At 41.8% G+C, this 72,089-nt stretch overlaps 3 protein-coding genes and 3 non-coding genes across 13 annotated transcripts in view; 2 read left to right on the top strand and 4 right to left on the bottom strand.

Moving 5' to 3' along the window:
• Positions 1-5,089, top strand: part of LOC100485739 (serine/threonine-protein kinase N1) — a 9,104-nt gene extending 4,015 nt beyond the window's left edge. Inside the window, exons 5-15 of the mRNA XM_031906726.1 lie at positions 81-174; positions 278-615; positions 798-868; positions 1,107-1,170; positions 1,252-1,343; positions 2,062-2,238; positions 2,551-2,613; positions 2,696-2,772; positions 3,149-3,291; positions 4,294-4,401; positions 4,952-5,089. Of these exons, the coding sequence (XP_031762586.1) occupies positions 81-174; positions 278-615; positions 798-868; positions 1,107-1,170; positions 1,252-1,343; positions 2,062-2,238; positions 2,551-2,613; positions 2,696-2,772; positions 3,149-3,291; positions 4,294-4,401; positions 4,952-5,089 (1,365 nt within the window). The remainder of the gene's footprint in view (positions 1-80; positions 175-277; positions 616-797; positions 869-1,106; positions 1,171-1,251; positions 1,344-2,061; positions 2,239-2,550; positions 2,614-2,695; positions 2,773-3,148; positions 3,292-4,293; positions 4,402-4,951) is intronic.
• Positions 5,090-12,730: 7,641 nt separating this feature from the next.
• zfr (zinc finger RNA binding protein) lies at positions 12,731-47,610 on the bottom strand. 8 transcript variants are annotated; one of them, XM_012960891.3, is made up of 22 exons: positions 47,509-47,610; positions 39,321-39,450; positions 35,525-35,606; positions 33,966-34,248; positions 33,266-33,401; positions 32,590-32,811; positions 32,240-32,487; positions 30,850-31,041; positions 28,302-28,575; positions 27,660-27,847; positions 27,152-27,271; positions 26,923-27,068; positions 25,299-25,355; positions 24,411-24,573; positions 24,072-24,277; positions 23,819-23,969; positions 23,181-23,322; positions 18,979-19,076; positions 18,072-18,167; positions 17,834-17,945; positions 16,076-16,173; positions 12,731-15,213 (listed from the first exon to the last, which is right to left on the bottom strand). In XM_012960891.3, the coding sequence occupies exons 2-22, from the start codon at positions 39,355-39,357 to the stop codon at positions 15,034-15,036; spliced, it is 3,231 nt and encodes a 1,076-aa protein (XP_012816345.1). In that variant the 5' UTR covers positions 39,358-39,450; positions 47,509-47,610; the 3' UTR covers positions 12,731-15,033. The 8 variants fall into 8 exon arrangements, 7 of the variants coding, with proteins under 7 accessions (XP_012816345.1, XP_012816335.1, XP_012816337.1 ...); XM_012960881.3 differs by having other exon boundaries at positions 32,590-32,835; XM_012960883.3 differs by having other exon boundaries at positions 47,497-47,604.
• Positions 26,366-26,500, bottom strand: LOC116408493. The gene has a single exon (XR_004220996.1). It is a non-coding gene; the product is annotated as a small nucleolar RNA SNORA66 (small nucleolar RNA).
• LOC116408492 lies at positions 27,408-27,542 on the bottom strand. Its single transcript, XR_004220995.1, has one exon. It is a non-coding gene; the product is annotated as a small nucleolar RNA SNORA66 (small nucleolar RNA).
• Positions 35,337-35,469, bottom strand: LOC116408494. Its single transcript, XR_004220997.1, has one exon. It is a non-coding gene; the product is annotated as a small nucleolar RNA SNORA66 (small nucleolar RNA).
• A 14,323-nt stretch (positions 47,611-61,933) lies between the features above and the next one.
• On the top strand, positions 61,934-72,053 carry sub1 (SUB1 homolog, transcriptional regulator). The gene is given in 5 exon segments (NM_001004871.1): positions 61,934-61,963; positions 67,310-67,382; positions 67,547-67,672; positions 69,132-69,240; positions 70,121-72,053. Coding segments are annotated over 4 exon segments (387 nt in total). The 5' UTR covers positions 61,934-61,963; position 67,310; the 3' UTR covers positions 70,201-72,053.
• Positions 72,054-72,089: the final 36 nt, after the last annotated feature.

Genomic DNA, 72,089 nt, shown 5'->3' on the forward strand with positions numbered 1-72,089 from the left:
ATATCTCCTGAATTTTCAGCATCAGTTTCTGATTCATTCTTTGCCTTTTAATCATGAGTTTATCATTTTGCTTTCTATAGAAATGTTCAGAAATTGTGCAGGAAGTAAGCAACACAGAGATGATCCTCGAGGAAAAGGAGCTACTGAAGGAGAAACCAATTGAGATCCTTACAGGTACAGAACCAAGGACATATATGCCCAATAAACCCACAGAGACCCCCATATGACTAAAAAGGTGACTTTTTAAAAAATAATTTTATATTTTTAATCTTTCCAGAGTCTCCAAGTATTCCTCGTGATCCTTCCCCAGATTTTGGAAATACTTTGATTCCAAAGAGAGAGAAGGATGATGAAGAGATGCCACAGAATGTTGAAGTGATTCCTGACGTGGAGGATATTGCTCAGAATGTTCCCGCAAAGGATGAGAAATCTGCGAGCTTATATTTAAGCTGTGTGGAACCACTGAATTACTACACTGATCCACGTTCCGATTATGCTAGTGCAAGTGATCACTATACTGATCCGCATTCCGAGTTCACTGCTCCAAATTCCAAATATACTGATGCAAGTGATTACTTCTCTGATAAGAGTTTATCTCCTTCTAAGCTGGAACTGGTGAGATTTTGTTAGATTTGGGTTTATAGGGTATTGTGTATAAATGCAGTAAAATAATATACTATAAGAATGATTATGGCACATAATATCCTTTATAGAGATATACGTAAGATTAGACTACACTGTATGGTATCATTAGCCCAAGTGAGACTGAATTAATGGTGTTTCATCTCCTTCTCTAGGCTAGAAATTGTTACTGTGAAATAATCAGAGAGATTGATAGGGCACTAAACCACGTAAAGGTGGACGCAAGGTAGGATATTGGGTTTCTATTTTGATACTTTATTACATCTTAGATACAAAAACCCAACGCGTTTCATCCTCACAGGGAGGGGCCTTCGTCAGGGGCACATGCATTAAGAAAATAGATGTGGGCCTGTATCTAAGATGGAATAAAGATTTGTTCTATCTTTCTATCTTCTGGTTTGCCTGACACACACAGGTCAACCATAAAGTAACTGAGATTATATTTCATTCTTGTTTTCTCTCAGGAATCAGACAACTATGGCTGATTTCAAACTACAATGTGAATTGGGTGCTGGTGCTTTTGGCCAGGTGAGTTACTGGCCCCCTAGATATGGGGTGGGGGGTTATTGGAACAAAGGAATAATAATGGGGGTCTCTCTCTTATTTCAGGTATATCGGGCACAACACAGAGAAACCAGGAGAATTGTAGCCATCAAGACTCAACCAAAGGCTGCAGTCAAAACTATATTTAAATATAGAAGGTCAGTTAAATGGGGAAACCGCAAACAATAAGTATTTGTTTATAGTCTGGAACATTCCTACAGGCAGATGTTTTATATCTGTTCCAGAAGATATACAGATTCCATTATTGATATAACATTCTCTCATAAAGTGCCATTGGCTTATTTTTAACAGATTTATTTAAACTTAAATTGTAAATCTGCCACCCAGAGGTGATTTTCATAATCACAATTTATCCTTTTACTTGTTGAGATTTATCATAAAAAAACAACACTTTGCATAGAAAACCATTCTTTCTAACGACTGCCATGACGCAATTGAGTCAGTAGGGATCTGATCTTCAGAACTGATGATTGTTTATAAATACACAAGGAAAAAACCACAATTGTATTAAAAAAAATCCACTGATTGATAAGTTGTTGGGATATTGATAGTTATGCCCCTAATTAATTATTACTATAGGGATTTAGTAGGATTGGCTAATTATAAATATGCAACAAGTACCTCCCATTGGTCAAAGTGAAATGATTTCACCCTGAACCTTAGAACCAACCAAAGGGCCTGATTAGTGTATTTGGGCACAGGGTGGGTGATGGTGCCACTATATTCTGTGCTTGCACTTGTATACGTGTTATAGTGCCATAAGTATAAATGGGCGTTACATTCACTACATTCATGGTGCAGATGTCCCACCTATGTCATTTTCTTCTATAAACGTTTCATGGCTTTATTTTGCAGCATTCTTCTGGAGCAGCGCATCCTTCTTATGGCAAAGCAAAAGCAGAATCCTTTTGTTGTCGGTTTATTCTCCTCCTTCATAACCAGACAACATATCTGCTTCGCTATGGATTACGCTGAGGGAGGGGACTTGGAGTCCCAACTGAAACAAGGTGCCATATCGCTGGAGAGAACTACGTAAGTACTACTGGGCTTTTATAGAGGGTCACACAAGTGATAGCCTTATAGTAGCCATAACACTGCACATAAATAATATTGTAATTACTGTCCAATCAATACAGTGAACATGGGCGGTTGCTTCTTTCCCTTTATCAAGCGAGGGCATATAGGAACATGTTATTGCCATGGTTGTGCTTTCATTACCATGAAACAAAGCAAAGGCTTAGTGAGGGCCTAGGCCCAACAATTGCTACCGGTTTTTACCCGTATAGATAAATACTCAATATTGCATTCATAAAAAGGTGACTTTTCTCTTTTTGACCCTTGTAGGTTCTTCTCCTCCTGCATTGTCCTCGGGCTGAAGTTCCTACATGAAAACAAGATTGTTCATAGGTAAGTGGAGCATTTCCTTTACTCCTAGAAATGTCTGATATGGTAATTGGGCCGGCTAACAGTGTCTGTTCTCTCAATACAGAGATTTAAAGCCAGAAAACATCCTTCTGGATGGCCGAGGATATGCCAAAATAGCAGACTTTGGTCTTAGCATAGAAGGTAAGATGGCTGTGTACAATGACATTGGACATACGGGTTCATATTAGAACTTTATGTTCATAATTAATAGAGTTCATTATATTGTAGGCACTTTCTCAGGGTCCGCAGCATAGTGGCCCCACTAGATGGATAATCCAGCATTATTAGTATTGTTATAGTCATGTTTAAAGCCCCATAAAGACTCCAGTCACCATGCAGATACAAATTCACTAATGAGAGCCTGCCCTCAGATTCTTTGTTTCACGCCAACATGGCGGTGACATTCCTCATTTTTTATAAAACCAATAGTTTAGGTTTCAAGTTAATCTTTATATTAGATAAATGATCTTTTAATCTCAACAAATCTACTAATGAAATGTTTCTGTTTGTATTCAAGGAATTGGCTACAGGGACGAGATCTGGGGCAACTGTGGAACTGTACCATATAAGGCTCCAGAAATTTTCACTGAGGTAAACTACACCAGATCGGTGGACTGGTGGGCTCTTGGAGTGATCCTGTACAGAATGGCTATTGGCGAGGTAAGTGCCCATTTATTAACTGAATCAGGGAATCACTGCTTGGCCTAAACATAATAGCAGCTCAGTTACTGCAACATTTTTTTTCCATTTATTACATTTAGCGTCCAACCTGGATGAAAGGTGGACTTATCTGTATAAGCCCCATTATAGTATCCCCTCTTTGTAGCTGAACCCCATCCACTCCCAGTACAGGTATGGGATCCCTTATCCGAAAACCTGTTATCGAGAAAGCTCCGAATTACAGAATGCCCGTCTCCCATAGACTCCATTATAATCAAATAATTCAGAATTTTAAAACTGATTTCCTTTTTTCTCTGTAATAATAAAACAGTATCTGTACTTGATCCCAACTAAGATATAATTACCCCTTATTGGGAGCAGAACAGCCCTATTGGGTTTATTTCATGGTTAAATGATTCCCTTTTCTCTGTAATAATAAAACTGTACCTGTACTTGATCCCAACTAAGATATAATTACCCCTTATTGGGAGCAGAACAGCCCTATTGGGTTTATTTCATGGTTAAATGATTCCCTTTTCTCTGTAATAATAAAACAGTACCTGTACTTGATCCCAACTAAGATATAATTACCCCTTATTGGGGGCAGAACAGCCCTATTGGGTTTATTTAATGGTTAAATGATTCCCTTTTCTCTGTAATAATAAAACAGTACCTGTACTTGATCCCAACTAAGATATAAATAATCCTTATTTGATGCAAAACAATCCCATAGGGTTTAATTAATGTTTTATTGATTCTTTAGTAGAGTTAAGGTATAGAAATCCAAATTACAGAATGACCCCTTATCCGGAATACCCTTGGTCCCAAGTACTTAAGTCTAACCATTTACATCACTCATCATGTTGGGGTTGGGTTTAATGGTGACTGAGCCTACAGCTTCATGTATAAAGTGCAGCATTACAGGACCGTACCCCATTACTGATATTGTTGCCATTTTTTTTGTTTCATGCTTTTAAAACAAATATTTTTTTCCGTTTGTAGTTTCCTTTCGACGAAACAGACAAGCAGCTCCTGACGGCCCAAATTATAAATACAGAGCCGAAAATTCCTCCAGATCTGCTTTTAAGCGTCAAGGTGACATTACAAGGGGTAAGTACCTGTTGGGATTTTGCAGCCTGCTGTTTGAATGTTTAATCCAGGGACAGGGTCGGACTGGGGGGTGCAGGGCCTACCGGGGCTACCGCGTTCCCCACAGGGGCCCCTGCCATTCACCTCTAACCCCCCTTCCCCCTGCACGGGCCCCCTGTCCGACGTCCTCCCCTGAACGCGCACATGTGAAACACGTCAGAGGAGGACATCAGAGGTCAGATGAAGCTGGCAATAGGGTCGGGTCTGGATCACTGGGGCCCACCGGGTATTTTCCCGGTGTACCGGTAGCCCAGTCCAACCCTGTCTAGGGATCATTTACTGCCCCCTAATGTTAGTGTAATCTTGCTCACATTGGCACTTCCATTTATAAACTTTGGGGCTTTATTTTTTACTGCGCACTCCAAAAATGCCAAATGTTTCTCATTGAGCAATTTCTTTTTGTACAATTTTTTCTCCCACACTGCCTATACGGTACCGGTTTCTGGCACACCCACCTGCGTACATGAGTTTGCTTTATGCTCCTCAATATGATACATTTTTCTCTTTGCAGCTGCTGGAAAAAGATGCCAGACTTCGCCTCGGGTCACATGAAACAGACGCTAAAGAAGTCATGGAAAGCTCTTTATTCAGGGTATGTGAATATTTTACTCCTCCTAAGTGGCAGCCATTAACAGGGGGGTCTTTTTAGATCCACGAGTTCCATTCCCTGTGTGAGCTCTTGCACACTTTCACAGGGCAGATATCACTTGGAATTGGATAGAATGTGTATATGTTAAATAACAGATAGTGCTAATAAAGTATTCCTGCTGTTTTACAGGGATTTAACTGGGACGCCCTTCTGAGCCAAGAAATGCAGGCGCCATTCACTCCTCAAATAAGTGTTAAAGAGCGAGTGGAGTTAGTACGCCTTCGCTTACCGGGCGCTGGTGTCCCACGACCCCACAGGACCCCATTGGAAGAGGCATTCGAAAAGTTGAATTGTCCTCCTCTTCTGCCTTAAAAACGGGGTTCCTGTGAATTCTTTAGTCCAGGTAAGGAGTTTGCCTTTATACAAATAAAAAGAAAAAATGTAACAAAGGGAGGGGAGGGGTTTCATTACACACTTAGCATAAGGGGTCTTGGGAAACAGCTCGTTGGAGTTATCTTGGTGTCCTTTAACCTATGGAATCAGGGAAAACATTGATATTTATATCTGTTGAGATAGTGTTAATGTGCTATTTCTACATAGGCCCAACTAAATGGGCTGAGGAGGTTGTATTTTCTCTTTAACTCTCCTCTCCCTCCTAATTCAGAGATCCCCAGCTGACTAACGATGACCCGATCTTCTCGGAGGAAGAAGACACGTTCAAAGCCAAATTCCTCCATTTCTATGAAGATGATTCTATTTTTATATAAATGTTTATATTACTTATTTTTTTACTTTTTTGTAAAAAAATTTGTAAGAAAATGTAATTCTATTTTTGTATATAATTTGTAAAAAAATTTAATTCTATTTTTCTATTTAATTTATAAAAACTCTAATTCTATTTTTCTATATAATTTGTAGAAAAATGTAATTCTATTTTTCTATATAATTTGTAAAAAATTTATTTCTATTTTTTTAAAATAATATAATACTATTTTTTATATGATTTGTAAATAATTTTTTTTTTTTTTAAATTTAAATTATAATTTATACTATTTTTCTATATAATTTATAAAAATGTAATTTTATTTTTCTATAAAATGTTTTAATTATTTATATTGTATTTTTCTAAAAAAATTGTAAATACTTCTATTTTTCTAAAGAAATTATATATTTCAATAAATTTTGTAAATAATGTCATTGTACTTTTCTATATAGATTGTAATAATGCATTCTTTTTCCGATCTCCCATACGTGTGCCTACATCTTGGCCAAAACGGGCTCTGAGATTTGCAGGTTAGGGGGCCGATGCTAGTGGAGGGGCATAGTCTCGGCCTGCAGAAAAACGCCCCTCCACTGGCATCAGCCCCCTAATAAAACCGGGTAAGGTTTGTGGGAACAAAGCAGTTGTAAAGCCCCCCTTAGTTATGCAACCACTCTCTGTTACCCCTGATGATTTGCCTTTTAACTACTGACCTTCCTCTACCACTTGTATGGCTGTTTATGATTGCAGTAACCCCCAGTAATCACTGGCAAGGCATTTTACATTACTCTATATAGTGTTTGGGTGAAAAAACTGAATGAAGTATCTTGCCACCATCAAGCCCTGGCTGGACAAAGTTACCAGGATCTATGCCCAATATGGCTCTGTCCAGTAGAGCCGGAATAGTTGATCTTACAGCATTCAGAGCACCTACAAGTGACTGTATCCCATCTTTATAGTCTTAGTCTTTTGGGTAACAGCCCATGTATGGGGATTACATACCTGAGACACAACCCACTGACTTAAAATATTAAAATATTTCGCCAGGCATGGATTCGTGGCGAATTTCCGCGTTTCGCCATTGGCGGATTGTTTCGCGAAACAGATGGAAAAATTTGCCACGTGTCCAAAAATTTTGCTATTAAAAAGAATAGTTGCGCATCAAAATAAATAGTTGCGGGCGTCAAAAGAATTGTCTCGCGTCAAAATAAATAGTTGTGGGCGTCAAAAGAATAGTCTCGCATTAGTCTTTAGATTAGGTGCTTTAGTCCTGCAGTTACACTCGTGGCTGAAACTGAGAAAAACATAAAGGTCTCTAATCAAAAACACTGGTTGGGAATGGACTAGCGTTAATACAGAAATGCCTCAGGCCAATAAGGGAAGACAGAAAGAAACAGCGGTGCCTTTAAATGGTAATATAGTTATATAATATTCATTTTCCATTAAATATATTACTCTGCATGTCTTTACGCTTCTCTGAGTAGTACTGGCACCACCAGGGGGCACTGTGGGGACAGACAGTAGTTACCAGACAGCGATGGTTAGCGCCAGTTATTAGCTCCCCAACCAATATGGATGCTGAGGTGTAATCTCTTTGAGACCCAGTATTTCTAATATTAGGGATGTTGAATCATGTTTCCTGGTACAGCTATGAAACCTATTATAGCTATGAAACCTGTTATCCAGAGTGCTTTGGACCTGGGGTTTTCTGGATAAGGATCTTTCTGTATTTTGGATCTTGGATCTCCGTACCTTAAGTCTACTAAAAAAAAACATTTAAACATTATATAAACTGATTAGGATTTTTGTTTTTCCTCCAATAAGGGGTAATTATATCTTAGTTGGGATCAAGTACAGGTACTGTTTTATTATTACAGAGAAAAGGGAATCATTTAACTATTAAATAAACCCAATAGGGCTGTTCTGCCCCCAATAAGGGGTAATTATATCTTAGTTGGGATCAAGTACAGGTACTGTTTTATTATTACAGAGAAAAGGGAATCATTTAACCATGAAATAAACCCAACAGGGCTGTTCTGCCCCCAATAAGGGGTAATTATATCTTAGTTGGGATCAAGTACAGGTACTGTTTTATTATTACAGAGAAAAGGGAATCATTTAACCATGAAATAAACCCAACAGGGCTGTTCTGCCCCCAATAAGGGGTAATTATATCTTAGTTGGGATCAAGTACAGGTACTGTTTTATTATTACAGAGAAAAGGGAATCATTTAACCATTAAATAAACCCAATAGGGCTGTTCTGCCCCAATAAGGGGAAATTATATCTTAGTTGGGATCAAGTACAGGTACTGTTTTATTATTACAGAGAAAAGGGAATCATTTAACCATGAAATAAACCCAATAGGACTGTTCTGCCCCCAATAAGGGGTAATTATATCTTAGTTGGGATCAAGTACAGGTACTGTTTTATTATTACAGAGAAAAGGGAATCATTTAACCATGAAATAAACCCAATAGGACTGTTCTGCCCCCAATAAGGGGTAATTATATCTTAGTTGGGATCAAGTACAGGTACTGTTTTATTATTACAGAGAAAAGGGAATCATTTAACCATGAAATAAACCCAATAGGACTGTTCTGCCCCCAATAAGGGGTAATTATATCTTAGTTGGGATCAAGTACAGGTACTGTTTTATTATTACAGAGAAAAGGGAATCATTCAACCATGAAATAAACCCAATAGGACTGTTCTGCCCCCAATAAGGGGTAATTATATCTTAGTTGGGATCAAGTACAGGTACTGTTTTATTATTACAGAGAAAAGGGAATCATTTAACCATGAAATAAACCCAATAGGACAGTTCTGCCCCCAATAAGGGGTAATTATATCTTAGTTGGGATCAAGTACAGGTACTGTTTTATTATTACAGAGAAAAGGGAATCATTTTTGGATACTTGAATTATATCTGCACGGAGAGATGTGGGGCAGCAACATTTTTCTTTAATTATGAAGTCATGCAAAATAGTCTATAAAGAGTTTATAAGTAGACTAGTGATGATAAAACATCCTTTTGAGCCCACATCTAGCCTTCAGGCATGCAGTTGGTCAGTGTGGGACTAACTCACTACTAAATATTGATTTACAATAACATTAGGGATTTGTTTGTTACAAACCATAGGGTCACGTTTCCAAGTGTCTGTTGCCTAAGAAGCAGTTGCACCAAATGTATGGAGGGTGATTTAGAGTGTTTTGCCCCGGCTTCCAGATCTACCAATCACTGACTGTGCCAATACACTTGATTTGGTTCTTTGTGCTATTTCCCTTACTTCTGCCACAATTTCTGTGGAAAATCTGTCCTGAACGTAATAATCAATTTGGGTTTGGGTACAACTTATAGCTTCTCTTTAGATCTGAAACAGCGCAAATGCATTCAACCCATTACAGGAATACTGAGTTCAGCCTGCATCCAACGGGGCCCGAGCAAAGGCAAGCGTTTAGGGCTGAATCGTCAGATCGCCTGTGCCATTAAAAACTATGATCTTGATTTTTAAAATAAGATGTCTGCTTCTGCCCTGCTGTTTGATAGCCCTCACAATCCCTCTATTGCCCCTGAACTGTGCGTCGCTAGCATAGAAACCCCACCCGCAGGGTGATGAAGTTCAGCAGCCCAGAGCTACTGCATGTTGCTTAATCATCTACTAATAAGTCACTAGTTGTACAGTATTAGAAGTGTGTGCCTGCCTTCACCCTCTAAAGGCAAATTTGTTTCAGCCCTGGATCCTGTGGTACCAAGAGGGGCAGCTTTGAGCTGGGGGTAAGATACAGTCCCCTGAAGTGTTACTACTGATACCCCAGCAACAAATAATGACTTTATCATGTGGTGCAGCACTACAGCCTATAACAGTCTTGCACAGGACCCGCACCCAATGTGGGCTTATGCTTGAGTGGCCATTCATTAGGCTTTCATGATCCTGGAATCCTCATTTCCATTGTATTCAGAATTAGTTTGGGATATTGGGACACCCAGCTCCCATGCGGCCAGCATTAGTTTGGGGTACTGGTTACACTTTATCCTTGTGTAGCCGGCGTTAATGTGGGATAGCTGGTAATTCAGCCTATAGTGTAGCCAGCGTTAATGTGAGATAGCGGGTAATTCAGCCTGTAGTGTAGCCGGCGTTAATGTGAGATAGCGGGTAATTCAGCCTGTAGTGTAGCCAGCGTTAATGTGGGATAGTGGGTAATTCAGCCTGTAGTGTAGCCGGCGTTAATGTGAGATAGTGGGTAATTCAGCCTATAGTGTAGCCGGCGTTAATGTGAGATAGCTGGTAATTCAGCCTATAGTGTAGCCGGCGTTAATGTGAGATAGTGGGTAATTCAGCCTATAGTGTAGCCGGCGTTAATGTGAGATAGCGGGTAATTCAGCCTGTAGTGTAGCCGGCATTAATGTGGGATAGTGGGTAATTCAGCCTATAGTGTAGCCGGCGTTAATGTGGGATAGCGGGTAATTCAGCCTATAGTGTAGCCGGCGTTAATGTGAGATAGTGGGTAATTCAGCCTATAGTGTAGCCGGCATTAATGTGGGATAGCGGGTAATTCAGCCTATAGTGTAGCCGGCGTTAATGTGGGATAGCGGGTAATTCAGCCTATAGTGTAGCCGGCATTAATGTGGGATAGCGGGTAATTCAGCCTATAGTGTAGCCAGCGTTAATGTGGGATAGCGGGTAATTCAGCCTATAGAGTAGCCGGCATTAATGTGAGATAGCTGGTAATTCAGCCTATAGAGTAGCCAGCGTTAATGTGAGATAGCGGCTAATTCAGCCTATAGAGTAGCCGGCGTTAATGTGAGATAGCGGGTAATTCAGCCTATAGAGTAGCCGGCGTTAATGTGAGATAGCGGGTAATTCAGCCTATAGAGTAGCCGGCATTAATGTGAGATAGCGGGTAATTCAGCCTATATAGTGTAGCCAGCGTTAATGTGGGATAGCGGGTAATTCAGCCTGTAGTGTAGCCGGCGTTAATGTGAGATAGTGGGTAATTCAGCCTATAGTGTAGCCGGCGTTAATGTGAGATAGCTGGTAATTCAGCCTATAGTGTAGCCGGCGTTAATGTGAGATAGTGGGTAATTCAGCCTATAGTGTAGCCGGCGTTAATGTGAGATAGCGGGTAATTCAGCCTGTAGTGTAGCCGGCATTAATGTGGGATAGTGGGTAATTCAGCCTATAGTGTAGCCGGCGTTAATGTGGGATAGCGGGTAATTCAGCCTATAGTGTAGCCGGCGTTAATGTGAGATAGTGGGTAATTCAGCCTATAGTGTAGCCGGCATTAATGTGGGATAGCGGGTAATTCAGCCTATAGTGTAGCCGGCGTTAATGTGGGATAGCGGGTAATTCAGCCTATAGTGTAGCCGGCATTAATGTGGGATAGCGGGTAATTCAGCCTATAGTGTAGCCAGCGTTAATGTGGGATAGCGGGTAATTCAGCCTATAGAGTAGCCGGCATTAATGTGAGATAGCTGGTAATTCAGCCTATAGAGTAGCCAGCGTTAATGTGAGATAGCGGCTAATTCAGCCTATAGAGTAGCCGGCGTTAATGTGAGATAGCGGGTAATTCAGCCTATAGGGTAAGGGTAGCCCGGCATTAATGTGAGATAGCGGGTAATTCAGCCTATATAGTGTAGCCAGCGTTAATGTGGGATAGCGGGTAATTCAGCCTATTGTGTAGCCGGCGTTAATGTGGGATAGCTGGTAATTCAGCCTATAGTGTAGCCAGCGTTAATGTGGGATAGCGGGTAATTCAGCCTGTAGTGTAGCCGGCGTTAATGTGGGATAGCTGGTAATTCAGCCTATAGTGTAGCCGGCGTTAATGTGAGATAGTGGGTAATTCAGCCTATAGTGTAGCCGGCATTAATGTGAGATAGCTGGTAATTCAGCCTATAGAGTAGCCGGCGTTAATGTGGGATAGTGGGTAATTCAGCCTGTAGTGTAGCCGGCGTTAATGTGGGATAGCGGGTAATTCAGCCTATAGTGTAGCCGGCGTTAATGTGGGATAGCGGGTAATTCAGCCTATAGTGTAGCCGGCGTTAATGTGGGATAGCGGGTAATTCAGCCTATAGTGTAGCCGGCGTTAATGTGGGATAGCGGGTAATTCAGCCTATAGTGTAGCCAGCATTAATGTGGGATAGCGGGTAATTCAGCCTATAGTGTAGCCGGCGTTAATGTGGGATAGCGGGTAATTCAGCCTATAGTGTAGCCGGCGTTAATGTGGGATAGCGGGTAATTCAGCCTATAGTGTAGCCAGCATTAATGTGGGATAGCGGGTAATTCAGCCTATAGTGTAGCCGGCGCTAATGTGGGATAGCGGGTAATTCAGCCTATAGTGTAGCCAGCGTTAATGCGAGATAGCGGGTAATTCAGCCTGTAGTGTAGCCGGCGTTAATGTGAGATAGCGGGTAATTCAGCCTATAGTGTAGCCGGCATTAATGTGTGATAGCGGGTAATTCAGCCTATAGTGTAGCCAGCGTTAATGTGGGATAGCGGGTAATTCAGCCTATAGTGTAGCCAGCGTTAATGTGGGATAGCGGGTAATTCAGCCTATAGTGTAGCCGGCGTTAATGTGGGATAGCTGGTAATTCAGCCTATAGTGTAGCCGGCGTTAATGTGAGAAAGCGGGTAATTCAGCCTATACACAGTGGGGCTCATTTATCAACAGTGGGCAGATTTGCCCATGGGCAGTAACTTATAGCAACCAATCAGTGATTACCTTGTTTTTCAGCCAGCTGCAGGTAGAACAATGAATGTAACAATTCAATTGGTTGCCATGGGTTACTGCCCATGGACAAATTTACCCACTTGATAAATGAGCCCCACTGTGCGCTCATGGTTGTATTTGGCGGTGAACAGGGCTGGTGTATGCTTTATTACATATAGCAGCCCTATGGAATAAATGTCTGGATTTAGTGCACACAATAAACAAACATGGATTGTCAACTTTGAGCTTTATTTCACTGCAGTGCGATGACAATAACATCTGTACCAGTGCGTATATAACATCTGTACGATGCAAACGAGGAGATATACTCAGCCCTCTACATCATGAAACTGAGGCCGGCAACTCCTCCATAATCCCCCAACAGAACAGAACACATGGGAGGTCTCAACATGGACACCGTGCCCGGTCTCATTGCCGCCTTTCTACTATAACCGAGTGACTTACTGAAACTGCACTGTATTAACTAATGGAGGAACGGGGATCATTGCAACATGTGTTCTATACGGTGAGAAGTTACAAGCAAAGCATTAATGACAAGGGGTGGGGGTGCAACATGGGAGAACCACAAAAGTGACAGTTGTAGCACATAGCGCCCCTATTGTATGTGGGGGGAGCCGTCAGGTAGCCTAAGGCGGGTCTCTATAGGCCACAATGGCAATAAATAGGCCAAACTGAATCAACCAATGTTAAAGCTCGCAGAAAAAAAAAAATATTCCACGCCCCAGCAACGGCCAAATACATTTTAATAGAGGACTGAAATGATTAGTGCAGTTACAATCTATGAACACTAGGGATGCTGTTGTCTAAATTATTTTCAGGCTTTGCCTTTGTACATTCTAACAATATGACGGCCCCCCCACTAACGCAGAATTATAAAAGGGTCCGTGTTTGATAAACGCTATCCTATATATTTTGGGTAAATTGGCTTTAACTGAACACACAGAGCAATAATGTGCAGATTGTGACAATGATATTAATTATACAAAGGATGGTGTATATATAAAGTGTCTAGCTGTCGAGGCCTCCCAAGCAGCAATGGGGCTATGTAATAAAAAGCACCAAGTCAGCCCAGGAGCAGGCACCCATAGCAACCAATCAGCAGGCAGAACTTACTGCTCTCCTGTTTAAAAGCCAACATCTTATTGGTTGTTATAAGTTGCTACTACTGAGCAAATGTAATGCCTTATATTACATATTATATGTATATAGTTTAACCCAATGAGAGCCACGTGTTGCCAGTACAGACTTGGCAGCATCAATCAAAGGACGTAGCAATGGCAACATAGTCAGCGCCTTTGGCTTTAGGTTTGCTGGAAATAAAAGGGTAAAAAAAGCTCTGCAAGTATTTCCTTACTTAGAGTAAAAAATAAACAAAACATTTTCCTATTCTAAATTGGGCCTTTATAATGAAGCTGGGAAATGATCAAGTCGTTAGGGGTCATTTATCAACACCGGGCAAATCTGCCTGTGGGCAGTAACCCATGGCAACCGAATTGTTCTACCAGCAGCTGGCTGAAAAAATGAGCCCCAATGTTTGTAAATGCCAGTCTTCAGCCAAATCCACCAGGACACGCCAGTCTGCTGCAATGCACTGACAGAAAGCGATAGCCATGTACGACATGAAGGTATTAATTCACTAAACAATCATATGTATTTACATTAGCCCTGTTTACAACAATCAAACTGATCGTCAGTCATAGAACCTAAGTACAAGCGTTTAACAAACAAAATGAACAACAGGCCATGCAGTACTGTCAGCTTCTATGTACCAAAGCGAATAACGGAAAGATATATTGCCCGCCCCTCGCTAACCTAACGGGGTAACACAAAGCTGAAATGATACCTAGTTAATCATTTGAGACAAATGCCACGAGTTTGGGTTGAGACATTTACTTCCGAGTGCTTTGTTGCCAAAATAAAAAAAAAAGCAATTGTTATTATAATCCTCGCACAACAAGTACATCAACGGCATCAATTTACAGAAACCAAACAAAAAAAAAAACATTTTTTAAAACAAATAGTGAGGCTCGTGCCATATTTATTACAAAGTAAATTACAACTAATGAAGAAAGCTTTCCCTTTCCCACGGGTCTTTAAAAACACTAGGCTTGTGACTGCAGCACGATGGCGAATGATAGGCTGACGGCTAGCAGAGAGAAATACACGTCGGACAGGCGAGTGCTTTCCTACGGATACATATAGATATATTTATATAACTTAAAAATCTTATGCAATCAAAACAGGTGGCGCTAGAGAGCGGTGAATGAGTAAATGGACAATGTTATCACTGGGAGAGGGTTAAGCATCTTCTAACAGAAACTAAAGCAGCTTTACAATGGCGGAAGCTATACTACAGGAGCAACTGACTGAGATCTGACGCAGGGTAAGCACAATGAGCCCCTCTCCTGGATTGGCTCGCGCTACCCTGCTGACCAGACCTGATGGGACACCCAGTATGTGGAAATGTAGAATTCTGGAAAGTACTTCGCAGAGACTGAAGAAGTCCTGCTCTTTAGAAGTTATCGTAATCCTTCTTGTCTTTCTTTCCTTCGGCTTCGAAGCTGTCCACCCCGTCGCTGTCTCGCCTTCGCTTGCGGTTGTTATGAACGTTGAAGCGCTGGTTCATCTGGGACAGGGGGTCCATGCCGAGGACTTTGTATATCTGACGGAACGCCAGCAGCCTCAGGGCAAACTGTTGGGAAGAGGGAAAACAATATCACATGACTCTGAACTTATTTGCTCAACAAATTAGAAAAAGTCTCTATCAAAAGAAACACAGGATTTCTTGTCTCATTTTATGTAAACATGTTCTTGGGTATCAGACTTCCTCTCAAAAACATCCTTCATTCCTGGGGCCAGAGTTTGCACAGCTCTCTCCTGCTCCCCCCTCCCATCAGAATTCACTCCCTCTCCCATCAGAATTCACTCCCTCTCCCATCAGAATTCACTCCCTCTCCCATCAGAATGTGTGATCTGAGCTACCAACGGCTAGAGTTGCAGCAGGAAGCTACAGAGATCAAGCTAAAATGGCAGCTGCTATATTAAATAAATGGAGGGAGCTTTTAAAGCTCTTTACCTTTACATAAGGTAAAGCTTTCTGCAGAATAAATATAGTGTTCTCTGTGGCACTAATGTGGCCAATCTATAAAATTTGTGGCCAACTGTAAATTTGTTAATAGGACATTCTACTGCATATTAAAAAATCTTAAAAGGAGAAAGACCCTTTTTGTCAATAAATATTGAATATAACCTCACACTAAAAAAAAAAAAAAAAAAAAAAGTGGGTATTGGGGAAGGTCAGTCTATGGATTTAAATGGCTGAACAGAGATTCTAACTGTAAGAGTTTCTTTGGATACAAATGGACTTAGTTTAACTCCCCAGGCCCCAGGGAAAGTTGATTTTATATTACACAGGGCGATACCCCGACACTTCCAGGTTAGTAGCTCTTAGTACATTCAGTTTCTTACAATAACCCAAATATAATGGGATTTCTTACATCACAATAATAAAACCGAACCCCCTTTTTAACCTATCTACAAAATGAAGTTATTACCTGTGCACTTGATGTGATATCTTCCCGTTGTTGGTCATTCATGGTGGCGAGGGTGTCGTATGGATCTTTCTCACACGGATCCAGCAAGCCGGGACCCCCTGCACAAACAGTTGACAATCGGTCCCAATGCAATGATTCATTTGTAATGCACGGTTTTGTCATGGGCGGCGGTTAAATGCGCCGACTACAGCTCAATGCCATTTCAGTGGCAATCTAGCCCAAATGGGCAGCCCCCAGAGGCTACAGCCTTATATGATTACTTAGTGCCTAATAAACAACATTGAGTAGCAAATGGATATCTGATAGGGATGCACCCAACCCAAACACGGAAGTTGAAAAATGTTCTCCTTGAACCCTCCATGAGCTTTTTTGCATACGCAAAGTAGGATTGGATTCGGGCAAATCCCAAAATAATGGATTCAGTGCACCCCCAATATCCAAGTGTATCAACAAGTTTCTTTTAGATTCACCCAGAAAAACACTGGCAGGACCAGTCCTACGTATTCTTTTAAAGGGGTGGTTCACCGTTCAGAAACCTTTTAGCATGTTACAGAAAGCCTATTACAGCAACTTTTTGCCCTTTTGTTTTTTTTAAATGTATTTATTTTTTATAGTTTTTGAATGATTTGCCTTCTCTTTCCAGCATTCAAACGGGGGTCCTAATAATAATAACCCTAGCAAGGCTGGAATATGAATAAAAAATAGCAAAACAATCCATTGTTATTACTATTTTTTTTTTTTTTATTACTTATCTTTCTATTCAGACTCTCTCCTATTCATATTCCAGCCTCTCATTCAAATCAGGGCCTGGTTGCTAGGGTTGTTCAGACCCTAGCACCCAGATAGCTGCTGAATAAAAGCTCTCACTCTATATCATGCCAAAAGATAATGTGAAGGTAACGACCCCTTTAGGCTCAGACTAAGGACCTCTTAGGATCAGCTATGGAATGAAACTTTGTTTGCTGTTCTAGATATTGTTAATTCTATATGTTTTCATATCTGCCAGCTCCTTGTAAAGGTGGCCATACACGTGGCGATCCGACGATGTTTCGTACGACCATCGGTCGCACGAAACATCGTAAGATCCGCCACACACCATTCAGGGCTGAATCGGCAGGTAAGGAGGTAGAAACAATAGGATTTCTACCTCCTTCTGCCGATTCAGCTCTGAAGGGAGAATTTTGGTCAGGCGCCTTCTATGGCGCCCGATCAAAATTTTCAAACTTGTCCGATCGGCGAGTCGTCCGATATCGGCAGCTTCCTGCGATATCGGTCGACTCGCCGACATGCCATACACGCACCGATTATCGTACGAAACGAGGTTTCGTACGATAATATCGGTGCGTGTATGGCCACCTTAAGACATTTATAAAGAAGCCATTTTTGACACTGTGGTTAAATAGGGCTTGATTTCATTACCCGAGTAAATGACTGTTTAAAAGAAATAAACCAGCTGCAGAACATGAACCTACAACTAACACAGATTCTCTCTAAAATAGTTCCCATGACAGTAGACAACATGGTTAAAGCTGAAGTGAATCGGTATGCTCATAGGGCAATAGAGATTCTAATATCTAAACATGCCTTTTACAGTGAATTGCATGGGAAGTAGAGAGACTTTCTGCAATTTCACAATAAAAGACTGGGCATAATATATATGTGAATGTGATACACGCTCACTAGCAGTTTATACCTATTTTAAAGTTACCAGCAGGCAAGCGCTTCAGCATGACCAGACAACTCATTCCATAGGCTTACCTTTCAAAATAATGCCTGAAGAAATACACTCGAAAACTCTCCTCAGAGCATCCCCTGGGCTTTGAGGTCCAGAAGAGCTGCTTATAGCCTTTTCAACTAATAATTCCAACGCCTGCATACAAAGAAAGGACAAAAGTGGTTAACGCTGTTATAGGCTGACAATTCACAGACAGCTGAAAATGCAATTGGACTCTTCTCCCCTCGCTAATGCACCATCCTATATATTCAAGCTACATACCCAGCTTGGGAAGTCAGACCATGTGGGCACGCGCTGGCACAGATCACGAAGAATGCGGATGATAATGACACAGGATTGCAGACCATTGGCTCTAGCCTTGTGTAGAACAAGAAAATAAATTTAATTAAATCAGTCAAGAATGTTAAAAAGAAACAGAATCAACTCTAAAATACCATTGTTTATTGGGAACGCCATTAATGTGCTGCCATTTCTGGTATTTTAGAAATAGACTGAGAAAATGAAATATCATTGCTGAGGATTAAACTATGCCTCGTGACCGCCTGCAATGCCTTGTAGAAAAAGAATACAATTTAATTACAGAGACATTAGAAAAGAAAAAAAATAAAATAAAATCTACAGAACAGAAGAAAGGGGGGAAAAGAAAGCATGGGTAGGGACTGAAAGGCTGCTGGAATATGTCTGGTTTGTTACACTGTGCCTTTGCCTGCAGCAAAGCCACATTGCCAGACAGATACCGTGCACCTTTCATTTCCTACAAAGATAAAAAGAAATATAAAAAGATAAAGCTTGAAACATAGCCATTAACATGTACACCTATCATTCAGCAAAATGCAGCCTTATGGAATATTACAAATCCACAACACAGTCTATGATGGGGACAGTTAAAAAATAAAGAAAGAAATGAGTTGGCCTTGATTATCAACATCTATTTCATGACCAGAAAAATATTGGAACGGAAAAATAAAAATAAACAAAAATTAAAAACAAAATTGAAATTTTCATTAACAAGTAAAAATGTAAAAACATGACGTTTTTAGACTACAATTTTCTGGTCATCTTAGAATTTAAAAGGAACAACGGCACGTACGAGCGTGTTTTTCTATACAGACAATTAGTGCTAATCTCTCATAAGGCTACAAAGAGAAAGTAAAATGATATTGCGAACCTGGAACCACTTAGCGTGGCGCAGAGCAGCCAGAGCGTCAAGGCATTTTTGCCTGTCCAAGACGTCCGGTGGGTCTTTCACCATACCCGGGGTTACATCTAAAATGAATTGAATTGGCAAAGTGCAGTGAGGGACGGGTGTTTGACCAGGTGAGCAAGACACTTTCTTTACGTAGCAACAGTGTCACACAAGCCATAGATACCGCTCTGGCATTTCTATCTGAGCATTCATAATGGCTCCCTTGCTAAAATAAAAAGGCTGAAGTTATAGAACTCTGACGCTTTTACCATTTACAGCTGAAACAAAAAGGCTCGGTTGCTTATAAAGAGTAAAACAGATAAACCCTCCCTTAGGCAATAGATCGTCTCTGTGTAATGATAATGTCTACTGGACACAACTAAATGTCACAGAAAGGACGGTTGGTCACAATGCACCAGTACAAAGAGCAAAAGACAGAAAGGATGCAGAAATCCACTACAGTGAAGATAATAGGACTGGAACTATAGGTCGAATACAAATAAACTCAACCTAAAAGGAAAAAAAAATCCTTTTTAGTATAAACATTCACAAATGCATGTGTAAAGGCAAAAGACTGTTTGCATCTTATGATGAAAAAGCTAAATGTGCCAGCCTTCCCTTAATACTCCGCTCAAGAATCAGGGTAGAAACACATTGGGCTTCTGTACCAGCCCAAGGCCAACACAGCCCTTTAGCAGGGAAGATCTGTGCCCCCAAAGATGCCCCAGTAGCCCCGCATCTTGTTTTCTGCTAAATACCAGCAGCCCAGAGCACGTACTGTGAGTTACCTGGGTTACAGATTCATACTAAACATTATCATGTCACATCACTAATCACAGTGCAGCATCAGTTCCCAGCTGTACCTTCCCTTTCTGCTTATGTTTTGATCACTGTTGATCCCTAAACTTGGCTTCTCGACCAGAGCAGACTGGGCACGTGCAGTGCCACAGACACGCAAGCCTATGGAGATCAGAATATGGGGAGCTGCTGCGTGCAACTTTAAAAGCCTTGATCGTTAGTGTTATAAAGGCTGCTGAGCCTCTGGGCTGGTAAAGTGAGTTCCTATAGAAAAGACAGACTTTCTATTCAAATTATTTTGGTTTGAGTTTTGCTTTAAGAATCTTTTTTTTACATATACATTTGTGAATGTTTCAGAAACGCACTTTTGTACTGAAGTAGCTTTCCTGTGTAGGATTATGGGCCCTTTAACAATGTGTGTAAGCCAAGAAGTAATACATGAACCCGTAGTGCCACGTCCTGTGATAACAGATGTTTTAGGACATAAGTTAAAAGGCCCCTTCGTTCTATCAGCAGGTCAAACTTGCCCCCCCCCCCCCCCATTTCATAGATTCTACAAACCCCTTGATCTACTAGTGTGGATTTTTGCATCCCATTTTCCTTTTTGTTCGGATCAACCCCTTAAAAATGCAGCTCAGGAATGCATCAGGAATAAGCAATAGAACAATTGTGTAGTAAAACCAGCCTCAAAAGCCCTTTAAGGGGTTAATCAGTGGAAAGAATGCCGTGTTCGTACTGTCTGATGGCCGGAGAAAGTCAAGGTTTCGGAAACAACAAAAAACGGCACATCTTTAGGGCCATAAAACAGTGTGAACAATGTGAGAGGAGAAGGGGGAAGGAAAGGAAAAGCAGATGCCTGGACTCTGTAACCAAACCCCCTCCCTACAGAACATGACTGGTGTGACACTGAGCCAGAAAAACCTTGGTCAAAAATCCTTCCGATGTCTCGGCAGCAATTCCTGGAAGGAACCAATTCTCTCTGCTAAAAAGATTTTAGAAGTTGATAGAGGCTAGGAATGATAACAATAGAAACACATATACTTGCTGGGGTAGCAAGGGTTAATCATCGTCATGTATCAATTCAGAGTTAAATAGATGTAGTACTCATCTGTTTTATCCTACAGAATAACATTGAATGGAGCTTTACGGCTAAAGGTGCTTTATGTGGTGCCCTAAGCTAGGAGCACAGCACCTTATGGGGCCACGTGCAGCAGTGCTATGTATCTTGGAACAAAGTCATCCTTGGGTTGGGTGACCAGAACATTCAAAGAAACTTAGCACCACTTATTATGACGAGAAGTCACAGTATGTGGGTATGATGGATACAGTAAAGATTTCATAGTTGTAGCATTTTAGTTAATGGCTTGGGTAGGGGATCCCCCTACCACACTACAAGTCCCCCCACTGTACGAGTGAGTCCAGCTCCTCCGTGTAACCAGATCCACAATGGGCCAGACAAACGACTGCTTTGTTTCCTTTTTGTGGGTAGCAAGCATGCAGGCAAAATACTCATTGGAAAGTTAGACATTTTCTAAACTTAGGGCTAATGGGAGAACTAGGACAACCAGAAAATAAGTACAGCTACGGCTCTGCTCTATAATCAACACCCTCATGCTAACACATATTAATGTATTGCTCGTGTCTTATTAATGGGCTGTAAGTTGCCTGGCAAGCACTTTCCTAGGCACAAACACATAACTATAGGGATGTGAGTGGAAGGAAACAAATGTCATTGCATCTGACCCAAGGAGCGAAAGAACCAAGTGGATATGCAGAGACGCGGATCATGCTGGCTGCGGGCGGGTAAGCTAGTGGGGATCCTGGGGGTTACTGAGCAGAGCCTTAGTAACAATACTGGTAACACAACATTTCATTGTAAAGATGCAAAGTGTTCCTCTGTGTATTTCTGCAATACATTTGCTTAGTAGCCAATAGGTTTGGAATCCCTGCAAGTACAATGGGGGACACTGGCGTTTGCAGACTGACTGGGAAGGCTTCATACTGTCCATCTTTCATTCTGACTACTGGTTAAACTCCATGCCTTAAAAATGAAGAACAGAATTGTAAAAAACCACAAAAATAAAGATGAAAACTAATGGCAAATAGCTTTAAAACACTGTGGTCTCGCACGTATGAAAAGATATTTTAAAAGGCTTCATCACAAAGGCCACTTATACAGTAATGTTAAAGGGGAACTGCACTGACATAATAGGCTAAACGCACACAGGTCATTTTATCTGCCATCAAGCCGAAAACAGCAGCACACAAAATGCCCTGCCTGCCTGCACACCTCCCACTATGCTTTCAAAGGGGTATTTCACCTTTAACTTTTGATATGATGTAGACATCTATATCGAAAATTTGCAATTGGTCTTCATTTTTTATTTCATATGGGATTTCCGTTATTTAGCTTTTTGTTCAGCAGCTCTACGTTGGTATTTTAGCAGCTATATGGTTGCTAGGGTCTTAATCACCCTAGCAACCAGACAGTGCTTAAAATGAAAGATGGGAATATGAATAGGAGAAGGACTACATAGAAAGATAAGTAATGAAAAGAAACAGTAATATAATTGTGGCCTCACAGAGCAATAGTCTTTCAAGGTCGGGGTCAGTGACCTCCATTTAAAAGCTGGAAAGAGGCAGAAGAGAAAGGCAAATAATTCAAAAATTATAAACTAATTGCAAAGTTGCTAGGACTAGGGCATTCCATAATATACTAAATAAATAACTTTAAGGTGAACCACCCCTTTACATAGGTGGTGGCCTGGCTGATGCAGATGGAGCAGCTGATGGAGCAGATTCCTCAGTTGCCAGTCGGGGGGCCAGATTAAAGAAAAAAAAAATCACTCTGGAATAAAAGAAGCCTGAAGGATGCTACACAGTAAAGCTAAAGCCCGGGGTCAATTTGCATTGAAAGGTAACTGGCAATAAGGATTGCATGGAAAGAACACAATATAATATGCAATGAGGCACTAGGGGGTCTATTCCCCACATTATAGCACATGTTCTTGTACGGCAGCCAGGTTTGTGGAGGGACCTAAACCTTTAACAGGAAAGGAAGCAAGTCCACCCCAAGGCCTAATGGTGGTATTATTGGGAGTCATGTCTCCTAGACTATAAACATTACCTCATGGTGCCTGTGTCCCCCAAAGCTATGTCAGAGAAATGAGTAAAGATCTAACCTACTGAAAGACAACACTCAAACAAACCACATCAAACAAGATTACATCTTAAGAAAATACTGATCTAATATAGACTCCAGCTTTAACTTTGCATCTCACATGAACGCATGTACCAGCATGTATTGATTTAGGATATATCATCCCAAAAATACAATGACACAATAGAAAAAACAAACAAGGGGAACATTGCTATTTTTTTCCAACCTCCATCCCTCAGGTTTTCTTCTCTTATGACTGGAGATGTCAGGGTTATGGTAACTTGCATTTTGGGTTCCACGCAAGAATTCAGAATAATGGCTGCTTCTGCAAGAGAGCAAGAAACTTCGTACTTCTCTGGGCATATGACCTGGAAAATACACAAAAAGAAATGAATTATATGTAAACAATAAACTGATTAGGTTGATCTCAAGACGCCACACAAAAAAATGCATTTGTGAATCTAGAATGATAAAGGAATAAATAATAAAATAAATAATAATAAAAAAGCACAAAAAAATAAAAGCAGGTAGTGTGCCCCAAAAAACAGGGGCGATTCACCTTTAGGTTAACTTTTAGTAAGTTATAGCATGTCTCATTCTTAACCTTGCAATTGGTCAAAGTTTTTTTTTTTTAATTATTTGCCTTCCTTTTCAGATGGGGTCACTGACCCAACACACAAATCTATTTGTCTCTGAAGCTACAATTTATTGTTAGTTATCTTTCCATTTAGTCATTCACCTATTTTATATCCCATTTAAACAATATATCTGAAACACCTTGGTTAATGCTTAACAGATTACTCAGAACTTGCTCATCTTATATTACAGTAACGCATGCCAATAGAATTGAAGGTAAACACTAACTGCAAGCTGTTTGGGCAAGCTTTCGGTTATACGGCTCAGCAGGGCTCTGGTTGGTTTCTCAGCACAGAGAAGAACAAGGCTGACATTTCTATCGCCACGCAGAAGTAGCCCTTTAGCAAGCACTCCGACACGCAGGACTCCTTTCAGGGCTCTGCAGAGAAACAATTGCACATGTTATGGGGCATGTAACACGCAAATTAAACAGCAGTGCCAAATTCCATATATATTATTGCAGAAAATCCTGATGCAATACCTCTCCTTAGAAGGCTCCTTCTTATCATCACTTTCCTTTGTCTTACTTTTGTCTTGGTCTGCCATGGAGTCTGACACAAGTTTAAGTGCTCGCTCTGTGAGTGACACTATTTTTTGTACTGCTTGAAGTTCCTCCTCTGTGGGGTAGATGGCAGCGTGCTTTGTCATAACATAGCGGTCATCAGAGGAGTCTGGTCTGCGTAAAGGCTTCAAACGAAGAAGAAAAAAGTTATTTTGCATACACCATGAAGTCTATGGTATGGTAAATATTGGCCATTGCCACTGAATTTGGAGTGCCTAATATTCAATAGGAGCACAGACATTTTACTATGAAACTTACTGATGGCCCTTGAGGTTGAGGTGGCATCCCTGGCCTAACTCCCAACAAGCCTGGGGGTCCCGGAGGACCATGTGGATAACCTCCTTCAGGCACTCTGCGTCTATCATCCCAGTGATGTTGCTCCTCTTCCATCCTTCGCCAATACATATCCTCTTCATAGCGCCTAGAAAATCATTTAGTCAACCCAACATTAGAGGCAACGTAAAGAAACCGCTGAGCAAGCCTACAAGCCAGCAATTCAGAGGTGAGCAACATGTTACGGTTATGACTTGACCTAAACAAGCCAATGGTAGCTACTCCATATTTGGTCCTTGCAAGGCAGATAAATACACTCACCAAAAGGATTATTAGGAACACCTTTTCAATTTCTCATTAATGCAATTATCTAATCAACCAATCACATGGCAGTTGCTTCAATGCATTTAGGGGTGTGGTCCTGATCAAGACAATCTCCTGAACTCCAAACTGAATGTCAGAATGGGAAAGAAAGGTGATTTAAGCAATTTTAAGCGTGGCATGGTTGTTGGTGCCAGACGGGCCGGCCTGAGTATTTCACAATCTGCTCTGTTACTGGGATTTTCACGCACAACCATTTCTAGGGTTTACAAAGAATGGTGTGAAAAGGGAAAAACATCCAGTATGTGGCAGTCCTGTGGGCGAAAATGCCTTGTTGATGCTAGAGGTCAGAGGAGAATGGGCCGACTGATTCAAGCTGATAGAAGAGCAACTTTGACTGAAATAACCAACCGAGGTATGCAACAAAGCATTTGTGAAGCCACAACACGCACAACCTTGAGGCGGATGAGCTACAACAGCAGAAGACCCCACCGGGTACCACTCATCTCCACTACAAATAGGAAAAAGAGGCTACAATTTGCACGAGCTCACCAAAATTGGACAGTTGAAGACTGGAAAAATGTTGCCTGGTCTGATGAGTCTCGATTTCTGTTGAGACATTCAAATGGTAGAGTCAGAATTTGGCGTAAACAGAATGAGAATATGGATCCATCATGCCTTGTTACCACTGTGCAGGCTGGTGGTGGTGGTGTAATGGTGTGGGGATGTTTTCTTGGCACACTTTAGGCCCCTTAGTGCCAACTGGGCATCGTTTAAATGCCACGGCCTACCAGAGCATTGTTTCTGACCATGTCCATACCTTTATGACCCCCATGTACCCATCCTCTGATGGCTAATTCCAGCAGGATAATGCACCATGTCACAAAGCTCCAATCATTTCAAATTGGTTTCTTGAACATGACAATGGGTTCACTGTACTAAAATGGCCCCCAGTCACCAGATCTCAACCCAATAGAGCATCATGTGGTGGAACGGGAGCTTCGTGCCCTGGATGTGCATCCCACAAATCTCCATCAACTGCAAGATGCTATCCTATCAATATGGGCCAACATTTCTAAAGAATGCTTTCAGCACCTTGTTGAATCAATGCCATGTAGAATTAAGGCAGTTCTGAAGGCAAAAGGGGGTCAAACACCGTATTAGTATGGTGTTCCTAATAATCCTTTTGGTGTGTGTAGATTACCAGTACATAACCCCTTTTCTGTTTACCCTTTGTTATGACTCTTGTAACAAGATGGATTCCACTGAATGAAATTTGTATCTATAAGTAGATGAGATGACTACCAGTAGATAAAAATAGGCAAGCATCATCCACAAAATTAGATCTCAATTTGGTTTACTTACCATTTTATCTATATGGCTAAAGAATACCAGACAACATACATGTCTAATGTAAATTTCAGTTTCCCTTTACTCATCTCTTAGGGGTATATTTATCATGCTGTGTAAAAAGTGGAGCGAAGCATTACCGGCGATGTTGCCCCGGGCAACCAATCAGCAGTTATAAAACCAAAGCAAAGCATTGGATTGGCTGCTATGAGCAACATCACCGGTAATGTTTCACTCCACTTATTACGCAGCATGATAAATATACCCCTTGGTGTTGCAGTTTGGGTCATAAAGCCTTAAGAATTCAGTCTTAAAGGCTAAGGTTTTCCCACTGCTGATTCATTTAGCAAACGTGTTCCCCTTGCTGCTGCAACACTATGCAGAGCCAGTGATCTAGTTTGCAAACTACTAACAAAGAAGCTTGAGGCTGCTTGCTGTATGTTTATTTATGAAATGTACATTACAAAAAATAATAGGATAATACAGTAGCAAAGACTAAGCGATGCTAACATTGTACTGCATCTAGCAAGCGTGTTCCCATTGCAATATCATGCAGATCTAGTGATCTGGTTCAGATTAAAACAAAAACATACATTTTCTTGCTCACTATTAATGGCACGCAGGCCATTATTACAGTCCCCCACACAGGACACACTGCAGCCCTCTTGCTGCCTAGAATTTGATAGTTAAACTTGCATCAGTCATAGCAGGTTGTTAGAGCTCTGGGCAGAACATGCATTTGCAATGAAGCCTATGTTGTTTAGACTGTAACAAAGACTTGAAATTGCTCAGAAATCATTTCACAATAAATGTAATTAGCAGTTACCTCATTTCCATTCGCCATCGCTCCTCCTCTTCACGCCTTCGCCAATATTCTTCTTTTTGCATCTGTTTGCGCATCTTCTCCTCTTGGATCTTTCTTGCTCGGATGCTGGGCTTTACTTCCACTTGTAAGTCTGGATTGACCTTTTTCTGTTTGGATGGAAATGTATTACTTCATGGCCTAAAAGCAGTGAGCTGGAAGTACTGCTGTAAATAATGCATCAGGTACTAACCTTGTACTGAAGCCTGTGCCTCCTTCCCTTTAAATGCATTTCCTTCGCATTGGGATCATTAAAGCTACACTCACAAAGCTTGCAGTGAAAGCGGATAACTTTTCCTTCATCATTCCGAACCTATAAATAATGTATATACATAAGAAATATCAAGGTGGTACATGTATACAGGTGGTGATATCAGGAGTGCCATAGGGACACTAATTGTACATTCTCTCCATAATGTCTAATGTAAAGTTTCCCTTTAGTCATTTCTTAGTGTTGCAGTTTGGGTCATAAAGCCGTTAGAATTCAGTCTTAACGGCTAAGGTTTTCCCACTGCTGATTCATTTAGCAAACGTGTTCCCCTTGCTGCTGCAACACTATGCAGAGCCAGTGATCTAGTTTGCAAAGCTTTGAAACAGGAAACTACTAAGAAGAATTGAGACTGCTTGCTGTATGTTCATTTAAGAAATGTACATTTTAAAAAATATTAAACACGTAAGCCAGATTGGGGAGGAAAATGTACCTCTTCGACATAATCATGCCCGACAGGCTGCACATCACTCTGTAAGGCTGCTAGAGTCTGAGCGGCTTCCGACATCGGATCTATCTTTGCTTCTTGTGTTTGTGCTGCAGTACTTGGGGTTGTCTTTGCACTGTCTGACATTTTGCTGTCATCAACCTTATTCCCTGTTGATTGCAGTTTGTTTCCACCTTACCAAAAATTAAAAATTACTTAATGTGTCTAGTTTGAAAATGATCAACAAAAGGTACTTTGATTTTCCACAAATTAAACTAAAGAAAATTAAATATTGGTTTGATAGATAATGTGCTTTTCTAGTAAAACCAACACTAGCAACAAAAAAAACATTTATATAATTGTGTCTGGGTTTTTAATCATCAACAACCAATTAAAAAAATCAAACAAAACAAACAAAAAACTAACACACAGATTACAAGTGCTTGGAGCACTTTCCAAAGATTCTACCATTTGGTAGGGGGGCTGTAGGTGTTTATGTGTAGTTGCTGTTGCAGCTGGCAGTAAGCTATCAATTATTGATTGCTAAGGGGTAAAGGGAGTGAACAGTGAGAACCCAGCATATATTAAAGAGAAGACTGAAACAGAGTTAGTGTTTAATAATAGAAACCTCTAGAAATATCTACTTACCAATAAAAGTTATTTTTGGGGTAGTTACTTTCTTGACAATGCTTGTAGAGGACATACTGGATGCTTTGCTGCTGCTTGAAGTGCTCAGAGAGGAGCTAGAAGTGAGCAGCTTTACAGAAGGGCTGGCTCCCACAGAAGAGCTCCCATTAGCACCTGATGTGCTACTTGAGGTGGTGGAAGGCTTAGAGACGGCTGCAGAAGTCACAGACTGGCTTACAACATTCGGTTCCGTTGATGGAATGGGTTTACCAAGTTTGGTGTGCAACTTTACCACCTGGAAAAGTAGTAACACAAAAAGCAAATCTATTTTAAAAAAACGGAAATCTGTCAAACATATTAAAGAAAATTATCAGTAAACAAAATAATTAAAATGATGCATTTACATAGCAATAGCACTGGATTGTTTCGATACGTAGAAAATAAACTTTCACATGTTAACACAAAATGCCAAAACTGATATTTTCAGTTTACTAGCATTAACACTGAATAGAAGTAATGGGGCAGAATAATTGAGGCCCTTTTATTGTACAGTTCTGCAAAATCTGTTGCTTTATTAATACTTTAATATTAAGAAAGGTACCCATTCCATGTACTCACAGATGGGAGAAACAGGTAGCACAATAATAAGGAAATACGACTATCAAACTGCCTATTTCCAAAGATTGAGAGGAATCTAATTCACTTTAAATTTGAAGGTCAATCTGAGATACAGACCAGATATTAATTTTGTTCTTAAAAAACATATAGAATTATAAAAATATTTTGATCCATGACCATTAAATCAACCCATGCATAAGAAGTAAAAACCAACTGTGTATATATATATATGTATATCAATAAAACATTAAATAAACCCAATAGGGCTGTTCTGCCCCCAATAAGGGGTAATTATATCTTAGTTGGGATCAAGTACAGGTACTGTTTTATTATTACAGAGAAAAGGGAATCATTTAACCATTAAATAAACCCAATAGGACTGTTCTGCCCCCAATAAGGGGTAATTATATCTTAGTTGGGATCAAGTACAGGTACTGTTTTATTATTACAGAGAAAAGGGAATCATTTAACCATTAAATAAACCCAATAGGGCTGTTCTGCCCCCAATAAGGGGTAATTATATCTTAGTTGGGATCAAGTACAGGTACTGTTTTATTATTACAGAGAAAAGGGAATCATTTAACCATTAAATAAACCCAATAGGGCTGTTCTGCCCCCAATAAGGGGTAATTATATCTTAGTTGGGATCAAGTACAAGGTACTGTTTTAATATTATAGAGCAGTGCTGTCCAACTTCTGTTGTACCGAGGGCCGGAATTTTTCTGACCTACGTGGTGGAGGGCCGATAATGGAAGCCAGTTTTGACCACTCCCCTTTTGGAAACCGCACCCACTTGAAACCACACCTATGTTATCACATGACCATACCCATATTAATGGTTGTAGTACAGCAAAAACCTGCCATACTCTGCCTGCCCTACCCTGCCTGTGTGTGCCATACTCTGCCTTCCCTACCCTGCCTGTGTGTGCCATACTCTGCCTTCCCTACCCTGCCTGTGTGTGCCATACTCTGCCTTTCCTACCCTGCCTGTGTGTGCCATACTCTGCCTTCCCTACCCTGCCTGTGTGCCATACTCTGCCTTCCCTACCCTGCCTGTGTGCCATACTTGGCTGGTTTGTGCCATACTTGGCCTGTGTGTGCTATACTCTGCCTGCCCTACCCTGCCTGTGTGTGCCATACTCTGCCTTCCCTACCCTGCCTGCGTGTGCCATACTTTCACTGTGTTTGCCATTCTTGGTTGGTTTGTGCCATACTCTGCCTGTGTGTGCCATACTCTGCCTTCCCTACCCTGCCTGTGTGTGCCATACTCTGCTTGCCCTATGATGCCTGTGTGTATGGCACACACAGGCAGCATACAGTGACACAATGCTGGCACTGCTCCTACAGTCTGCACAATAACTATATATTAAAAAACTTTTTAATTGCAGTACCACCTCAGTATATGTTCTTTTTGTAGTGTGCAGGGATTATTTGTGGGTTTCTACTGCTCCTGAGGTGTGAACAGGGGAACAATGGGGGTGATTACAGCCTGAGCCTGAGGTGTGAACACTGCAGGGGGTGAACAATGCAGAGATTAAAAGGTGTGAACAACACAGGGAATTACATATTTAAACAATACAGCCTGATTACAGCCTGAATCTGAGGTGAGAACCATGCAGGGGGGGGGGGGGGGGGGGCAGTTAATCACAGTACTGATACCATTCAAAGCTTACACAAGAGTAAGCCACATCAAAGCAGCCAGACAGGTGGGGGGCCACACAGAGGGGGGTCGCGGGCCGCCAGTTGGACAGCACTGTTATAGAGGGAAAAAAATCAAATTTAAAAATCTGAATTATTTGATTAAAATGGAGTCCATGGGAGACAGAATTTTCTTAATTCAGAGCTTTCTGGATAACAGATCACATACCTGTACTTCATCCTTCTATACCAGACATCCCCACTCACCCTACTGAAAACAATGGCACAAAATGTGTATATCCAATGACTGTACCTTCTGGTGTTTAGCTCCTCTTATGTGTGCAGCGTAGGCATCGGCTCCTGTGCAGGAAACGTCACAAAGTTCACATCGGAGTTGATTCTGGGTCCCCCGAACGGCTGTGCTACTGCTGGTTGTGTTTTGGGAGGCTTTCAAAGCCGCTTCTTTTTTCTTGTGCTTTTGACCTTCCAAATGTTCCTTGTAAGTCTTGAAATGAGGCACATAATTATAAATCATAGAATTGCAGCAATGAATCTAAGACAAAGCTGTTATATATTGTAATTAGACTATCACAGTTGCTGCACCCCAGTGTCAATTTCATTGTCCCTTTCACTTGCTAGCAAAAAAAATCGCAAATCTGTTTCCATTTCTACAGCAGATTTATGTGGGAGAGCTTCTCCAGTCACTATGGCAGTGGGATGCAGATCTAGCTTGTAAATGGAAACATAATAAAATACCTAGTAAAAAAAAATGTACCATGCCACCAATACTTCAATTACATTGTAAGCAAGAAAAGGGATATGTTAGTGCATGAAGATTTCTTTTATGGTTTTTCAGTTATTTAGCTTTTTGTTCAGTTTGGAATTTAAGCACCTATCTGGTTGCTATGGTCTTATTTACCCTAGCAACAAGGCAGTGGCTTAAAGCAACAGTAAACACCATTTTTTTTTTTTTTAATACTTAATTCCCCCCAAAACAGCTATAATTAGCACTGTGGCTCAGTGAGTGGTACTTCTCAGCTGGGTCCCGAGTTCAATCCCAGCCAGGGAACTATCTGCAAGGTTTGTGTATGTTCTTCCTGTGTCTGCGTGGGTTTCCTCCCAAACTCCAAAAACATACTGGCAGGTTAATTAACTGCTGACTAAACTGACCATAGTGTGTGAATGCATTTATGTTTCTATACCTTCAGACAGCTTTGGTGTAATAATGGCAGCATATATATTTAAGCTGCAGATGCTAAAAAAGCTTAGGTGCTTTAGATCATCGGTGAGAAGCTGACTTCTGCTTTAGCTTACTTTGCAAGTTAAATTCAAGCTAAAGATTGAGAAAAAAAAAAACCAAAACAAAAAAAATAAATCAAAGGGGAAGTAAGCCTATTATTAATAGTGTTTCTCTTCCTTTAAGTGAGATGCTGGAACAAATATAGGAGAGGGACTGAATAGGAAGATAAGCAATAAGTAACTATGAAACTGTAGCCTCACAGAGCAATAGTTTATTAGCTGAACCCCATTTGAAAGCTGAAGAGAGTCAGAAGCGGAAGGCAACCATTCAAAACCTATAAAATTGAAGTCAAATTGAAAAACTGCTAAGAATAGGCCAATCTATAAGAGACTAAATGTTAAATCTGGAAGTGAACCCCCTCTTTAAGCCCTATCTGACAATGCATTTGAAACAGAGAATGTACCTGTGGGCCTGCACAACTGATCTTGCACACATCACAGTAATGTATCTGCGGTGGTTTGGGGGGCTGCTTCGGTTTCAACTGCTTATTTTGGAATTGAGGTTTTTTAGTAAAGTTGGTCCCGGTCCATGCTGCAGTGGCTGCCGCTGCAGCAGCTGCCGCCGCCTGTTTCTGTTGTTGCTGTTGCTGCTGTTGGTAGTAGGATGATGCAGCTGAATACACTGCAGCTTCATATCCAGAATACGCTGCACCTATTAAACGAAAGCAAAGGAAAAATAAGTCCCTACACTTAAGCACATGAAGAAAATGTATTCACTAATCTTGATGAACAAAAATGCAGCTTCAGAACTTACCAGAATATGTCACGGCAGTGGTACTATACGTAGCACTTTGTGTGTAAGAGGGAACTACAGTAGCTGCAGCTGCTACTGGCTGCACAGTGGAGGACACAGGATATATAGAGAATGTTGTTGTGGCAGGGCTAGGATTGGCTGGTTTGATGGCAGTCACTTGTCGTGTTTGTTGCGCTTGGGTATATTGTGCAGCACCCTGGCTGTAGCCAGCCTTGGGAGCAACTGGAAGAGACAAGGCGATAGGAGCTGGTACGCAGGAGGGAAAAAGACGCGTTGCAGAAAACAACTTAATTTAGTCAGGCAATTTAAGCAGCAAAGGAGGTTTTTTTTAATCAAAATTATATTAAAAATAATAAAGGAGGCTATCAACATTATCAAATAAAATTACTAAAATGTCTATGTCTAAAATGTTGATATAAAATTACAAATGCAGAATAAAAACATGTAATGCTGAAATAAGGCTCAAAAGTACAACCCCACTAGTAACTGTTAATGTTTCAGTCGTATACTATTAACAATAAGCAAAGATGCACATTAGGTATCTATGGTTAATATATTAGAATTGGAAAAAAAACATCTACTCCTGCACAGAACCCAAAAAAGAATGTGAAGTATTTCTGCAAAAATGATCTAGTTCTATTCTGAAGAAAAACAAAAAAGGCCTGTTGGAACATACCTGTCTGATAATAGGTTTCTGCCACCGCTGGCTGAGGTTGAGCCGCAGCGGCTACAGTAGCAGTAGGCTGTTGGTAGTACTGCTTACTGTCGTAGGCTACTGCAGGAGCAGTAGAACGGACATAAGAATACGAGTCCTAGAGGTTCACAAAAAAAAAAAAAAAACACATTTGAGATCACAAACACAAAGCAGCTTTTTTTATACTAAGGGCTTAACTACAAGTAAGATTTTTTTATTTTTATAAGATTTTGTGGGACAGATTTTATCTGACCTACAAAATCTTGTCAAGTAACAGGATGAGAATTTGTAGGATCCTACAAAATCTGATCCACATAGCTGTAATATCGCATCAGATAAAGTTGGATCATGTCTTTTGTTCATGTGTCTGGCAGTCAATGTATTTCAATGGGGGAAAAAATATGTATTCCCGTGTCTACAGTTTTGATCTTGTTGGATGCAGACACAGCATTCGCATCAGACAGACCTGTCGCAACAGGTGGCAAATGTTCCATGTAGTTTCAGATTTTTCTATCAGTCCCATTATATTTTGACCCATGCGACTGCATCCGACTTTCAATCCAACACCAGCCTACAAAATCTATTGGTGTGACTTTGTCCTTTATTAAGTAATTATTCAGTGTTTTTAAATTCATACCACCCCCCATTCCTTGTCATTGGCCATGCTATATCTTATACATACCTGGTAATTCTGTGTTGTGACAGGAGGGGGTGGCGGAGGAGCTTCCTGCTGCCTCTGTGTGTAGCCGTAGTCTGTTGCTGTATGGGCTGCAGGGTAACCACCATAAGCAGCTGCTGTAGCAGCAGCTGCCACAGCCACAGGCGCTGGCCGTGCAACTGCAACAGTTGCTGCCGCTGGGGCATACGCAGCTGTAACTGTGTGAGCAGCAACTGGTGCCTGATGGACAGTATAACTTGCCACAGTTGTAGGATGAGAATAGGCTACACCAGATGCTGGCTGTTGGCTGAAGAAGAGAATGAGATGAACACAACCCATATATTTAATTTAAATCTACTCTAGCCTTAAACCAGCAATGCTTAAAAACACTCCCTCTACAGAGAAGATTGCTACTATACATATAGAAAGGTATTTGCCTGATTATTAAAGGACTAAATAATACACATAGAAAACTATTAGTTTGTTTTATGACATGCATTGTCATATGGACAACTGTGGCAGAGATCCAACAACATAGCTGGAAACTATGGACCACGGGACAGTGCTACTTGAAGTTGAACTACTTAAACTACTTGAAAAATGTACTCACCTGGTGTATTCCTGTGCCTGCATCTTCAAGGATTTCCCAGGGATCCCTTGCAGCTGTCCAGAACTGGTATCATGAGCAATAAAGTAAAACTTTCTATGTTATTATACTGCACAAGTGACCAGTCCTGGATAACAGCAAGCAACCAATGGGAAATCCTTGACAATGGCGGCACGATACTCAGAAGGGTCCAAGGTTAACAATACATGCAATAGAGTGACTAACAATTTGACATCCCCAATAAATAGAACTTTACTTGCCCTTTAATGGAATCCTTTGGTAATCTCAGAAACCCAACTGGCTTAACTGTATGACATTACCCTTATAGTGAATTCTCTTGCATTTATAATTACGGTTTTATTCAGTAGAATTTTCCTTGTCAAATTTTTTTTCCATGTGTTCAGTTATGCATCAGCTTCTATAGGAAACTATGGGGTGCAGCAAGACAGCTTTATGGATGGGTTTAGAACCGCTTTGAAGGACAAGGAAAGCGCAACTCACTGAGGAGTAACAAAATGTTACTCAACCCCTCCCCCCAGTCACCAAAAACCCAAGACTTCAAAAGTAATAAAATGTCAGCACAGCAGTTAGTTTTTCCATGGTACAGGGTGGTGTTTAACATTTTGGCACCTCCTAGTGAAATGTGCTTTTCTGTCCTTTAATCTGGTCTGGTAGCTTTATTTCATGTTTTACTTTGTAGAACACGATAGGAGACAAATAACTACTTGCTTATAAGACAACAACATGCTACATTCCTGCAGATCCTTATTACAATAACTCACAATATAATGTGAGTGGGTATAGAAGTTGTGGCCCAGTGGCATTTTATAGGCTAAGTGCTTCTACATCCACTTCTTACTGTAGCAAACATGTTCCCCTTGCTTCAGCAATAACATACTGGGCTAGTGATCTTGTTTGCAGCATCTCTTTTGGAACACTAACATTAATTTGTAAAGAAAGATAACAGATCACTTACCTATACTGAGCAGCTGCACCATGGGTAAATCCAAAGTAGTTGCCAGTAGCCATTTTGGCTTCTTCACCAAGCCGGCTGGGCACTGGGAAAGTAAAAATTGTGAAAGTGAAAATTTTGAAAGAAAAGAAAAGTGAATATTAATACAATACAAGACTTATTTGCAGAAAAAAAATATGTAAGTTGGTTTTGAGTTGCTACTCACTATTAAATCCCTTTTCTTGACTGGAGAAACAATGCAGCCGCCTATCTTGTACCACAATTATCATTGTATTTTATAGGCATATATTGCCTGGTGTGGGCAGCAATGTGTTAAGGTACACGGGTCGGCAGTTTATCAGCCCATGTATGGGGCCCTCATAGGGTCCTATGCGACCAATATCTGCCTGAAAATAGGCATGTTAATTGGGCAGGTTTTAAAAATCCCGTGGGGATGAGGAGCTCATTGACACAGCCCTTCTTCCAACAGCCTGTTAACCATCAATGTATTTCGACCATTTTGCCCAAGGGCCACATGATCAGATCAAGCTGATGTCACCCACTTCAAGGTGGGCATATCAGTGAAATATACACTCCTCTGGCAACCTTGCTAAACCAGCGGACCATCTGATTTATGACCAGCTTTACTCGAAAATCATTCTGTACATTGAACCCACCATTATTGACCTTGAGCAGTGATTTCCTACCAAATAAAGCCCCCTGTAAGCTGATAGGGTGCATAGAGGCACCTAATAGCCAATCTTAGCCCTTATTTGGCTCCTCCATGAACTTTTATGGTGCTTGTGTTGCTCCCCAAGTCTTTATACATTTGACTGTGGTTCACGAGTAAGAAAGGTTGGGGACCCCTGGCCTTGAGGATCAGGAGCTGGACCAGGCTACAGAAACCCTAGAAGCCACAAATCCCTTACATGACCACTCAGCGGATGACAAAATGTAAAAGATAACTTGCCATTATATAGAAATATATATGTTTTAGGGCTCATCAATGGTATTACAGGGCCACTTATATAAAATTTTCAGGTCTGGATCAAGTGATTCTATCAACATTGTTCAGATGGCAACAATACCACCTCACTCACTGTAGGCTCCAGCAAGGCAAATTATTTCCGTTTAAGAGCCGTCAGTGTATTCAGGAGCTCAAATTGAAACAATGGAAGAATGGTCAAAATAAAGGTGGGGAGCCCAAAATAAGCAGAGACAGAGGGGAACAAGAACTGTCCTGGCATAGAGACTAGTTGTCAGTTGGAACAAAAAATGGATTATGTAGCTCACAGAAACGTGAAATCCTTTTTTCCATTCACATGAAGGAAGGCAAAATTGTGTGCCAAGGTCAGAGGACCTGCTGCTGCTCACACCAGGGAAAGCATGCTGATAGATACGGGCAGAACAGGCTCCCACACTGCTCCTGTTTCCCTACTAACACACAAGTAATTACTTTTTGGGGGGGGGGGGGGTTTAGCAGCTAAAGTAAAAATCCCAAGGGCTAGGGGTCAATCCTGCTGCTGGAATACTTTGCATGCATTCCGACAAGGATCAAAAATCATTCATTAGATTTATTCCATACACTGTCAGTGTCTAATAAATACATAACCAACATAATTTACTATGTAAAAGACATTGCAGGAAATCTTGTTACAAAAGCTCAGGGTAACATTAAATAGAAAAAGAAAAAAACAATGGAAAACTAGGAGAGTAAAGAGAGAGATTGATCAGTAATCCGAAGTTAAGATTAAAGGTCTATCATGACAAGTCAGTTTAGTGCCCACTAGGCAGATTTAAGAGATTGCAATTTATATCGCAACAGTCAAGTGCTGGGATGTCTTAAGGGTGCAACTTATGGTAGCCCCTTACTCTTAAAGGCACAGGCCACGCAAGCAATAATCACAGTTAAAAGACAAAGGAAATGTGTTAGTAAAAAGGAACAAAGGAAATAAAGGCTACTTAGTAGCAGCTACTAAATGCCAGAAAATCCCCTGCCATAGAGAATACTGAGAGTTGCCTCTGCTAAAACACACATAAAGACAATTATCAGTAAATAATTAGCATTGTCTATTTTTATAGCTGTGACAAGTAGCAGCAAGCTGTATGGCACAATGTAATCATAATTAGGGTTCTTCAGCCACAGCTAAACCTTAAGGGCTCTGGCACACGGGGGAGATTAGTCGCCCGCGATAAAACTCCCTGTTCGCGGGCGACTAATCTCCCCAAGTTGCCTACCCCTGCCATCCCACCGGCGAACATGTAAGTCGCCGGCGGGATGGCAGACGCGGCGGGGCTATTTCCGGAAATCGCCGAAAAAGACTCACGAGTCTTTTTCGGCGATTTGCGTGAAATCGCGCCGCCGCGTCTGCCATCCCGCCGGCGACTTACATGTTCGCCGGTGGGATGGCAGGGGTAGGCAACTCGGGGAGATTAGTCGCCCGCGAACAGGGAGTTAATCGCGGGCGACTAATCTCCCCCGTGTGCCAGAGCCCTAAGGGCTCTGGCACACGGGGAGATTAGTCGCCCGCGGCAAAACTCCCTGTTCGCCCCGCCGCGTCTGCCATCCCACCGGCGACTTACATGTTCGCCGGTGGGATGGCAGGGGAAGGCAACTCGGGGAGATTAGTCGCCCGCGAACAGGGAGTTTTGCCGCGGGCGACTAATCTCCCCGTGTGCCAGAGCCCTAAAAATAATGATATTGACTACCAAATGTTTTTGAAGTCTCCTAAAATATGGGCTTAACAAAAGAACTCAGATACAAGTAGCATTAACAAGGGAAAAGGTTAGCTGTCGTATGGATTTCTTTATTACCATTTCATCAGGCATCACTGATACAGTAAATGACAAGTACTGGTGAAAAAAAACATTTTGCATGGGATTACAGAGCAAGGCTAATCTAAATGAAACAGCAACACTTTTTTTTTTTATTTACACAATCTTTTCTGTACTGACAATATGGCTGCTCTGACACACAACTGCAAAGATTCATGGCTATATAAAAATAACCACAGTGTAGAACTCTGGGTCCCGAGCTACAACTCCTAGAATTTGTGCCTGTAAAAAACTTTGCCAAAGGCAACGGTTGGGATTTTCATCCAGCCCTTTATCATCAAGTGCTGCTTGATAAAGGGTTAAACTAAGGCCCAAAATGTAGCCTCTGGCACTTAAGTGAAGTTATTGTGATAGTTGTTAATGTTAAATTCTATGCTACACAGTGAGATTAACGGCTACATTTATCAGGCACAAAAGAGGCTTTTTATTAAAAAATAAAGCTAGTCATAAATGGGCCAACACTGGCTGCTATGTGCAAAGCTAAAACCCCAGCCTGGTCAAATTACATCTGGTAGCTGAAGGACCAGATATGCCAGGAAAGTCCTGTCAGATGGGGGTTCCAGATATGTTCTGTGAAAATCTTGTTGGTCTATATAAGTAAAGTACTGTGATCCAAACATAGGCCCAGGGACCAATCAATTAGACCACCTTAATTTGGCCCACCACCAGAGTTGCTAAATCCAGCAAAAGTCAGTTTGGTCATTTTTGATACGGGAGGATGATTTCATGTAATTTGGCACAACCTTCTGTCTGTTAAAAACGTGCAGGTGATTAAACTTGTGTGACATTGTCTATAGGGTTAAATGGAGTGGCAAGTGCTTTTCATTGACAAGAATGCAGAAAACGTCTTCTATGCTAGCCATGGCCAACTGGCTACTAATAAATACAGATGCACTCAGCTCCAGACCTAGATTCAACTTGTTTAAGACTTTGGATGTACCTTATTAAAATGGACCAAATTAAGTACAGATCTAGAGATACTTACCATAGGTGAAGGATACAACTGGACATATAGGAATCATGGGTTCTTCTTTATCCTGGCAGTTTATGGAATTTTAGCTTCTTGTCATAACTCCCACAGAGCGGTGTGTGTCTCCTCTGGTTATGTACAGAATCTGTGGCAACATACACAAGTTTTCTTTGTAAAATAAAATGTATAAGAGGCTGGAAAATACTTAAATTACTTATTTAAGAGACTGGTGGGAGAAATGGCATGTCTTAAAGCAGTGGTTCCCAACCTTCTTTGCACCACGGACCGGTTTCAAGCAAGACAATTTTTCCAAGGACCGGGGATGGGGGGTTCGGCGCAACTAGTGCTAGTTACATTTTATATTATGCACTTTACTATTAATATTATTATTACATACAGCTTAATAAAGTACTTTGGTCCTTGTTGTAATCAGTAGAAATCTTCCTGGGCTTTGCATAGCTATTGTCATGGCTTTGTAACGCATCAGGGAGTTGGGATCACAAGTAATTGGGAGCAGAGGTGGCCCATTTCAGCACAGCCCACGGCCCGGCACCGGTCCCCGGACCGGTGGTTGGGGACCCCTGTCTTAAAGGATGTTTATTTTACCTATTATGTAACTGGAAGCCTTTAGTCTGTATGTAGCAAATTAAAGGACTTTGATAGTCTCCAACCCAGCTTATGCTTATCTGAAGTCTTCACCACCAGACATTTTTAAATTATTCACACAGAAACACTATATACTGGATACACTGTCTTAGCGCAACCTGAAAGCCTTGAGGCAAGTAGCATTCAATACATTCTCAATGCCACTGGCACAAAAAGCTGGGCTTAAAGCTCCCGTCTTGTAATATTATCTATAAATACGGAGCGGATCCGCTGTCATTCACTCCTTCCTGTAGCTTTATTGACATGCACGGTGTCAGCCTGTGTGACGCTACAGGCACTGGATACTGGCACTGGAACACCAAGTATGCACTCTCGCAGATATCCATGTAGCTCCAAGCAGGCAGATGCCGTGTCTGGCAATGGAGATACAGAAAGGATTAAATATGATACCCTGCTCAGTTAAACAATATCCAGCAGCAGCCAAAGCCTTGTTTGGATTTTATAAAGCATTATACTTGAATCTAAGATCTTTAAGATAAAAACCAGTTACTATTCTGAAAATTTATAACTAGTCAAAACAAGCAAATATTCTGTGAAGGCTCGGTATCCAATATTTATCATTTTACTCTACTGTGCACTCTCCCCTACAGACGGGGCCACCATCAGGAACCATGGCGGCATATACTCAGGACAACTGAGTGGAAAAAAATAAGCTTGTGTGCGAGTGTTTACCCGGAAATCTGTTATCCAAAAAGCTCCAAATTACAGAAAGGCCGTCTTCATACAGCCCATTATAAACAAAATAATTTTATTTTAAAATGATTTCCTTTTTCTCTGTAATAATAAAACAGTACCTGTACTTGATCCCAACTAAGATATAATTACCCCTTATTGGGGGCAGAACAGCCCTATTGGGTTTATTTAATGGTTAAATGATTCCCTTTTCTCTGTAATAATAAAACAGTACCTGTACTTGATCCCAACTAAGATATAATTACCCCTTATTGGGGGCAGAACAGCCCTATTGGGTTTATTTCATGGTTAAATGATTCCCTTTTCTCTGTAATAATAAAACAGTACCTGTACTTGATCCCAACTAAGATATAATTACCCCTTATTGGGGCAGAACAGCCCTATTGGGTTTATTTAATGGTTAAATGATTCCCTTTTCTCTGTAATAATAAAACATTTCCTGTACTTGATCCCAACTAATATAAAATTACCCCTTATTGGGGGCAGAACAACCCTGTGTTTACTTAATGTTTACATGATTTTTAGCAGACTTAAGGTATTTAGATACAAATTGCGGAAAGATCCCTTATCCGGAAAACCCCAGTTTTACAGGCACTCTGGATAATAGATCTTATACCTGTATGAAGAGGCCACCCCAACCCACCATAACCATGCCCCCAGCAAACTTCAGCCACTCACAGATGCCATCTTTCGTTACTATACACATTATTCTTTGGTTTATGCCCCCTCCCCAGGCACCATTATGCCCTTAACCCAAATGCTGCCCTACTGAAAGATCTGTGTAAAACAAAAGAGTTCCAATGCATACAATCACTCTAGCATTAACCCTTCATTACACAGCTTCCTGCCTATAGATGGGACCATATGGAATATTTAGAGGACCACAAAATCCTTTTCACTGTGGAGAGCACTGTTGAATTTTTTGTGAAAACGCAATTTCGTAGCGTGCGCACCAGTTTATTGAAGTTCACACACAGTTTAAACAGGGCGCAAAAAAGAAATTTTTTGTGCACACAGCCCAGAAGAAAACAGAGGGAAGATTGATGGCGAGTGCCATTTAGGAGCCAGTTTAACAATGACATGGAATGCTAGGACACAACTCCCTATATTCATTTAATGGGATTATTTTATAGCAATAGGCCTACAAGCAGCAACTAGAAAGGTTAAGGCCTACCAGGCAGAAGAACAATGGGCGCTTAGACAAGGCTTAACCATAAAGCTGAGCCAATAGGATATGCATACAAGCAAAAATATAAAGTGGCTTTTAAGTGCTGCAAATTCCTCTTATAGGCTGCAGCCAGGCGTCAGCTGCGCCACTCGGGGAAATGCTACACCTACGCCTCGTTCAGGAAACCCTGAGCCCCTTTGTCCTGCGTTGGCCTGGGTGCCCCTAACCTAATGGAAACTGTAACAGAATAAAAGGAGATTTAATTTGCACCAGCAGTCAGCAAAATGACACTGCTACAGCTTCACAGATAAGCGGAAATTCTAGGTGTTTGCGGAAAAACTCTCTTACCTACAACTGGTCTCTCACTACCGGTCTAAGAAAGCCAGCAATAAACCAGGGAAGGCTATAGGGACTGAGAGCACACAGGGCAAATTCTACCCTGCAAACTGAAAGGGTCGGGGGCAATTGTGCAACCACTACGGGTGCATGAACAAGTCTTTCATTTGGAAACTGCAGAAAATCCAGTCAGCGATGCTTTAGATTTCATTACTACTTTTAGACCAGTTTTTGTGCTCTTGCATATATAGCAATAGGCTTAACAAAAATCAGCAATTATGCTTTTTTAACTTCCACATCAACTTTTTTTTTATTTTCCTTTACTTAAAATGCACTAATTTTTTGAAATGCAATTAAAAAAAAAAAAACCACTGTGGTTTTGTATTCTCTCAGTGGCTTAACATAAAATAAAATTTTGCCTAAAAAAATGTAAAAGTAATTCTGAACAAAATATCCATTCATAACACACAATGGGTCTTAAAGGAGAAGGAAAGGTGCAATTACTAGGGGGTGGGGGGCAAATGTTAGGCACCCCCAGTACATGCAATTGTGCTATCTTGTTCGCACTGTATGCCCAGTAGAGCCAAAAGCTGAAGGATTGCTTGCTCACATGTACCCCGAGCGGAGCAGCTTTCTGCTTACAGGAGCACCAGCCCAGGGTATCAGGTAAGTGATTACAATTACTTGGGGGTGCCTAATATTTTGCATTCCCCCAGTCACTGCATCTTTCCTCCTCCTTTAACATCATTTGTGAATATAAATGATACTGAAAGCAGTATCTGCCTGCCCTTTGCTATTCTTTGCACTGTTGGGTCTGACCATAGAAACAAAATGGCAGAAGCCAGCAGATAAAAAGTGTGACGCAGCATATATGGCATTGTGGGGCTTGGCGCCATGGCTGAAGGAGAGCTGGATTCTGCTGCATTGTTAGCCAGATATCACCTTTGTGTTGGCAGAGTGTCGTCACAGTTTATAACACGCTGTAAAACATTCTTGCTAGCTAATTAAGAGCCCGCTCCCTAAGAAATACTTAACATCACATACCTGTCTGCAAGATATCAAACCGACAGAACCCATAATAAAAATTTTTTTAAAAAATGTTGTATTAACAACATTACAACTTAGGGTGAAAAAAATACATTTGCTCATTCAACCTTTTATCTCTATATGAAACCTGCCTAACTGCTAGTTAATCCATAGGAAGGCAAAAACACCACCTGAAGCCTCTCTAATTCCTTCCTGACTCCAAGATGGCAATCGGACCAGTCCCTAGATCAACTTGTACTAAGAGCTATCTCCCCTACCCCTGTATTCCCTCACTTGTACTGAGAGCTATCCCCCATACCCCTGTATTCCCTCACTTGTACTGAGAGCTATCTCCCCTACCCCTGTATTCCCTCACTTGTACTGAGAGCTATCCCCCATACCCCTGTATTCCCTCACTTGTACTGAGAGCTATCCCCCCTACCCCTGTATTCCCTCACTTGTACTGAGAGCTATCCCCCATACCCCTGTATTCCCTCACTTGTACTGAGAGCTATCTCCCCTACCCCTGTATTCCCTCACTTGTACTGAGAGCTATCCCCCCTACCCCTGTATTCCCTCACTTGTACTGAGAGCTATCTCCCCTACCCCTGTATTCCCTCACTTGTACTGAGAGCTATCTCCCATACCCCTGTATTCCCTCACTTGTACTGAGAGCTATCTCCCATACCCCTGTATTCCCTCACTTGTACTGAGAGCTATCTCCCATACCCCTGTATTCCCTCACTTGTACTGAGAGCTATCCCCCCTACCCCTGTATTCCCTCACTTGTACTGAGAGCTATCCCCCATACCCCTGTATTCCCTCACTTGTACTGAGAGCTATCTCCCCTACCCCTGTATTCCCTCACTTGTACTGAGAGCTATCTCCCCTACCCCTGTATTCCCTCACTTGTACTGAGAGCTATCTCCCCTACCCCTGTATTCCCTCACTTACTAAAAAGCCATCCAACCCCTTCTTGTACCTATATAATTATCAGCCAGTACGGCTGGTTCAGGGAGAGAATCCCACAACCTCACAGCTCTCACTGTAACTTTCCCAATGTTCCAAATATTCCTCCTTTCTTCTAATCAGAATGGGTGCCCTCGTGTCTGCTGGATTTCAAGATTCTAAAATCTCCTACGGAGACCCACATCTCAATCCTTTTTTAGTGAAAACTATGTTTTTCAGGATATGACTGTAGAAATCAAATGACTAATTCCCAGTTATGTGGAGCAGGTGTTCCCACTGATGAGACACGGGGTCAGACTTACTTCCCTTCCCATTTAAATTGCAACCCAGAGAGAATGCGTAACAGCTGGAGTATGAGGAGCCCGGCATCCCTGAATTAGAAGGAATATGCCAAAGCCTTGGAAGCTAATCCATTCTAACGAGAGGAGTGAGATCTGATTTCACACTAGAACTTCTTTTCCTTTATAAAATGACATATGATCAGGGTGGTTAATTAACATGCAATCACATCATGTGACCAAATAAGGTGCCTCTCATTTCTACTAAGGCAGTTAGAAAATGCAATAATTAGAAGATGACCCCCCCCCCCACACACACACCCATAACGGACTTAATGAACCTCTCTGAAGTTTCAATAGGGAGGGTGTGTATGATATGGGAGGATGCCAAGGAATGCATTACACCTGCAATAACAATGCAGCAAAGCAATATAAGTAACAACATACCGTGAGCATACCTTGCTTAAAAGAGGATTTCTACCCTCCCCCCAAAAAAATACTACATAATAAAAGAAATTGAAATTATAAGGAATTTTCAAACATACATTACAAATTTTGAACCATGCTTATGTTATTTCTAAATATAGCTGCCTGGTCCTTTCTTTTCTCTGACTTTTAAAGGGGTTGTTTACCTTTGAGATAACTTTCAGTATGATGTAGAGAGTGATAATCTGAGACCATTTGTAACTTTTCTTTATTTTTATTTGTAGTTGTTTAATTCAATTATTGTTCAGCAGCTTTCTAGATTGGAGTTATAACAGCTATCTGGTTGCTAGGGTCCAAACTACCTTAGCAACCAGGTAGTGACTTGAATGAGAGACTTATATATGACTAGAAAAGAGACTGTATAGAAAAAAAAGTTATAACAAAAACAATAAAATTGTAGCCTCAAAGGCAATAGTTTTTGGCAGCCGGGGTCAGTGACCTCCATTTGAAAGCTGCAAAGTACGAAGGCGGCAAATAGTTCAAAAACAGTAAGAAATAAATAATGAAGACCAATTGAAAAGTTGCTTAGAATCATACTAGAAAGTTAAATCAAAGGTGAACCACAACCTTAAAAACAATGCAGCAAATGCCGTCTGATTAACAAGACCTGTCGGTTGACTCCTACATTGTTCAAGAGACAGAACCAGCAGTGCAGAAAGGGACAAAGAGCTATTGCTTTCAATAGCAGCGATATTTACAAATACTTTGAAAGCTTCCAATGCACATGCAAAAGTAAACAAGAGTTAGATTTTCCTTCATATGGCAAACATTTTAATTTTGGGGGGTTTTATTCACTTTAAAATTGTGTATGTGTAGTATTTTGTAGACTTCACTGGTAATATAAGGCGAGATGGACCTGATCAGTAGGGCTATGGGCAGAAATGACTGCTACTGAAAGCAGAATAGGTCTGCCCTAGGACTCAGTAGGACTATGGGCAGATATAACTGCTACTGAAAGCAGAATAGGTCTGTCCTAGGACTCAGTAGGACTATGGGCAGATATAACTGCTACTGAAAGCAGAATAGGTCTGTCCTAGGACTCAGTAGGACTATGGGCAGATATAACTGCTACTGAAAGCAGAATAGGTCTGTCCTAGGACTCAGTAGGACTATGGGCAGATATAACTGCTACTGAAAGCAGAATAGGTCTGCCCTAGGACTCAGTAGGACTATGGGCAGATATAACTGCTACTGAAAGCAGAATAGGTCTGTCCTAGGACTCAGTAGGACTATGGGCAGATATAACTGCTACTGAAAGCAGAATAGGTCTGCCCTAGGACTCAGTAGGACTATGGGCAGATATAACTGCTACTGAAAGCAGAATAGGTCTGCCCTAGGACTCAGTAGGACTATGGGCAGATACGACTGCTACTGAAAGCAGAATAGGTCTGTCCTAGGACTCAGGACTATGGGCAGATACAACTGCTACTGAAAGCAGAATAGGTCTGCCCTAGGACTCAGTAGGACTATGGGCAGATATAACTGCTACTGAAAGCAGAATAGGTCTGTCCTAGGACTCAGTAGGACTATGGGCAGATATAACTGCAGACTAAGAAGCAGAATAGGTCTGCCCTAGGACTCAGTAGGACTATGGGCAGATATAACTGCTACTGAAAGCAGAATAGGTCTGTCCTAGGACTCAGTAGGACTATGGGCAGATATAACTGCAGACTAAGAAGCAGAATAGGTCTGTCCTAGGACTCAGTAGGACTATGGGCAGATATAACTGCTACTGAAAGCAGAATAGGTCTGTCCTAGGACTCAGTAGGACTATGGGCAGATATAACTGCAGACTAAGAAGCAGAATAGGTCTGTCCTAGGACTCAGTAGGACTATGGGCAGATATAACTGCTACTGAAAGCAGAATAGGTCTGCCCTAGGACTCAGTAGGACTATGGGCAGATATAACTGCTACTGAAAGCAGAATAGGTCTGCCCTAGGACTCAGTAGGACTATGGGCAGATATAACTGCAGACTAAGAAGCAGCAGTGCAGGGAGGGACAGGCTTTCAGTAGAAATGACATTTACAGATGCATTAAAGCCACTGAATCGATCTACACTACAAAGCGGATTAGAAATACATGATGCAAAAAATAATAATAGAAGGTTATGGGAGAAGTGTTTAATTATAACAAGAATATATTTCCCTACGCATCTGTGCATCTCCTCCTCCCAAGCAGCAGCGCCATTTCCCAGTACCAACAGCTAATATCCAATATGGCATCTCCTCACGGCCAGAGCTGGGCAGCCATGGAGCCGGCCGGCATCCCCTATCCCTGTTAGTACCAGGCCGCAGCACAGAGATATAGGGGGGAAGGAGGTCGTGTTGCCCTTGTGTGGGCCCAGCCCTCTGCCCCAAGCCCCTGCCATAGTAACAAGCCATAAGGCTACCCGGCACAGAGCCCTCACACACAAGCAAAGCGCAGGGTTGGGGGCGGTGCGAAGGCCCGGGATTTCTCCCTGCGTCTCTGCGATTTCCCCGGGTCTGTAATATCCCCCCCCCTAACAACCCACCCACACTCAGCACCCTCTCCCCCATTTTATACACACAGAGAATAAAACAATTTACCCGGTAATTTACCAGTCCGGTCGCACCACGAAGGGATCTCCTATCGCCTCTAGACGGAAGTGACGTCTGCTCGCACACGCTTGGGGGCGGGAATTGGCGATGCAGAAAAGGAAAATGTGACGAAACAAAATGGCGTCTGCTCCCCACAGCGGTTACTCAAGGTTTAGCCGCCATCTTGTGGTTGGCGAAGTACCGCCCATATTGGCATAGAAAGGGACACTGGTCCTGTGGAATGTTTTTTTGCAGAATAAAGCCTGTTAGGATTTGACGTTGCTGTAAAATTAGAAGTAGTGTCTAATAACTATCCATAGTTACATAGGATTGAAAAAAGACCAGTGTCCATCAAGTTCAACCCATCCAAGTAAACCCAGCACACCTAACCCACACCTACCAATCTATACACTCACATACATAAACTATAAATACAACCACTAAAATGAGTTTAGCTGGTCAATATAATGCATGCTGTCTTGGAGCTGAAGGCTTATTGACCCCTGTATGAAACAGATTCAGGGACCCAGTAGATATAGTGGTGGCTGAGTGGAAAATTCCATGGGGCAGCAGAGTGACTCAAATATATGGTATGCCCTAGTAACAGAACTCCCAGTGGGAGGCCAAAAATGTGGCCCCTATATGGGGTAGTGTAGCACCACTTCATGCCAATTCTGACCCAGTTTATCAAAGCTGAGCGGACACTCCCCCAAGGATTACTGTTGAGCTCCAGAGAGCAGGCAGTCACTGCTTTATTATGAGATAAAGGGGTAAACTCCACAGGAGATTTTGATTAGAATTTTGTGGGTCAGATTTAATGTGAGCTTGTAATGCTCCAGCATGCAGAGCTGTCGTCGACCCCCCCTATTTTTTTAAGAGTTTCCCAATTTTGCCTTCTCTCCTCCTGTCTTCCATCACCCAGTATTCTCACAATTTTGGGCTACCTCCCCAAAGTTTGCAACCAAAGCATTTGCAAATGTGCTGGTAATGACTGTTTTGCTTCAATAGGGCATTTGTGTATGTGTATGTATCTCCTCCATTTTACATGTAAGTCCCTGCTCCACACTGGCCCTGAGGTAGGAGAGTGAGTGGGGAGCAGGGATTTATACACGAGTGGGGGGCGTCAGGGCATGCATTCAAGAGTTAATGAGTAGACATACAACATTTCGACAGTTTTTGATTATTCAAGGCAATAAAAAATACTGTCGCTTACGTAAAGCACAATTAGGGGCACATTTAATAAAATTTATTTTTTTGTGGCCATGAAAGTCGTATAAACTCGACATGGTATAAATTTGAATTAAACTCGATCATTGCTGTATTTATAAAATGTCACGATAATGCGTGAATCGTTCGAAAGAAAATCACGAATTTTTCGAGTTAAAGCAGACATTCGTTTCCTCTTTATTTTTCCCAAACAGGAATTGCTCCAGCAGCCATGTGTTTAAGTTTCACTTTAAATTGGGTGAAACTGAAAACAATGAGGGGATTAAGTTCCCCTTGAAAAGTGTGAAACTGTTTATTAACTAAACATTAATAAATCATGAATTATGGGAGTTATTTTCAAAAAAACTCCAAGTGCCCCTAAGTCTACTAAAAAATCATTAAACCCAATACAATTGTTTTACCCCCAATAAGGTTTAATTATGTATATCTTAGTTGGGATCAAGTACAAGTACTATTTTATTATTACAGAGAAAAGGGAATCATTTAACAATTAAATAAACCCAATAGGGCTGTTCTGCCCCCAATAAGGGGTAATTATATCTTAGTTGGGATCAAGTACAGGTACTGTTTTATTATTACAGAGAAAAGGGAATCATTTAAACATTAAATAAACCCAATAGGGCTGTTCTGCCCCCAATAAGGGGTAATTATATCTTAGTTGGGATCAAGTACAGGTACTGTTTTATTATTACAGAGAAAAGGGAATCATTTAACCATTAAAATAAACCCAATAGGGCTGTTCTGCCCCAAATAAGGGGTAATTATATCTTAGGTGGGATCAAGTACAGGTACTGTTTTATTATTACAGAGAAAAGACAAATCATTTTTTAAAATTTGAATTAATTTCTTATAATGGAGCCTATAGGAGATTGCCTTTCCATAATTTGGAACATTCTGGATAATGGATCCCATACCTGTATATATATATATATATATATATATATATATATAAATATTTACAGGTATAGATTTAGCTAGGACCAAATTGGCACAAGACTCAAGTGGCATCTAGTACATGATTTGTTAAGAGACTATAGAAAGTGATACATCAAGAGAAAACATTTATAATTTAACATGTTATTCGTGCCTCAGAGGAATAGTGTGTCCTGGAATCTATTCCTAATCTGTTTGAATTTACTTTTTTCAAATTCCTTCGTCCAATAGGAGACTAATGGGCTTATTTAGCAAGTTTATGAATTTTAGAGTTTTTTACCACCTCAAATAAACTCACAATTTAAAAAAAACTTACATAGTTACATAGTTACATAGGGTTGAAAAAAGACCATTGTCCATCAAGTTCAACCCATCCGAGTAAACCCAGCACACAACCTATACTAACCAATCTATACACTCACATACATAAACTATATATATACAACCAGTAATACTAACTGTAGATATTAGTATCACAATAGCCTTGGATATTCTGCTTGTTCAAAAACGCATCCAGGCCCCTCTTATAGGCATTAACAGAATCTGCCATTACCCCATCACTAGGAAGGGCATTTCCCAACCTCACTGCCCTCACCGTGAAAAACCACCTACGCTGCTTCAAATGGAAGCTCTGTTCCTCTAATCTAAAGGGGTGACCTCTGGTGCGCTGATTGTTTTTATGGGAAAAAAGAACATCCCCCATCTGCCTATAATCCCCTCTAATGTACTTGTACAGAGTAATCATGTCCCCTCGCAAGCGCCTCTTTTCCAGAGAAAACAACCCCAACCTCAACAGTCTCACCTCATAGTTTAACCCTTCCATCCCCTTTACCAGTTTAGTTGCACGTCTCTGCACTCTCTCCAGCTCATTAATATCCTTCTTAAGGACTGGAGCCCAAAACTGCACTGCATACTCAAGGTGAGGCCTTACCAGGGACCTATAAAGAGGCAAAAATATGTTCACATCCCTTGAGTCAATGCCCTTTTTTATACAAGACAGCACTTTATTTGCTTTAGTAGCCACAGAATGACACTGCCTGGAATTAGACAACTTGTGATCTACAAAAACCCCTAGATCCTTCTCCATTAAGGATACCCCCAACACACTACCATTCAGTAGATAGTTCGCGTTTATATTATTTCTACCAAAGTGCATAACTTTGCACTTATCAACATTGAACCTCATTTTCCAGTTTGCTGCCCAGTTTTCCAATTTTGTCAAATCGCTCTGCAAAGCGGCAGCATCCTGCATGGAACTTATAGTTTTGCACAATTTAGTGTCATCAGCTAAAATAGAAACATTACTCTCTATGCCCACCTCCAGGTCATTAATAAACAAGTTAAAAAGCAAAGGACCAAGGACTGACCCCTGCGGTACTCCACTAACCACACTGGTCCAATTAGAAAATGTTCCATTTACCACCACTCTTTGTAATCTATCCTTCAGCCAGTTTTCTATCCAATTACAAATATTATGTTCTAGGCCAATATTCCTCAATTTGATCATTAACCTTCTGTGAGGTACTGTATCAAACGCTTTAGCAAAATCTAAGTAGATGACATCAACTGCCATTCCAGCATCAAGGTTCCTGCTCACCTCCTCATAAAAGGCAACTAAATTAGTCTGGCAAGATCTGTTACGCATAAAACCATGCTGGCACAAACTAATAGTATTGTGAACTGCAATGTATTCAACTATCCTATCCCTTATTACCCCTTCCAGAAGCTTTCCTACTACTGATGTCAGACTAACAGGCCTATAGTTTTCAGGCTGAGAACGAGATCCCTTTTTAAATAACGGCACCACATTAGCAATCCGCCAGTCTCTCGGCACCATGCCAAACCTCAACGAATCCTGAAAAATTATGTGAAGAGGTTTGGCAATCACAGCGCTCAGCTCATTTAATACCCTGGGATGAATCCCATCCAGCCCTGGACCTTTGTCTACCTTTACATGTTCAAGTCTCTTTTGAATTTCCTCCTGAGTGACCCATGCGTCAGTAGCTAAATTACTAGAACTGGGTATATTACAAGGGAAGCCTTCATTATCTGGCTCCTCAGATGTATAGACAGATGAAAAATAAGAGTTCAAAATTTCTGCTTTTTCCCCGTTCTCGTCAACCAATGTACCCCCCCATGATAATAAAGTTCCCACCCCTTCTTGCTTCTTTTTACTCCTAGCTGCAATATCACTTTCCATCTCTATTTTAGCTTGCCTGATAGCTTTTTTGCTGCTTTATTTGCTTCCTTGTACCTGATGAAAGTTTCTGCTGTCCCAGCTAACTTGAATGCTTTAAAAGCACGTTTTTTATTACCAACCTCGACCTTAACTCTTTTATTCAGCCATAAAGGTTTTGCTTTGCGATGCCTCTCCTTGCTTACAAGGGGAATATACTGTTGTGTATACCTGCAAAGCAATGTTTTAAAGATGTTCCATTTTCCTTCTGTGTCTAACCCCATGAAAAGCCTTTCCCAGTTGACACATTGCAGAGATGCCCTTATACTGGCAAAGTCTGCACGTCTAAAATTGAGCGTTTTAGTTACTCCCTTATAGAGCTGTCTCTGTAGCATTATCTCAAAGGAGACCATGTTGTGATCACTGTTCCCCAAATGCTCACCCACACAAATGTTAGAGATAAGTTCAGTATTATTAGATATTACCAGGTCCAAAATAGAATCATTCCTAGTAGGTTCTTGAACCACCTGAAATAAAAAGTTGTCATTTAGCATATTTACAAACCTACTAGCTTTTTCTGACTTAGCCACCCCATTACTCCAGTCAATGTCTGGATAATTAAAGTCCCCCATAATAACAACTTGACCTTTTTGCTTATTTGTTATAAAATCCAAATATGAAAAACTCGATAGAATAAAAAAACTGAAATACCTCGAATTTGTGAGTTTACAAACTCGAAAAAACACTTGAAAAACTCGGAAATCTCAAACTGAAAAAAATTGTTTAAATTTTGCCTTTGACTTCTACATAAACTCGCAAGGTTTTACAATAATGTAAATGTAAGGTCATGCACCTGGGATGTAAAAATATGCAGCCACTTATACCCTTAATGGGACTGCACTAGGCAAATCCATAATGGAGAAGCACCTTGGAGTCCTTGTAGATAATAAACTTGGCTGTAGCAAGCAATGCCAGGCAGCAGCTGCCAGCGCCGGATTTCTAATGAGGGCGCCCCGAGGCCACCCCCATTCTTCACGCCCCTTCCCGCACATGCGTGAACACCCAAAACACTCGGGGGGGCACGCGCGCGAACAGTAAAAGTCCCATATGGAGCAGTGGGGAGAGGTCCTCATTGCTCTGTATGGGAGCAAAATGTAAAATTTGCGCTGCGGCGGGGCCTCTAAGTTTGTACCGCCACAAATCCAGGCCTGGCAGCTGCAAGGGCAAACAAGGATTAGAGCTGTATTAAAAGGGGCATAGATTCACAGGAGGAGGGGGTTATTCTTCCCCTTTACAGAGCGCTGGTAAGGCCCCATCAAAAATATGTTGTTCAGTTTTGGTCTCCAGTGCTCGAACGAGACATTATTGAGTTAGAGAGGGTCCAGAGAAGGGCAACTAAGCTGGTAAAGGGTATGGAAAGTCTCAGTTATGGGGAAAGACTGGCCAAGTTGGGTCTGTTTACACTGGAGAAGAGGCAGTTAGGGGGTGATATGATAGCAGACACAAGGGCACCTATTTAGATTAGAAAAAAGGAGTTTCTGTCTAAATATTCGGAAAGGATTTTTTTATTGTGAGAGCTGTGAAGTTATGGAATTCCCTCCCTGAATCAGTCGTACTGGCAGATACATTATATAGGTACAGGAAGGGTCTGGATGGCTTTTTAGCAAGTGAGGGAATACAGGGTTATGGGAGATAGCTCTTAGTACAAGTTGATCCAGGGACCTCTCTGCGGTAAATTAGAGAGGCTTCAGTTAGCAGTTAGGCAGGTTATGGACTAATGCCTTTTTGAACCTAACTTACTATGTTACTGTCTCAGAGCTAAATCTTGACATTACAGGTATAGAATTTATTTGCTGGAAACCCATTATTCAGAAAGCTCCAAAACTGAGTATCTGTTTTTCTAGAATAATACACAGTGCCTATTACTTTATGGTAGCTACTTTTGGTGCAGAGCAATACCACAACATACAAACTCCTTGCATATAATGCCCAGGTCAGAATCAGACTCAGGAAACAACACTGCAAGGCAACAGAGCTAACAATTGAGTGGATTGGGAAATGCAGTTGAGTGCCAATGTCCGCAAGCCAGATGATAGAATTTCATTCTTATGAATGAGGTGTTAAATGATAAATGCTCTCTATAGATGCCCCTACTAATCAAGTAAAAGTTGTAAGGTCAGCCAGTTAACAGTCTTGTATTTTGGCCCATAATAATTCTATGTCTGTGAGTACAGCTAGTTTGCAAAAACGACGTCTATCAAAACCACGGGGCTGTAAAATGTTCAGCAATTGTTTATATAAAGATAATGCAAGAAGATAATGCAAGAAGTAACATGAAACCCACGTGACCGAATAAGAGGATATTTGAAGCCACCCATAGAACAAGAGAGCATGGCCATTGTTGAAATGAAAAGAAAGGGGGAAATCATTAAGTAATTGCAAACAGCCTAACATGTGACTGAAACTGAAGAATGTTGCTAAGGTAGGAAAGAGAAATAACTATTTCTATTGGTAAACTATAAAAAAATGAAAAAAAAAATGGCTTAATTAGAAAAGCAAGCTCAATGCAAGGTTTACAGATGCATTCAAATCACCATGTTCTTTACCCAAAATGCAACATTTTCCCTCTCCCCCAGATTCCCAGCAGAAAAGTGAGTGTATTTTAGTTTACTATCCCATCTACCCTTTGGTAGATCCATCTACAAACTTAGACCCATTAAGGGAATTCTGCTGTCATATGAGACGGCAGATCCAATGTTGCCTCCCCATCCACCTGAGCTTGAAGCACAATTGTGCTCTCTGTACTAGCAATGCAATAAAAGAGCCAAATTTCCTTTTTGTGCTGGAAATGTAACTCTTTTGTTTTTTTATTTTGCCGTCCCTGGTAAAGTGCCATCTGAGAGCAGGTTCTTACCGTGCCTCATAATTAAAAGGCAAGTGGGAAAGCCCCTCACAATCATCTTCTTGCCTAAGGTCTTTCAGAAGGATAGCTTAGAACCTTATTTTAGCAGCAGTACATATGAATACAGGGTGCATATAAAGATCGAAATCAAGCAATTTTTTCAGATTTTGGACACTGCGTTTGGCTGTCTGCAAGCAGCTGCAGGCCTCTGTGCTGTTTTGGATTGCGAAGACATGCAACTCCCTTTACTGATACCTTTCTGTGTCGAAGTGGCCATACATGGGCCGATTTCAGCTGCCGATATCGGCCCTCTAGAACAATTCGGCAACTTATCTGCTCGTGTATGGGCACTAACGACAGGGTCTCCCTGACCAACATCTGGCCTAAAATTGGCAGATCTTGATCAGGCAGGTTTGATTCTTCTGTCAGATCGGGGACTGTGGTCCCCAAACTGATGGTGCGCATGCCCACCTTTTTAATGGCCCTAGGGCCAAACGATCGAATTAGCTCAATATCGCCCACCCATAGGTGGGCATACAGAGAGAAGATTTGCTCACTTGGCAACCTCGTCAAACAAGCGGATGTTACAGTGTATGGCCACCTTCAGTCATCTCTATATTGGTAACGGGTTGGGAGGGGGAGGCATGTAGGCACCCCCCCGCTCTGCTTGTCATTCAGAGGTGCAAAGTAGGAAGTGGCAGGAGGCACACCACACCACACAGTAGAGCAGTGATCCCCAACCAGTGGTTTGTGAGCAACATGTTGCTCCCCAACCCCTTGGATGTTGCTCCCAGTGGCCTCAAAGCACGTGCTTATTTTTGAATTCCTGGATTGGAGGCAAGTTTTGGTTGCATAAAAACCAGTTGTACTGTCAACAGAGCCTCATTTAGACTGACAGTCCACATAGGGGCTACCAATCACAGCCCTTATTTGGCACCCTTATGAACATTTTTCATGCTTGTGTTGCTCCCCAACTCTTTTTACATTTGAGTGTGGCTCACGGGTAAAAAAGGTTGGGGATCCCTGCAGTAGAGAGAAGCAATCCTGGGGGGGGGGCGAATGTGATCCGTAAGTGGGCGAACTCTTGTACTTGCACACCTGGGATACGCAAATGAGCCCTAGAACCTTTAAAAGAATGAAGATGTTTATCTAAATTCCTAAAGGGAAAATTAATGTTCTTAGCAAATTTAGCTATCATGACATTCACTGAAGGATGAGAATCCACCACTGATCCATACCTTGACATGGAATTGTGGCTTGCTAATTTTATGATTAAAATTTTGCAACCTTGTTGTTTTTTTTTTTTTTTTAAATATACGTGCTTGCACAAATACAAAATACTATTAAAACAGGGCACCTGGGAATGTTTTGTATAGTTTTGTATTCTTTTATCCAAAATGCTTGGGACCTGGGGCTTTCTGGATAAGGGATCTTTCAGTAGTTTCCATTCCTTAAGCCTACCAAAAAATCATTTGAATATTTAACAAACACAATAGGACTGTTTTGCCTCCATTAAAGATAAGTATACTTAGTTGGGATCAAGTACAGGTACTGTTTTATTATTACAGAGAAAAGGGAATCATTTAACCATTAAATAAACCCAATAGGGCTGTTCTGCCCCCAATAAGGGGTAATTATATCTTAGTTGGGATCAAGTACAGGTACTGTATTATTATTACAGAGAAAAGGGAATCATTTAACCATTAAATAAACCCAATAGGGCTGTTCTGCCCCCAATAAGGGGTAATTATATCTTAGTTGGGATCAAGTACAGGTACTGTTTTATTATTAGAGAGAAAAGGGAATCATTTAACCATTAAATAAACACAGTAGGGCTGTTCTGCCCCAATAAGGGGTAATTATATCTTAGTTGGGATCAAGTACAGGTACTGTTTTATTATTACAGAGAAAAGGGAATAATTTATAAAAGCTATTGGTGGAAAGTGGTGACCTTGCCAAAAGAGTGGATCTTACAGTGCAGTGATCTCCAACCAGTGGCTCATGAGCAACATGTTATTTTTGTATTCCTGACTTGGGGGCAAGGTTTAAATGAATAAAAACAAGATTTCCTACCAAATAAAGCCCCCTGTAAGCTGATAGTGTGCATAGAGGCCCCTAATAGCCAATCTTAGCCCTTATTTGAACTTTTATGGTGCTTGTTTTGCTCCCCTTTTTTTTTATTTTTGACTGTGGCTCCCGAGTAAGAAAGGTTGGGGACCCCTGTTATAGTGTATGGCCACCTTAAGACACTAGCCTAACAATCCAGCCACCCTGAAGCCCTATCTAATACTTTTTTATACATTATATTATCTCAATAAACTTTGCTTTTCATGAGTGCAGAGCCGGAACTAGGGGTAGGCAGAAGAGGCAGCTGCCTAGGGCGCAACGATTGGGGGGCACCAGCAGGTACCTCTCCTGCCTACCCCTAGTGCTACTTTGTCACTGCCTCCACCGCTTGTCATTAGTGGTGGAGGCAATGACCGATCTAATCGCACCGCCCCCCCCTGCACCTCCTCCTGTGCTTTGGCGCGCATGTGCCGTTCAGGGGGTGGGGAGGTGGGCGGAGTTGGCCGACAAGGTTGCCTAGGGCACCCGGTCGGCTTGGCCCGTCCCTGCATGAGTGGCAGCCTTTATTTACAGGAGTGGTCAGGACCTCCATGCATATTGTATGTCTCATAACTAAAGGAAAGAAGATGCCTGGATGCATCACTATAATGGAAAGGTTATGTCTGAATTCAGAGACTTCACTAGAAGCCTTTTATTGATTGTAAGCGTCTATTGGGAACGTGTCCTTACTGGAATTTGTGTACATGAAGATACCTTACTTTGATGGAATTAGAAAGAAGCTCATTATCTTCTTTTTGCCATTAAGGGAATAGAGGAAATTGAAGGAGTAAAACAAATCTTACAGATCTTGTTGAGGTGGGAACAAAACAGGCTAGTGTAACCAATTGTTCCTATAAACTCTGAAACCACTAAACTGCAGGCAGTCATGAAATATTATCACAATACTAAAAATGTTTGCCATGTTTTACAACACAGAGTAGGCAGTAACATGTCTACCACCAATCTGTAAAGTATCACACAACTACAAGATTTACTCATGCAGAGAGAGCAAGTGACGTGGCCAATTAGTTTGCTATAGTTGGGACTTTAAAACAACATAACTGATGTTACTTGTTCCCACTTTTCCACTACCTCATTCCCTTAAGAACAGAGAAATTGTTGGGAGAGTGGACAAAATGGTTCAGACAATAGTGAAAACACACCAGAAGATTATAAAAATGTTTTTTGGCCTTGCATGCATAGATATAGAATTGCTGCACCTATTTAGGTCTCAGTACAGGAAGCATTAACCTCTCAAACGAATCTGAATACTGTGCAAAGGAAATGAATAAACCGAATGGATATTTTGGTAAAATGTATGATAAATATATTAATGATGTTGTTTCAGTGGCTTATAATTTAGTATGTATGTATGTATATCTTTATTTATTTAGCGCTACATATGTATGCAGCGCTGTACTGTAGAATAATACATTAATACAACAAACATGGGGTTACAATAATAGATAAGTACAAAGTATGATGATAAATACAAATAAATACAATAAATGGTTGCAATAAGTTAAGGGGAAGGAAAGGTAAAATCACTGGGGGGTGCCAAAATGTTAGGCACCCCCCTTTGATTGTAATTGCCTAACCTTATACCCAGGGTTGGTGCTCCTGTTAGGAGAAAATCGCACCAGTAAAGTCATGGTTTTCATGTTTTTTTCAGGTGTTTTTTGTTCACACTTTTTCAATGCATGGTCTTTTGCTAAATGAATAGCAATCTTGGAAATTAGTTTAGTCGTGGTTTAAAAGACCTTTAAAACCACGGAAATCAGAATGTTAAGAAATGCTTCCCTTGTTCTGCCCATCCAACTATAAGCCAAGAATTACTTGACTCTCTCCCTTAAGGGCACAGTAACACCAAGAAATGAAAAGTATCAAAGTAATTAAAATTTAGTATAGTTGCCCTGTGCTGGTAAAAGTTGTATGCTTGTTTAAGAAACCCTACTATAGTTTAAATAAATACCCTGCTGTGTAGCCCCGGGGGCAGCCATTCCTGCACTGGTACAGCAGGGGTGTTTGCTACAGAAACCCTACTATAGTTTATATAAATACCCTGCTGTGTAGCCCCGGGGGCAGCCATTCCTGCACTGGTACAGCTGGGGTGTTTGCTACAGAAACCCTACTATAGTTTATATAAATACCCCGCTGTGTAGCCCCGGGGGCAGCCATTCCTGCACTGGTACAGCTGGGGTGTTTGCTACAGAAACCCTACTATAGTTTATATAAATACCCTGCTGTGTAGCCCCGGGGGCAGCCATTCCTGCACTGGTACAGCTGGGGTGTTTGCTACAGAAACCCTACTATAGTTTATAGAAATACCCCGCTGTGTAGCCCCGGGGGCAGCCATTCCTGCACTGGTACAGCTGGGGTGTTTGCTACAGAAACCCTACTATAGTTTATATAAATACCCCGCTGTGTAGCCCCGGGGGCAGCCATTCCTGCACTGGTACAGCTGGGGTGTTTGCTACAGAAACCCTACTATAGTTTATATAAATACCCTGCTGTGTAGCCCCGGGGGCAGCCATTCCTGCACTGGTACAGCTGGGGTGTTTGCTACAGAAACCCTACTATAGTTTATAGAAATACCCCGCTGTGTAGCCCCGGGAGCAGCCATTCCTGCACTGGTACAGCTGGGGTGTTTGCTACAGAAACCCTACTATAGTTTATATAAATACCCTGCTGTGTAGCCCCGGGGGCAGCCATTCCTGCACTGGTACAGCTGGGGTGTTTGCTACAGAAACCCTACTATAGTTTATATAAATACCCTGCTGTGTAGCCCCGGGGGCAGCCATTCCTGCACTGGTACAGCTGGGGTGTTTGCTACAGAAACCCTACTATAGTTTATATAAATACCCCACTGTGTAGCCGCGGGGGCAGCCATTCCTGCACTGGTACAGCTGGGGTGTTTGTTACAGAAACCCTACTATACTTTATATAAATACCCTGCTGTGTAGCCCCGGGGGCAGACATTCCTGCACTGGTACAGCTGGGGTGTTTGCTACAGAAACCCTACTATACTTTAAATAAATACCCTGCTGTGTAGCCCCGGGGGCAGCCATTCCTGCACTGGTACAGCTGGGGTGTTTGCTACAGAAACCCTACTATAGTTTATATAAATACCCCGCTGTGTAGCCCTGGGGGCAGCCATTCCTGCTCCGCTACAGCTGGGGTGTTTGCTACAGAAACCCTACTATAGTTTATATAAATACCCCGCTGTGTAGCCCTGGGGGCAGCCATTCCTGCACTGGTACAGCTTGGGTGTTTGCTATAGAAACCCTGCTATAGTTTATATAAATACCCCGCTGTGTAGCCCCGGGGGCAGCCATCCCTGCACTGGTACAGCTGGGGTGCTTGCTACAGAAACCCTACTATAGTTTATATAAATACCCCGCTGTGTAGCCCCGGGGGCAGCCATTCCTGCACTGGTACAGCTTGGGTGTTTGCTATAGAAACCCTGCTATAGTTTATATAAATACCCCGCTGTGTAGCCCCGGGGGCAGCCATCCCTGCACTGGTACAGCTGGGGTGTTTGCTACAGAAACCCTACTATAGTTTATATAAATACCCTGCTGTGTAGCCCCGGGGGCAGCCATTCCTGCACTGGTACAGCTGGGGTGTTTGCTACAGAAACCCTACTATAGTTTATATAAATACCCCGCTGTGTAGCCCCAGGGGCAGCCATTCCTGCACTGGTACAGCTGGGGTGTTTGCTACAGAAACCCTACTATAGTTTATATAAATACCCTGCTGTGTAGCCCCGGGAGCAGCCATTCCTGCACTGGTACAGCTGGGGTGTTTGCTACAGAAACCCTACTATAGTTTATATAAATACCCCGCTGTGTAGCCCCGGGGGCAGCCATTCCTGCACTGGTACAGCTGGGGTGTTTGCTACAGAAACCCTACTATACTTTATATAAATACCCTGCTGTGTAGCCCCGGGGGCAGCCATTCCTGCACTGGTACAGCTGGGGTGTTTGCTACAGAAACCCTACTATAGTTTATATAAATACCCCGCTGTGTAGCCCCGGGGGCAGCCATTCCTGCACTGGTACAGCTGGGGTGTTTGCTACAGAAACCCTACTATACTTTATATAAATACCCTGCTGTGTAGCCCTGGGGGCAGCCATTCCTGCACTGGTACAGCTGGGGTGTTTACTACAGAAACCCTACTATAGTTTATAGAAATACCCCGCTGTGTAGCCCCGGGGGCAGCCATTCCTGCACTGGTACAGCTGGGGTGTTTGCTACAGAAACCCTACTATAAATTATATAAATACCCTGCTGTGTAGCCCCGGGGGCAGCCATTCCTGCACCGGTACAGCTGGGGTGTTTGCTAAAGAAACCCTACTATAGTTTATATAAATACCCCGCTGTGTAGCCCCGGGGGCAGCCATTCCTGCACTGGTACAGCTGGGGTGTTTGCTACAGAAACCCTACTATAGTTTATATAAATACCCCGCTGTGTAGCCCCGGGGGCAGCCATTCCTGCACTGGTACAGCTGGGGTGTTTGCTACAGAAACCCTACTATAGTTTATATAAATACCCCGCTGTGTAGCCCCGGGGGCAGCCATTCCTGCACCGGTACAGCTGGGGTGTTTGCTACAGAAACCCTACTATAGTTTATATAATACCTTGCTGTGTAGCCCCGGGGGCAGTCATTCATGCTGGGAAAAAATGAGAAAAGGCACAGGTGATGTAGCAGATAACTGATAAAACACCATCATATTCTACTTATCTGTTATCTACTATATAACCGTGCCTTCTCTCCCAGCTTGAATGGCTACCCCTATGGCTATAATTCAGCTGCATAGTTATATAAATTATACTACAGTTTCTAAAGCAAACAGACCAGTGAATGGAAAAGTAAATTATATTTTAATTACTTTAAAACCGTTTCATATTTTGGTGTTACTGTGGAGAAGAAAGGTTGGCAATATGGCGGGCCACAGGCAAGGTTGACGAGCTTTGCCAGTCACAAGATGGCCGCCCGAATCGCCCGGATTCTCGAGATACCATATGGTTTAGTGACAATATCCCCCAACCCTCCCGCTTTCCCGCTCCTGGCCTGACGTCACTTCCGTTGAGAAGCGATCCCAGAAGCACACGTGGTGCTAGCGGACAGGCAAGTTGCCGGTTTTCTGGCTTTTGCTTCGTACCTGGGGAGTGCGGGGGCGCTGGGAAGGAGCGGGATGGCAGGGAGGGGATTTCGCGCTCTGCGCTGGGCCTCACTGCACCCCGTCATTATATGGCCCTGCCTGCGCGGCTGGCGGGAACCTTCTCCTGCTCTGCCCGGTGGGCTTCGGGGATTAGAGAGGAAAGATGGGCTGGCGGCCCTATCGGGCAGAGTCTAACGCAATCTGAGGGATGCCATGTTAGATGGGTGATAGCGCAGGAAAATGGCGCTTGCTGGGAGACCTACATTCGAGGTCTTAAAGGAAAACGTACCGCCCTATTAGCGCGGCTTTGTTATGATGAACAGCGAAGCTGCAGAGGCACTGCTCGGCTTGCTCTGTGTTATATGGGGTTATATATGTATATATCTGGGGTTATATATGTATATATCTGGGGTTATATATGTGTATATCTGGGGTTATATGTGTGCATATCTGGGGTTATATGTGTGCATATCTGGGGTTATATGTGTGTATATCTGGGGTTATATGTGTGTATATCTGGGGTTATATGTGTGTATATCTGGGGTTATATGTGTGCATATCTGGGGTTATATGTGTGCATATCTGGGGTTATATGTGTGCATATCTGGGGTTATATGTGTGTATATCTGGGGTTATATGTGTGTATATCTGGGGTTATATGTTCTATTCCCACCGGGCTCATATCTGCAGGGAGTTTGTATTTGCACCTGCGGCCTCTCTCTCTCTCTCCTCAGGCAAACAAGCAGGGTTCTGGGCTCCCCGGGCAAACAATAAGCAGGGTTCTGGGCTCCCCGGGCAAACAATAAGCAGGGATCTAGGCTCCTCGGGCAAACAATAAGCAGGGATCTAGGCTCCTCGGGCAAACAATAAGCAGGGATCTAGGCTCCTCGGGCAAACAATAAGCAGGGATCTAGGCTCCTCGGGGAAACAATAAGCAGGGATCTAGGCTCCTCGGGGAAACAATAAGCAGGGATCTAGGCTCCTCGGGGAAACAATAAGCAGGACTCTAGGCCCCTCGGGGAAACAGACGGGGCTCTAGGCTCCTCAGGGAGACAATAAGCAGGGCTCTAGGCCCCTCAGGGAAACAGACAGGGCTCTAGGTTCCTCAGGGAAACCATAAGCAGGGCTCTAGGTTCCTCAGGGAAACCATAAGCAGGGCTCTAGGCTCCTCAGGGAAACCATAAGCAGGGCTCTAGGCTCCTCAGGGAAACCATAAGCAGGGCTCTAGGCTCCTCAGGGGAAACCATAAGCAGGGCTCTAGGCTCCTCAGGGAAACCATAAGCAGGGCTCTAGGCAAACAATAAGCAGGGCTTTAGGCTCCTCAGGCAAACAATAAGCAGGGCTCTAGGCTCCTCGGGCAAACAATAAGCAGGGCTCTAGGCTCCTCGGGCAAACAATAAGCAGGGTTCTAGGCTCCCCGGGCAATCAATAAGCAGGGTTCTAGGCTCCCCGTGCAAACAATAAGAAGAGTTCTAGGCTCCTCTGGCAAACAATACGCAGGGTTCTAGGCTCCTCAAGCAAATAATCAGCAGGGTTCTAGGCTCATTTGGCAAACAATAAGCGGGGTTCTAGGTCCCTCTGGCAAGCAAAAAGCAGGGTTCTAGGCTCCTCAAGCAAACCATAAGCAGGGCTCTTCTCATGGAAATGAAGTAATGTGTGTGAAAGGAAACCTAAGCCCATCTGGGCAGGGACTAAAGACTAAAAAAAAAATAGCTCTGTATAATTTGTTGCTTCCAGGGCCGCCGTTAGGAATAACTGGGCCCCATACTATCAGTACGTTTATAGAGCCCTCCTAATTATGAACTCATTGTCCTCATTGGCAACACGTAAAATGGGGCCACTAATTAAAAAAAAAAACCCGTGGATGCAACGCGACACCCCTGATCCACGCCACACCCATTATAATAGAATCCCACAAATAATAACGCCCAACTATCTCTGCATGGGGTGTGGATATCTGCCCTTATCATAAGTGGTATTTGTTAGGTGATTTGTTTAGATTGTTCCCAGAGGCATAAATAGAAGATACTCGGTCCCACAGCAAAATCATTTAAAATTTAAAGTCAACTTTGAGTTAACTTTTAGTATGATGTATAGAGCAATATTCTAAAGCTGGCCATACACGCACTGATGTTATTGCACAAAACGCGGTGCATGTATGGTGGATTGACGAGGAGACCGATATTGCGAAAGCCTTGGATATTGGTCTATAGCAAAGGCAAGCATTTAGGGCTGAATTGGCTAATAGGGGTAGAATTCCTTGTTGGAATTATTTCTACAGATATCGGACCCCTTATCCGGAGACTCATCCCGAAAGTTCAGAATTATGGGAAGTCCATCTCCTATAGACTCCATTGTAATCAAATAATTCACATTTTTAAAATGGTTTCCTTTTTCTCTGTAATAAAAAAACAGTATCTTGTACTTGATCCCAACTAAGATATAATTACCCCTTATTGGGGGCAGAACAGTCCTATTGGGTTTATTTAATGGTTAAATGATTCCCTTTTCTCTGTAATAATAAAACAGTACCTGTACTTGATCCCAACTAAGATATAATTACCCCTTATTGGGGGCAGAACAGCCCTATTGAGTTTATTTACTGGTTAAATGATTCCCTTTTCTCTGTAATAATAAAACAGTACCTGTACTTGATCCCAACTAAGATATAATTACCCCTTATTGGGGGCAGAACAGTCCTATTGGGTTTATTTCATGGTTAAATGATTCCCTTTTCTCTGTAATAATAAAACAGTACCTGTACTTGATCCCAACTAAGATATAATTACCCCTTATTGGGGCAGAACAGCCCTATTGGGTTTATTTCATGGTTAAATGATTCCCTTTTCTCTGTAATAATAAAACAGTACCTGTACTTGATCCCAACTAAGATAATTAATCCTTAGTGGAGCCAAAACTATCTTACTAGGTTTAATTACTGCTTAAATAATTTTTTTAGTAGACTCATGCTGGCCATACACGTTGGTCGCACAAAACATCGTCAGATCTGCCACACACCATTCAGGGCTGAATTGGCAGGTAAGGAGGTAGAAACAATAGGATTTCTACCTCCTTCTGCCTATTCAGAGCTGAAGGGAGATTTTGATCAGGCGCCTTCTATGGCGCCCGATCAAAATTTTTCAACTGGTCCGATCGGCGAGTCGACTGATATCAGCAGCTTCCTGCCATATCGGTCGACTCGCCGACATACCATACACGCACCGAATATCGTTTCGTACGATATTATCAGTGCGTGTATGGCCACCTTAAGGGCTGCGGCAGACAGGGAGATAAGTCGCCCGGGACAAATCTCCCTTGTCGCAGGCGACTAATCACCCCGATATGCCATCCCCTCCCGCTTGAATGTAAATCGGCGGTGGGATGGCATATGCGACACGGGAGATTTGTCCCGGGCGACTAATCTCCCCAACTGCCGCGGCCCTTAAGTTAGGAGATCTGAATTACGGAAAGACTCCTTATCCGGAAAACCCCAGGTCCCGAGCATTCTGGATAAGAGGTCCCATACCTGTACCTCCATATCTGATTTAGCTCTGAACGTCAATGGCGACCAGTGGTTACAGAAAATATTGTAATTGTAACATGTAGGACAATTCACAAATGGTCTTCATTTTTTATGTTTTTTTTTTTTTTTCTTTCACTTTGTTTAGGCAGTTTCAGCAGTTATCTGGTTACTAGGGTTTAAATTACCTTAGCAACCAGGCAGTGGTTTGAATGCGAAACTAGTGTTTGAATAGACGAGGACCTGAATAGAAAAATAACTAATAAATAGTAACGTTCGCAATAACATTGTAGCCTCACAGAGCAATGGATTTTTGGCTGCAAAAAGCTGGATAGAGTCAGAAGGCGGCAAATCATTAAAAAAACAAAAAAAAAAAAAAAAACTATAACAATTGAAGACCAGTTGAAAAGTTGCTTAGGACCATTCTATAACATACTAAAAGTTAGGGCTGGGCGATATACCATTTAATACCGAATACCGGTGTTTTTTTTAAAAACTATATTCATTTTTCAGATACCGCAATACCGGGGTGTCAGGGTACTCACCCGTGCGGCCCGGTCTCGCGCGCCTCCTTGCGTGCGCGCGTGTCCCGTTGTCCGCGGGACGTTGCGCACGCGCGTCCAGGTGCGCTTGCGTCAAAGCGCACGTACATGTCAAAGCGTGCACGTCCATGACGCGCTGACGGCGCCGGTTCTGCGCATGCGTGGGGGTATTTAACGCTTGATCTTTAGTCCTATGAGTCACGGGCTGTCTAGACTGCTGGGGAGCTCTCGGGGGGACTGCAGCTGTCAGCTTACCTTCCCCCCCCCCCCCCCTTCCTCAGCTGTCTGCTGAAAAGCATAGGAAAACCTATGGGAGGCAGGGCATTGTCAGGCAGGGACTGGTTAGAAACACAAGCTTTGGTGTATGGCAGATGCGAGGGTGGTGAGATTGCTTGGGAACACTCATCTGAGTAGTTTTCTTCTGTCACCACAGTTGAGGTTGGCCATACACTGTAAGATCCGCTTGTTTGGCGAGGTCGCTAAACGAGTGGATCTTCTCCTGATATGCCCACCTAAGGTGGGTGATTTGGCCATCGGACCAAGGACTGCGTTAACGGGTCAATGTGGTCCCCGATCCAATGGAAAATCAAACCTGCTTGTTTGAGATCTGGCCAATTTTAGGGGGAGTACCCATACACAGGCAGATAAGCTTCTGAATCAGTCTGAAGGAACAACATTGGCAGCTGAAATCTGCTTGTGTATGTCCGGGGTGGATTAACCATTAGGCATCCCTAGGCTATAGCCCATGTAGCTTTTTAAAAATATTTTTCAGCTCTACTCTTGCACATCTGCTCAGCTCTACTCTTCGCTATCTGTTTTACTTATTATTTGCACTGACATGCGTGCCCAAGGTTCACCGAAGCTCTCAGCTCTCTAAGCCGTTTTAAACTTTATAGTTGCAAATTTGACTTTTCTGCACATGCTTGTAGTTGGCACAATCAGTGTCTGGGGCATTGGGAAATGATGGTGGCATACAAGGAGTAGTAAACCAGACTGGTGCACTTTTCAGAGGAGAGGAGTCCGTCTGGGTTTTAAAATTAGCCATTTACTAAAGGTTTGTCTTACAGATTAACCCCAGTGAATATTACTTTATTTGTCCTTTAGCAGTTGTGACTTTACTATGCTGTGATCATAAGGGTTATTGTCAGGTCATTTTTGTCATATGGCGGTGATGTACAATTACAACAAAATAATTTGCATTAGAAAAACATACTAATTTAGTATTTAACATTTTTTTTTTTTCCTTTCAGAATGCCAAAATCAAAGGAGATAGTGTCCTCAAGCTCATCTGGAAGTGATTCTGATAGTGAAGTTGACCAGAAGGTGAGTGCGTGCTGTGTTGGGTGAGTGCGTGCTGTGTTGGGTGAGAGCCATGATTATTGAGAGCCATTACCCTTGACTCCTGCTTCTGGGGGTTCACCACTGGCAACCACTGGCATCTAAAAAGAACTGAAATGTCTGTTAATATATTTATCTTTTTATTAAAGGTAAAGAGAAAAAAGCAACCACCTCCAGAAAAAGAAAAGCCAGTAAAGAAGCAGAAAACAGGGGAAAGTTCTAAGGGTGGTGCTTCTTCAAGGCAAAGCAATGCCCCTGAGGATAATATGTTTCAGGTAAAAAGAAAAAACAGTGCGCTGACCTGATGCGCTTGGCCTAATATTAGCTTCACAGGCTATGTTTAATAAGTACTGGCTTGTAGTATTCTGTTCCAAAAGTCTAAAGGTGGCCAAATGTGCATAGGTTTGGTTGGTTTAGGTTCATTTTGACCTTAGTGACTGATTGGATATGTATGAGCACATTGGGGGGCGTGGCAGATGAGCACCATACAATCCCATCAGATTACAGGGTGCCTGTCTGCACTGCAAATTTAATCTGCAGATGCTTCTAGCTTCACACTGGCAGAAATGAAATTGCAAAGGGTTGCAGTTCCTTCCTATGACAGGAAGGATATTGAAGTTACTCTTCAATATCTGCCTCTCAGCAATGTGTGTCTTCATGCAGGAGTCAAGTCTAATGGGCAGGATAAGGATAAGAGCCCTACAGAGCGAGTTAGTCACCCGCGATAGCAGTGATCTATCACGGGCGAGTAAGTGCTCCGAAAAGGCTTTCCTCCGGCAGCAATAGGAGTCGCCGGTGGAAAGCCCTACACATTGCTTTTTATAATCCAAAGTCGCATGAAGTTTCCCCCTGCAGGCAAATTCGCATAACTTTGGAAGCTTTCCACCGGCGACTTCTATTGTTGCCAGTGGAAAGCCTTTTCCAGAGCGATTACTCGCCTGCGATAGCAGAGATCTATTGTGGGCGAGTAACACGCTCGGTGGGTTCTTTCCCTTAAGGTGGCCTTACGCGGGCAGATTTCAGCTGCAAATTTCTGACCTTCAGACCGATTCAGAAGCTTATCTGCCAGTGTATGGGCATCCCCTGACAGGCCTACCCGACTGTCATCCAGCCTAAAATTGGCCGCATTGGCTCGATCGAATTATCCCCCTGTTGCCCAACCTTAGGAGGACAATATCGGAAGAAGTAGAATATTGCAATCTGTATGGTCACCTTTACAATTACCTGCCTCACTAAATGCAGCTTTGTGCCAGAGTTGGTTATCTGGAAGGAGTAAGCTCTAATACATCTTCTAGGCAAAGGAAACCTCTTCCAATAATGTATTACATTTAACTGTCCATTAAAGTCTGACTCCTGCATGAGGATTGAATGAAAAGGAAAGATTTCTGAGGGGGATAGTGAAGATTATTTTGATTATCTCAGAAAAATGTAGTAATTTTATTGAATTTTAAAATTTTTATGTTTTCAAGATGAAGCTTACATTACATTTTCACTTTATTTCCTCTTTAAGATCTGCTCGTTCAGTCCTTTGGCCCAATAAATGAATCGGTGATATTCTGCCATCTGTATGGAGCTCAAAGCATATAACTGGCTGCTTTTATTGTGGTTTATTTTGTTCAAAAATGCAAAACTCTGTAAATAGGGTGCTTATAGCAAATTGACAGATCCACATATATTCGTATACTTGATTAAATTCTGGGGATTATTTTCACTGTGTCAATCTCTTTGTGGCAGATTGGAAAAATGAGATACGTTAGCGTAAGGGACTTCAAGGGAAAAGTCCTGATTGACGTCAGAGAATACTTTATGGATCAAGCAGGAGAAATGAAGCCTGGAAGAAAAGGTAAGTCACAGCAAAACGGGGCAAAATTGCTTATAGTTTCATTGCTTGGTTTCTAACTATTTAATAATCCTGCAATAGTTTGTTATTTAAAGAAGTTATATTTGATGCTGTCCAGACCGGGACTGCCAATATGTGGATTCTGGCAAATGCCAGTGGGGCTGCTGTAAGATGCCATAGACTATTTAGTGGGCTTGTGGGGGGGTTGTTTGGGCCTCTGTGAACCTAAAATTCCAGGGCCTATTTTGAATACTGCACTGGGCCTTGGGCTGTCCAACTGTTTTCATGCAGTTGGGCAGATTATTATCCTATCAATCAATTACTCAATGCACACCTACTAACCACAAAAGGCAGCAAATGGTATGTTTAACATATAATGCTCTTTATATGGAAAATATTCACAGAACAGTAAATACAATTACAATGCATAATATACATACCACCAGTTGGAAAAAGCAGACACGTGTGGATTGAGAAAACCCCAACGTTTCAGAACACAGTCCTTTGTCAAGGGAATCCCCTTATGTGCAATGCTGAAAAGCTCTGTGAAGTTCTTGAGAATACCCGATGCCATAAAAATCAAGTGATTGGCTGTGTGCAGTGCTCCAGTTAAACACTCCTGATGTAATGTTAAAAAAAAAAAAAAAAAAGATAGAGGAATACTGCAAAGCTGATAACGAGCACACAAATAAAAAAGGGAAATTTAGAGCAAATAATTAAATATGCTAAAGATATAATTCCTTAGACTGTAAGCTTGACTGGGGCAGGGTTGATGTGAATGATGTATAATCTGTATTGTGCTGGGGAATATGTTGGCACTATATGAAGGAAAATAAATAAATTCTGTGTTTAAGTCACCAAATCAATTTGTGTATGTTTTCAGGTATTTCTTTAAATCCTGAGCAGTGGAACCAACTGAAGGAGCAGATGTCGGACATCGACGACGCAATAAGAAAACTGTAGAGTTCTACCCAGCTTTGAAGAAACCAAGTTTTCATTTTAAGCACTCTTTTTACATTCGCTGTTTTACTTTTTTTTTTTTTTTTTTTTTATTACGCGCTATTGTACATTTGGATTGTAAAACAATTTGTCAAATATTACACGTCTGCGCTTTACAATGGCATTGGAATTTACACCACGCTACTATGTAAAATATTTTTGTTTAAAAAGTTTCCCATTAAAAATATCATTCTTTAAAACGAATGCATGAAAACACTTTTTTCTCTGATCCTGAAAGGGCAGCTTAAGAGTTCAGTGCAAATGCCCTGCATTTTGTATATATTAATACGTAGGGCTACTGTACCACAGCCAGCAGCTTTAGGCTCCTTCTTTTCCAACATTTCTCCACCTTGATGCCCATACACTTGTTTAATTACCTGGTATGGTGCTTTGCCCATTTTTATTTGACCTAGGCAAAGAGATGGGGGCAGACAACACTGGAGAAACCCATGAGTGCAGTGTAAACCAATTGGTTTGAAGCATAACAAAGCCGTCGGTATTAGTATAGGCAGAATGAGGCGAATTAGTGCTTTGCCTTAAGTTGCCCGTGATCATTTCAGATTTAATGATGTTTGATTTAAAGAACAATCCATGTACTGTGATTTATTATAGGGATTTTGAGCGCCTGACTGTTTCTGATGTTCCTCTTACGGTTTCCAGCACTGCAGTAAATGCTCAGCGTGGGGGACACGGCAGGTGTAAGAGACATTCTCTGGTCCTTACTGGCCAAGCTGATTTGTTCAGCAGTGCTAAAGTTTTCTGTCTCATTACTGTGTCCTCTCTCTAACAGAGAGATGCCGTTGTAAGTACAGCACAGCAGTTTTACTGCTACAACTACACCAGCACTGAGGACATGTTGTATTGTAGGACTGGAGTTTTCTGAATGGCCAGACTGTTGTGCAGAGTGAAGGTGTTTACGGCAGCATCTTTATCAGCTGTAAGGCACAACCTAAATTTTCTATTGCAATCTAATAGTGTCCGTCATATGATGTAAAACATCACTATTAATGTTTTTTGCAGTTGTAACCACTTACCTAACATTTTTTTTTGCACTTTTTAGCATCTAAATGTTTAACCTTTGGCTTGGTACTTCCACCGTGCACAAAAAAAATAGCTTTTTCTCAATGTAATAAGAAACATTCCAAATACAATCAATTAAAAATTCTATTCCTTTTCTGAAATAAGTTTCTCTTTACTCTTTGCTCTTCATACAGAAGTCAGATTTTGATTGGCAGGTAGATCTAATACATCTTTTAGGGGGGCTCCCTTTCCTAGCAGATATATTAGAGCTAACATAAAGCCAACTCCAGCACAAACAAAATGTAACAGTGACTCTAGCACAAGAAAAATCTAACAAAATGACTGGCACAAATCCTGCATGTAGAGAGACAGGGTTTCCATCAGAGCTGGTTAGCTCTAATACATCTTTTAGGTAACCCCCCCCCCCCTCCAATGAGGTACTAGACTTGCCTGTCAATCAAAACAGAAAGATTGCTAAAAAGGGAAGAGTGAAGAGTAATTTAATTATTTCAGGAACAGTACATTTTTAATTGCTTATATTTAGAAAGTTTTTTTTATTTGTTAGAAACTTTTCTGTGAAAGTTATAGGTCTTGTTTACTTGAACAGAATAGGAATCAGCTGTTACTAGAACTGATAACTCTTGACCTGGTCATCAAAGAGTTCTTCAGATATGCAGAATTGAGCATCCACAGGGATGTTGGGGCTTGTAGTGCAAAAGCAAGCCTTAGGGGGTTACGATGGGTATTCCTGAATTACACTAATCCATGTGAATACCTACCCCCTGACCTTTAAAAAAGAAAAAAAAAAAAATGGTGTAATATTGCCAATGCCC

The sequence above is a fragment of the Xenopus tropicalis genome, chromosome 1 (assembly GCF_000004195.4).
Source record: "Xenopus tropicalis strain Nigerian chromosome 1, UCB_Xtro_10.0, whole genome shotgun sequence".
Taxonomy (NCBI): Eukaryota; Metazoa; Chordata; class Amphibia; order Anura; family Pipidae; genus Xenopus; species Xenopus tropicalis.

Coding starts and splice junctions, on each gene's coding strand:
- zfr (XM_012960881.3), bottom strand. CDS start 39,357: ATGATTCCTATATGTCCAGTTGTATCCTTCACCTATG. Junction 27,272..27,659: donor GGCATGATTATGTCGAAGAG/GTACATTTTCCT, acceptor CATTATTTATAG/GTTCGGAATGATGAAGGAAA. Junction 27,069..27,151: donor GGCACAGGCTTCAGTACAAG/GTTAGTACCTGA, acceptor CCATCCAAACAG/AAAAAGGTCAATCCAGACTT.